Below are 72,089 nucleotides of genomic sequence, written 5' to 3' on the forward strand. Positions count from 1 at the left end.
ATTTCAGAGAGTGGCTGAGAGAGAAAGTAAAGCTCAGCCAATTCACTGGCATTTTCCTCATCACTGAAGCATTTCTACAGTATTTTGGGGCACTCATCATCACCTAAATTCTGAAAGTAACTTGCTGGACAACTTTGACATTTCAACAACCAGTCAATAGATGGAAGCAGAGAAAGCCATCTGCTCACAACATGCCTCAATAGATTGCACTCCTCTACTTCAACAAAGTCATAAAACTCCTTCAACTGCTCTGTTCTCCTTGCAAAAATGCTGAAATGAGCATATACCTTGAGAATGATATTTTCAGCATCAATATTAAGGTTTCCACAGCCTTGTGTTGTACAAAACATGAGCCAGACAGTTGGCCACAAAAACGTGCTGACGTAGAACTCCCTTTCCTTGGCTGCTGACATCGATACCACAGTAGTACAGGGTACATACAGAATGTGTGATGTTCACCCTTTCTGCTTTTCACTATGGTGTTCTTTCAACCATTCGGAGTTGAAGGTCATCTTTTGCTTGGGCATTTTGAATTAAGGATGATGTCAAACTGATTTTGAAGACAAATGTTTAACGGCGGCAAGCAACAGCCGTAACGCAAGGATGTCATTAGGAAGCATGACAAATAAGATCTTTGTTGGCATTTGTAGGACCAATACAAACATGGGATTAATTAAATGTCAAATATATTAACCCATGAAGACAAAAGATCTAAAGTTCAATTGTGGGTTGAAAGGTTGGGTGTCTCAATAGAAAAATAGAGGGCATAAAGGTATCCTATTAATAGAGGACAAACTAGCAGAAAACCAGACTGTCCTTTATAAAACCAGGTGCATGGCCACGCTAATAGGGGCCTGAGGCCAGGTCAACACTCTCCCACCTCTCCTATCCCCCTTCTCATCCCTCTCCCTCAGCAGCTCACCAAAACTCTTTAAGTGGTCCTCCAGCCCAAATAATTGCCTATCCCTATACTACATAGAAAAACTATTTTTGTATTTATTAATTATTTAAACCACAAAACCAAATTGAAAACCATTGTAGATATCCAAACTATTTGTAAACAAATAATAGTTGAAAAGGGTAAACAAAATAGCAGTTTGAAAATGTGCATAATTGGGTCATTAACTAAAGTACAGTCAGGACAAATTTTGTGCTAGAACCGGATGTTAGATTTGGAATCTGCATTCTGCCCTCCAGCTTGCATAGAATAGGAATGTACTGGGACTTTGTAGCCCTTCTTGTTCATGGAACAAATCATTGCCTATCCAATCTATGAATTGTCCATAGGCTGCAGAACATGGCAGCATGGTGAACAGTTCACTGGCACTATGAAGGGAGCAGGAACTCATGCAGCAAGCTGGAGACCACAGCCTGGTAACCATCAGTATATGCAGCCTTTCAACCAACTTCTTTTGTTTATGATCCTGTTCATTCATATTCCGGTTGTATACTGGCCCAGTACAACCATTCTGTCCTTTTTGTCTCCTGTCTGTTTACCTTCTTTCTTCATATAGTCTACTTCTCCTTCCTTCTTTTTTGGCACTCAGAAATAACACCAGTCCCTTTAGTAGTATTTCTTGCAGGATAACTATGATTGCCTCCACATTTTTATACAAACAAATCTAATCTCTGTGGCTTGTTTACCCTTGTATTTTGTTTGCATACATTTTTAATTAGATGGACTTTCGCTGCTTCTTAGCACTTTCATTTGGGTGGCACAATTTTCACTCGCACTGCAAATATCTACTATTCTTTGCTAAGCCAGGATAATTTCTCTAGTAACTTTGGTTTTCTCTAGTACTCTTGACTCTGGTTATCATCTATACCACAAATAATTGTGGCTCTAATTAGTACACATGTTAAGTGTTCAAATTCAACTGATTTTTCTTTATTTCATAAATCTAAGATATAATGGTCTAACCAGACAGCTAATTCCTTGAACAGAAAATGTTAAATTTTAAATTTTTTGGAGGAACATATTCTTGGTATTTCTGAATGGCTTTGTCTATCAAATAAGTCACTTCATGTTCCTCTTGGTGTACATTGCTGATCTCCAGGGTTTATGACCTGCCTTATTGAGCAGTGTGTGGAATTTCACACCTTCTGCTCTTTTTGTAGATTTCATAGGAAGCACTGTGATCAATTCCTTCAGTGCTCTGCCAACTTCATTTCTAGAATGGAAGCTTTTATAGCTCACTTTCTTTCCTTTTTCTTTTTTTTTTCCTTTGGCTTGGGACATGAATTACAAAGCCAGAGATCTCATGCAATTCACATTTTCAACTTGTGTGTTTATCATGGGTCTCAAATTTGGTAAAGCTGTCACTCCTGGATTGATGTGAATTATAAGAGCATCTTCATTTTTAAATTTTAAAAAATCATTAAGAGAATCCAGCATAGAACAACAAAATTGATTAGAGGCCTGGGAGGCAAGACTTATGAGGACAGGCTGAAAACCTAGGGTTATTTAGTCTGGAGAAGAGTAGTCTTAGAGTGGGGATTTGATAATACTCTACAAATACCTAAAGGACAGTTACCAAGAGGATGGAGATAGGGTTTTCTCTGTGACTGTAGGGGACATGACTAGGAGCAATGATCTCAAGCTTTATCAGGGGAAATTTAGGTTGAAAATTAGGAGGAAATTCCTAACTATGAGAATAGGCTTCCTAGGCTAGGGACAGGCATTCAAAAAGCATGAGACTAAATTGATTCAATGTTTGCAGGTTAGTCTAACCTGCAGAGATTGCACTGATTTGAAAAAATTCAAACCACGGCCTTTAAAAGCTATGGTTTGACACAGCTCCTGGCACTTGGGGCCTGGAGCTGAGCAAGGAGCCAGGCACACCTGGGTCGCCGCATGCACATGTACCCCCTTACCTGATCAGTGGCAGCAGAGGCACCAGTGGAGGCAGAAGCAGGGGCAGCATCAGCTGATCCCCCTGAAGTAAGTGGCGGCAGAGGGAACCAGTGCAGCAGAGCTAGATTCGGTGGGGTAGCCCCCTGGGTCCCTCTTTGCTGAGCCAGCAGGGAGCCATGCTCCTGAGCTGCATGCATAAACAGAGCATGCAAACAGGTGCACTGTGTAAGAGCACACTGGCATTTGCACCAGTGTTTGTGCAGGCAGGCAAGCAGGAAGGGCCAGGCAGTAGACTCCAACAAGGATAGGGTGAAGGTACCACATAGAAATATAAATAAATAGTGATATATAATGGTGTCGATGCAGAGTGCTGCTAGGGCCTGTGCCTGGGGGGGGGCACCACCTACCAGGAGCTTGTCTGTGGCCTCCACCCAGACAAAGCCCATGAGGGGGCTGGCATCCCCCTCCCCCCTGGACTGTGGAGGATGCACAGCAGAGCTGGGGGGGGCAGTGAATGGGGGCCTCCCACATCTGTCCTGCAGGTGGCTGTTTTAGAGCCATGGAGGTGCAGGTGAGGGAGCTCCAGGAGGAGGTTAGCAGGCTGAGGGGAATCAGGGAGGCAGAGGATGAAATTGATGGGTATTTTATCTCCCTGCAGAGACTTGCATCCAAGGAAGAAGCACCCTGGGAGGTGCCCTCCACAGCAGAGTGGCAGACGGTCCCCTCCAGAACCAGGGCTGCTTGCAGCAGAGCAGTGCCAGTTTCTCCAGTCCAGCTGGAGAACAGGTGACACTCCAGGAGAAGGAAGGAGAGGAGGAAACCTCTGGAGTGGAGGCAACTCCACACTCTGAACAGGCTGAAGGAGCTAAGCAGACCTGGAGGAAGAAACGTTGAGTGATTGTCATAGGCGACTCCATACTGAGAGGTACAGAGGGTACATCTGTCACCAGGACCCCTTGACACACAAGGTCTACTGTCTGCCCGAAGCAAAGATTCAGGATGTGACGGGGATGATCCAGGCCATTATCCGGCCCACCGATTACTACCCTGTGGTCCTAATCTATGTGGGCACTAATGATGCTGCCAGGAGAAGCCCTGATCACCTGATGATGGACTACCACACTGGAGGTATGCTGAAGGAGATAGGGGTACAAGTGGTATTCTCTTCTGTCCTACCAGTGAGCGGACATGGAAGACGACACAAGACTGGCATCAGAGAGGTCAACTTGTGGCTTCGAGAATGGTGTCTCAAGGCGGGCTTCAGCTTCTTACACAACAACCCACACATCAGGATGAGAGACATCCTTGGGTGGGATGGGCTTCACCTTTCCCCCAAAGGTAAGCATGCATTCTCTTCTAGGTTGGCTGATCTCCTCTGGTGGGCTTTAAAATAGGCTCATTGGGGGAAGGGGAAGATGAGGGCGGGGGAAGCCTTGGACCCCTAAACCAAGTGTCACCCACAAGAACATCCCAGCCTAGACTGACGATGAGCAGAACAAATACCCAGGTAAGCAACAGGGACCCAGGTAGTACTGAGATTAGGGGGCCAATGCATGCATCTTCAGGAGGCCTCAAATGCCTCTACACTAATGCTCGTAGTATGGGGAACAAGCATGAGGAACTTACCCTCCTGCTAGTTAACACCAACCCAGACATAGTGTGGCTCATTGAAATGTGGTGGGACCCAACACACAACAGGGAGGTGAATATCAAGGGCTATAGGCTGTACAGGAGGGATAGGACAGGGAGGGAGAGGTGCTCTACGTCAGGGAGAAATACACATGTCAACGTGTGGCACTGGGTCAGAGGAGGGGCACACTGAAATGCTCTGGGTTAGAATACAAGGAAGTCGAGGGGAAAGGGACTTAATGGTGGGGGTCTACTACAGACCACCAAACCAAGGGGAAGAGCTAGACTGGGAATTCTTAAGTCAGCTCACGGAGGTAGTGAGGTCAAAGGATGTGGTCATCATGGGTGACCTGAACTTTCCAGACATCTGCTGGGAAGAGCAGTCAGCCAGGTCTGACCGCTCACATAGGTTCTTAGCTGAGATACAGGACCTCCATCTAACCCAGGAGGTACACAGCCCCACCAGGGGAGATGCCTTGTTGGATCTGGTCTTGGCCACGGGCGATGACCTAGTGAGGGGTCTGTGGGTACTCGACCACCTGGGCGACGGCAATCATCACCTGCTGGAATTCACCATCCAGCGCAAGATGGCAAAGGCGTGCAGCAGGGCAGCAGCCCTGGACTTCAAGAGGGTGGATTTCAATGAGGTAAGGAGAATATTCAGGGAGGCACTGAGGTCCCGGAGGGGAGGGGAATCGGGTGTCCAGAAAGAGTGGTCGTTCCTTAAGGAGACAATCCTCCAAACCCAAAGGCATATAATCCCAACACGGATCAAAGGGGGCAAGAGGGTGCAAAAGCCCCCATGGCTCACCAAAAGCATACGGGAATGTCTCCTAGCTAAAAAGGAGGTGTACACCCAATGGAAGGGAGGACTATACCTTGGTTGCTTGGGGCTGTAGGGGAGTGGTCAGGAAGGCCAAGGCAGAGATGGAACTGGGACTAGCTACCCGGATCAAGGACAACAAGAAGTCCTTTTTTAAATACGTAAGGGGTAAAAAGAAGGTACAGTTTAACGTGGGCCCTCTGCAGGACATGCTAGGAAATCTGGTCATCGTACCAGACAGCAAAGCTAATCTATTTAACAATTTCTTTGCCTCCATTTTTCTGAGCAGGGACCAGGTCACCCCCCCCCACCCCGGGACAGCCATAGGGGAGGCGCACCCAAGCCTAGGGTCAGTGAGGACCTAGTCAGGGAACTTCTGGAGGGGCTGGATGTATTTAAATCAGCAGGTCCTGATGATCTCCACCCCAGAGTGCTGAGGGAATTAGCAGAGGTCTTTGTGGAACCCCTTGCACAGCTTTACGAGTGCTCATGGTGCTCTGGCCTGGTGCCAGCGGACTGGAAAAGGGCCAATGTGGTTCCCATTTTCAAAAAAGGGAGGAAGGAGGACCCAAGAAACTATAGGCCGGTCAGTCTTACCTCGGTCCTGGGTAAGCTTTTTGAGAGAGTTATCCTGGCGCACATCTATGAGGGACCATCAGGGGAGATTATGCTTAGGGGCAACCAACACAGGTTCATTAGAGGCAGGTCCTGTCAGACCAACCTGGTAGCCTTCTATGACCAGGTCACAAAATCCTTAGATGCAGGTGTAGCAGTGGACGTAGTCTTTCTGGACTTTAGGAAGGCCTTCGACACTGTCTCTCACCCCATTCTCATTAAAAAACTAGGGGACTGTGGCATCAACATCTACACAGTCAAATGGTTCACTGGTTGGCAGGATGGCCGCACTCAGAGAGTGGTGGTAGACGGGTCATTTTTGACCTGGAGGGATGTGGGCAGTAAGGTTCCGCAGGGCTCAGTCCTTGGGCCCACACTGTTCAAGATCTTCATCAGCGACTTGGAAAGGGGTGTAAAAAGCACCCTGTTCAAATTCGCAGACAACACTAAGATGTGGGGGGAAATGGACATGCTAGAAGGGAGGAATAGGTTGCAATCGGACCTAGACAGGTTACAGAGGTGAGCGGATGAGAACAGGATGGGTTTCAACACTGACAAGTGCAGGGTACTGCAGCTGGGGAGGAAGAACCAGCAGTATACCTACAGGCTGGGGAACTCCCTTCTCATCAGTGCAGAGGCAGAAAAGGATCTTGGAGTCATTATTGATGCCAAAATGAACATGGGCCAACAGTGTGGGGATGTGGTCAGGAAGGCCAACCGTACCTTGTCATGCATCCAGAGATGCATCTCAAGTAGGTCCAAGGAGGTGATCCTCCCCCTCTATGTGACACTGGTCAGGCCACAGTTGGAGTACTGCATCCAGTTCTGGGCATCATGCTTCAGGAGGGATGTGGACAACATGGAGAGGGTCCAGAGGAGGGCCACCCGCATGATCAGGGGTCAGCAGGGCAGGCCCTACGAGGAGAGGCTATGGGACCTGAACCTGTTCGGCCTCTACAAGAGAAGGCTGAGGGGGGATCTAGTGGCCATTTACAAACTAGTCAGGGGGGACCAGCAGGCATTAGGGGAGTCCCTGTTCCCCTGAGCACTACCAGGAGTGACTAGAAATAAAGGTCACAAGCTGGCAAAGGGTAGATTTAGGCTAGATATCAGGAGTACTCTTCCCTGCCATGGCAGGGGGTCAGACTTGATGATCTGCTCAGGTCTCTTCTGACCCTACCAACTATGAAACTATGAAAGTAGATAGACATTCACTCTTGATTCAGGAATCTCAGGCACATTCCTGCAGTGACTCAGGCTAGAAGCCAGGGGCCACTAGAGTGAGACTTCCCTTCCCTTCTAAAGTGCTGAACTGAGGAGGGGGTGGAGGGGGGGCATGGCCAGGCCTCAGCAGGATGTTTTGATTAGGTAGGGGTTTAAACCATAACCCTGGCCTGTATAGTCCTCAGCCAGAGTGTGCTTTTCTTTCCCTGCCCCCCATCCCTCTCCACACCACTTGTTGCTCAAGAGTTGGGGAGTATTGCCAGATCCTGGCCCCTGAATAGTACTCTGAGGCAAAGGGTTGGGGGTGGGGGAGGGAGGACTGCTTGTGTGGACTGCATGCATTTGTTGGTGATGCTGAGCTTTTCAATCTCCCTCTCCCTGCTTCTTCATACTGTCTGCAGCAAACTGGCAGGCACTGTATTCATTGCAAACCAGGTCATTTCTTATGCCTCTCTCTGTCCCCTGTTGAACACTGATAGCAAGTCATCAGGGAACTTATCAGAACACCAAACTTATCAGCCTATCAAGCAAAGCCTCTCTCACTATTTCAAGTTTTTCTTAAACAGCTTTTTGTAAAGCATATTATGGAAGAATGGAGGGAAGTTACCAGCTGACCTGTTGATTAGCTCCAAAAAGCCCTGAACAGACACTGTTCTATCTGCCTTTGTTCCAGTAAAACTGGATTGACACATGCACATGCGCACACAACCCTCTCTCAGCATTACCTAGCATGGGAGTAGCGTGACCATGACCAGATGTCAGCTGGGGTCCATGCTGTAGGAAAGAGGGGGATTGAGTGTCAGGGAGCTGGGGAGTAGTGGGAAGCCAGGCAGATCCTGCTGTGCCTTCAGTCTCCACCTCCTTCTCAGACGCTGGAGCTCTGGCTAGGGAGAAGGGTGGGGCCAGCCCTGCTCTCTGGAACAGACAGCCCAACCTAGCCCAGGGATGAAAAGCATGCCTGGATCCTAGGGGAATCTGATGCTGGAGTCCTGCTTTTCTATGGATATATAATTATATGATTCTGTCATTCACAAATATTGCCTTTGTAAAAATATTTAGTTTTTTTACCTGATGTGTCCGCCTACCTTTTGAGCAACTCACCTATGTTGCTGTTGGGCAAGGTCTAGTTTGCAACAGGAGTGAGTGAGTTCTTAGATTGCATGGAAATTGCCTTAAGGTTGCAAAAGATATTGCTAAAATAGCACACAGCATTATCTGTCATAATAGTACAACTTGTATATCCATCTTTTCTGATTCTGCAAAATGAAAGAAACTTTACTGCTTCTGTTAATAGCCCTTAAGGGCTCTCTCCTTTGACTGAAAAACACCATTAAAGATTGGGGGGGGGGGGGGAGCGTGCATTAAATGATGCTGTCAGTAGCCTATGCGTATAATTATACTGCCCATCTGTCCTCTTATGGTTCACCTTTTTAGGTTGATTATGTGTGTGGTTATCTCTTCCACAAGCTCACAAGGTAGATAAAACCATACTACTGTTTTAATGTTGATTAGGTCTGATGACAGTTGGTTAGGCGGTTCCTATGGACTATAGCAATAAGACAGAGGTCATCATAAGAGCAACTTAAAAAGATTTGTTTGATGTGATCTAGTTGGTCATTGTGATTTTTCTGTCGGTTCACAATGTGGGAGATGCCAGTTCTAGTTGGTACCTAAAATTGATTCTTCAGTCTGCTTATAAATAGATTGAATGACACGTGTTTTGACTAAAGCTTCACAAATATAAAAATGAAATTGTGCTTCAACTCTAAACACAGTTTTATTGAAATAGAAATGGATGCTGACTGTCAAACTTACTTGTTTTTAGCCAAAGTTCTTCCTTTAATCAAAATTAGCTGGAAAATGATTGGCAGTTTTATAAAATACAATAAAAGTGATTATGTGCTAAGCAATCCCAAACAGTACAATAAAGAAGCTTGCTGCCCTCAGCTCTCCTGTGTCTTTGACTGAATGATGGAATTGCTGAGGTTAGAAAATGACTGAACAGGGAAGGACATTTTATCCCTTAAGCAGATGCAAATAATTTGGGAGCCAAACTCTGGAAAGCTAAATCAGTTTTACAATAATCCTGTGCTCACCAACTGAATATCCTGTAGAGGGGCATAGATGTGTGAATTAACCATAGCTGGGGGTAAGAATTTGGAGGAGGTGCCCAGAGCCCAAATAAACCCAGGGGAGACTAGTAGAATTCAGCAAGTATTGTGACAAGAACGGTGGTAGGAGAGACTGTTAGAACTAATTAGCAGGAGCCCAGTAGTGCCAGAAATAGCTAACTGGAGACCAAAGAGATTATTTAGTCAGGATCAGAGTTGGTGTTAGAGAATGGTCTGTGCTTCTGGTTGAAGCCTGCAGGGCTCCCCAAGCTTCATTTCAAGGCACAAGTAGGTAGTGTAATGACAGAAGAAACTTTGGAGTAGGAAGCGAAGTCATCAGTGGGCACGTTTTTATGTGGTATTAAGGCAAAGCAATAAACTGTGGCGCTTATTGTGCCGGAGTTTATTACTGCTGGAAGTTGAGTTTAAACATGCACTTGAGAGCACAGCATATTGAGTGAGGTTGAATCAGCCTTAGCTGGTAGGGGGCTGGCGGGGTCAGCCTGCCATCCCAGGGCTCCTCTGACCCAGCTCAACATGCTGCAGAGGGGCTGGCTGGGGCATGGGGGTGCTCCAGTGCAGGACTAGCTGGCAGAAAGCAGCTTTGTGACTCAGCCAGCTGGGTCAGTGTCTACATGTGCGGTGCTGCAAAAGGTGTGGGGGGGGGGGGTGGGGAGGCAGGAAACAAAACCTCTGCAACAGAATAATGCTTATATTTACCCTGCTGCAGGGTTAGTTTCCTGTGGCCTAATAGGGCTGCATGTATAGACTTGACACACTTGCTGTGGAGCTAATTGGTCTACTCTGTAGTAAACTTCTCATGTAGATGTACCCAGAGTGTACTGGAAGGAAGTGGAGACCTATGTAGAGCCATGTGGACTAAGCCACTTACTTAGGAACAGATGTCATTTTTATAAGTTAATTAAAGAGATTAAAGTTAATTTAAGTGTCCAGTATTCACTTGATACGTGTTATAAAAACAACACTGTGTCAGAAGTAAAACTGAAATTATTAGAAGGATTCAAAGATGGATGTTCACACTCCAGAAGTAGCAACTGAAAGTTGCATTTGGATCAGGAAGAGAAAACAATTCATATATGTTAAATGATGGAGTCATTTCAGATAAATTTAATACTGATACATGATGATATCCTATTTGCCAAAAACACAATGGAAACTGAAGGAATTTCAAACAGTCATTGCTTCAAACCTTGACACACGATTTTGAGAGGCTAACCAGACCAGAGATCCAGAGTAGCAGAAACTACCTGGGCTCACTGGTCATGCAGAGAAGAACTATGGCCAGGTACAGATGTTCAGCTTCTATTGGGAGAATCAGTATTCTCACTGTAGAAACCAAAAGTATACAGATATTCAGGCTTTATCTCCCAGAGCAAAAATGGCTGCTCTGGGAGAAAAATAATTTAGCAACAACCCAGGTTACATCATTCCTGGGGGATTTTCTCCCAAGAGAATGAGGGTGACTACAGATATTTAGGCAGCCTTTTGGGGAGGCGTTATGACTCATGGCACTTTACACAAAGCAGGCATTTGCCTATTGGATGGAGGGGGTGGGGGGTTAAGCTTGCCTGCATTGGCTCTGGCCAGCAGGCAGGGGCATTCTAGCAGCCTCCTGGGAGGCTACCAAACCACCCCTCTCCCTAGTGCCACCCCCCAGCTCCAGCCATGGCAAAGCTCAGCCAGCAGCTGTGCACAGCTGCTGTCAAGAGACTTGAGCAGGGGGTGGGAGAAGGGAGACCCTCACCCCCCACCCCAGTACCCTGGCTAGGGTATTGGGCTCAGCTGGGCTCAGCTTGTGAAGTAGGGGGACTCCATTCCCCACGACCTCATCTGAAATACTTGACAGTGGCAGCATGCAGCCCCTAGTTTGGCTTTGCTGTGGCCAGTGCTGGGGTGGGGAAAAGTGGGTGGGGAGGCCCCCCAAGACCCCATCAAGGGTACCTTCCCCCACCCCACCTCTATTCCCCACTTCCTCCCCCTCTCTCCCCTGCTGCACAGGGAGGAGACTTTCTCCCCTGTGACAGCCCCAGGAGCAGGGATGGTACTTGCCAGCACAAGTACAAGCTCAGCCAGGCAGAGGTGCATGGGATGGGGACAGAATTGCCTGCACTTAACCCTCACAGGGAACTGAACAAATACCCTAATAGAGTACCCTGAGCTAATAGTTGATCTAATGAGGGTTAATTGTTTGTGTGATTGATCATTTTAATAGCCCTCTGCAGCTGCGAGTGTATGTTGTGTCATGTCTGTAGAGTGCTTTCAGGGGCCTTATTGCATGACAATGTAACTTCTGTATGTGCTCTGAATATCTATACACTTTGTACCTGGATTCACTGGAGTGGAGCTGGGGGAAAGCTTCCCTACTTTCCCAAAAATGGGATCACCCCTGTTTTGTGAAGGTATATGTATAGCTGCCCCAGCCTGTGGATTGCAAGGCAAGGGGAGCAGCAGCAACAACTGACTGCTTCTTCTCCAGACCAGTAAGTCCCTAATTTTGCAAAGAGGCAGGGTGCTTTGCCAACTCCATCCAGCTCCCCCTTGCTGCCTATGCTGTCTAACTGAGCAGTGGGGTGGCAATTGTAAAAATGGACAACCAGGAGGAAAGCTTCAGGAAAATCCTCTCCACCCAGCTCCCGGCCCTCATCACCTCCCCCTTGCTGTCCCACTGCCCAGCTGAGAGCCAGGGCAGTAATTTAAAAGGCAGCAGGTAGTAGCAGGGCTCAGGGACCCCACTTTCAGCTGCCAGCTTTTAAATCTTTGCTCTGGTGGTCATCTGGATGGTGGGCTAGCAAGCGGGAATTGGGAGCCAGTCAGGAGAGAGCTGCCTCACACCCAGCTCCTGGCCCTTGCAGCTTTTATAATGCCACCTGCACTGCTCAGCTGCATGGTGAGGGGGGAGGAGTGGATAAGTGAAAGCCAGAAGGGCTGGGAGCTAGGTCTGTGGAAGATTTCCCTTGCTACCCACTCCTCCCAGCTGACACGGAGCAGTATAAGGTGAGGTACACTGCTGTACCAGGGTAGCAAGGCTCAGGTGTTTTGCCACTGTGGCAAAATGCTCCATGCCACCCCCCCCCTCCCCCCCTGCCTTTATGCTGGGTCTACCCAGCAAAGTGCAGGGTGAGGCAGGTTGCTTTGCCTCTGGTACAGGGTTCCCAGAGCCTTGCTGCAGTGGCTAAGTGCTCCCCTCCACCAGTCCTTCAGGCCAACCTAGAAGAGTGCAAGGAGTGGGGGCTCTTCTGCAGGGGAGAATCAGGAGGCACATGAATGAATGCCCTCCTTTGGCCAATCAGTTGATTGCCAGGATGGGGGTCTTTTTCCCCTAGAAAGGAACCTTCTCGTGCCTGTGGCAGCCGATGCTTTTCACCAGCTACCATCTGCCACTTGAAAGACTACCCCTTTTCCAGGCAAGGGAAAGAGTAGGTCATCATTTAATGGGCTCCCCTAAGGGTAATGGTGGCCCAGGGAGCAGCCTTTTTAAGCTTTCCAGTGAAGCTGTCCAGCCATGGGGCTAAAAGAGCATCTGTACAATCTAGCTCCTGAGCTATTTTTCTTCCAGAATAAATTTTGTCTGGTAGAAATGAACATTTGGAAAAACAAGTTGGGCTTCTTTTTAAGTCATAGTACTGAAAGTCACAGAAAAGAGGTCTTAGGCATTATTCATCTTACTTGGGAGTAGTGCTATGCAAAATAACACCTCAAGATGCTATTTATTGGCTAGTCATGTGTAGTAAAACCTACAGAAACAATAAAAAGAACCATACAAAGTCCCTAACAAAACTTGCTAGAAACTGGGCATGGGCCAGTTCAAATTTCAAAGGACAAATTATCTTATTTTAGCTTATTATTATAAGTGATTATTATAAATACATAGAGGAAGGATTACTTCAAGATACAAGAAGTGCATTTGTCATCAGGTGTTATAAATCCGTATTGTAAGGCATGGCACACCTGAGAGATATTAGTGACAATGGACCACAGCTTTTCTCCAAAGACCTTAAACCTTTTGTAAAGCAATGTGGTTTGATTCATAAAACATCATGTCCTTAAGTCCCACAGCCAAATGGAATAGTTCAAACCAAGTAACAAGATAATTACAAAAATCTAACCAAAATCTTAGCTTGTTATAGGAACTCACTCACGGAGGAGTTGTAGGATCACTTGCTCAACTTCTCATGGGAAGATATCTAAAGATTAAAGTTTGGACTTCATCACAATTACTGCAACCTAAAGAGAAACTAGTTGATATGACTCCTTGTATAAGACAAGCAAAACTGAAATAGCACTTTGACAAAAATGCAAGACCTTCATCAAATGGAGATGCTGTTTTCATTCATCAGAAAGAAACATAGAAGCTAGTAATGGGGATTGACCACCACACTGCTCCCAAATCTTGTATTGTAGAAACAGAGGAAGGGGATGTGTGTAGAAGAAACAGAAAGCATCTTATGAAAACACAAGAACGAAGAGAAAGAATACATTGAAGCTCTGTCAACATCCCAATCAGAAGAGCAAGAAATATCAGATGAGCCTACTGAATACCTTGGGTCTCAAATGGACAGTTCAAGTACAAAATTACCATCTTTAGGGGTAAAGTAACAAGAAAACCTATTAAATATTGAGACTTATTGTTTTACCTCTTTGAAAAAAGGAGATGTAGTGATAGTAGGAACTTTCTGAGTAGAAATGAAAGTTATCAGAGTATGTTATATACAAGAGGGACGGAGACTCTTGGAGAGAGTCATATTGATTAAGCTGATCAGGCATGCACATATATATGGGGTGCATGTGTGTGTGCGTGTGTATCTATATGCACTACTGCTGTCAGAATTGTCATTTGCAGGCTTTGGTTGAACCAACTGGATATTTGTTTGATGTCCTGCCCACCACCTGGGCCTATAGTGAGTTTCCTTTTCCTTGCTGTATCCCTTCCAACTGGCATGGTGCAAAAGAAACAAGCAGTTCACAGAGACAACATCTGTTGCTTCCTCCTGGGTCTATTGGTGTTCCTGAGCATTTCTCTCACTCCTCTTAGCATAAGCCTACCCTTCTTCAGCCTCAGATCTAGGCCTAGGAGGGAGACCCTTAAGAGGCCAGCCATAACCTCCAAACCTAATTTCTAAATCTAGCCAAGAGATTTCTTAGCTTCCATGACCATCACTGTAGGGAGGAAAACACTACCAGCCCCAACTCTTATCCTATTGCTATGAGTCCTATCATTAACTTTAGGTCTCTTTAAAGAAATATATATATTTCTATATGTATGTATGTGTGTGTGTATATATATATATATATATATATATATATATATATATATAGTTTATATATATATATATATATATATATATATATATATATACATATAGTTAATGTAGGTGTCCAGTATTTTATTAGCTGAAGGAATTAAAAATATAAAAATATAACAGGTAGGGTTCTTTAGCCTAAAGTGGCTGGCAAGATAGGTCCTGGGGTTGCCCTAGCTAGGTACAGTGTTGGGGATGATAGAGCTCATAGCAATAGGATTAGACTTTGGGCTGGTAGCATTCTCCTTCCTACAGTGATGTTTGTGGAAGCTAAGGAATCTCCTGGCTAGATTTAGAAATTAGGTTTGGAGTTTATGGTTGGGCTCTTAAGAGTCTCCCACCTAGGGCTAGATCTGAGGCTGAAGAAGAGTAGGCTTATGCTAAGAGGAGTGAGAGAAATGCTCAAGAGCACCAATAAACCCAGGAGGAAGCAGCAGATGTTTTCTCTGTGAACTGCTTGTTTCTTTTGCACCATGCCAGTTGGAAGGGATACAGCAAGGGAAAAGAAACTCACTATAGGCCCAGGTGGTGGGCAGGACATCAAACAAATATCCAGTTGGTTCAACCAATGCCTGCAAATAACACTTCTGACAGCAGTAGAGCTCAGCCCTCAGGAAAATGGATATTAATTTGTAATCATAAGTATTAATACTGAAAGTGTGATAGCACAAGTCAGGCTCATTTATTCAGGATATATAAACAAACCCTACATGTCCCATCAAAACAGCCTGAATTCAAAGTATCATAAACTTGTGCAAACAACTCAACAACTGTTTGTTGAATAACAAATTCAAGGAAGTTGCAATCTGTTTCATGAACCATTCATGAGCAGGGAAACTAGTAAAATGGCTCCATTTATTTTGAATTATTTGCCCAGCTATAATTGGGGCTGCTCATGATGCTAGATGATTATTTAAGAGGCCAGTTAGTGCTGCTCTAGAGGTTAGCCTGCTTCATAAATATAGAGTTGCATACTTCCCTCAGGCTTTGAAATATTCCATAGCACTCTGTGTATATGCATCTGAAGCTCGCAGTTTAAAATGTAACCTTTTATGCAGCCAATCTCTGTACAAAAAGCAGAGCTAGAAATTTCATCTCTAACAAAAGTGAATTATATTAAAAGAGTAATTATTTTCCAGTGATGATTGTTGCCTGTAGTTAGTATGCTGCATGGATTTCAGTGCAGAAGAATAGGTGAGGATTAATATCAGCAAGAATTACAGTATCTATTGTTATGAACCATAACTTTCTTCAACAGGGAACAGACAAAAGTCGAATTAGGTTCACTTTGTATTGCATCAATAAGCTCCGATGAAAAGGCAATAGATGATGAAACAATTTACAGATCCAGACAGCAAGAGGCAAGCTCTCATTCACCCCTCTCTATTTTTCAGATGGTGGTTGCCTTTGTGATTTATAATATGCACTAGCAATCTAGAACAAAAGCATCTTTGTTTTGTCCCTGACTCTCATATGAAGGTTTTGTAATAAATTGCTGACACCTTCTGTTTCCTAGTTGGTCTCTGTCTGGTTTTAATAACTATTTGGGAATAAATATAATGAGATGATAGATTTTAAAAATCAAATAACTGAAATTCTTGGCACTCTTACTACTTATAAGATTTTTTTTCCCTGTGATGTTGCCAGCTGACCTACCCTTGGGCATTCATCTAAAAACTGTGACTACAGAGATTACTCCCCCCTCCCCGATACACGCTTTTTTTTTCTTGCTTTCTTGTCATTCTCAGCCTTGAAAAGAGAAAATACAATAATAATCAGAAAAAAACCCATTAACATGGAACTTCAACTTCAGCAAGAAGCAAAAGGATGACAAATCCTTTGGACAACAGTGTTCTTCATTTGTTTCAAGATCATGGTGGCCACATTTCCAGCATGAAGACTGGCATGAAATTTAACAATTAGAGACCCAGTGCAGGCAGGACAGTTTTGTGAAGAAAATAACAGGTTGATGTACCCAATGATTTCACTAGCTGAATCTATTTTTCTTTTACTCTGATATGTTGCTTATGCATGAGTTAGGCTCCATTCCTGAAAACCTATTTGGGCCCAGCTCTCAGGTGGAGACAAACGGGTGCAAGCTCGTTGCGCCCCCGAGAGTAGAAGAGCCCAGCAGACCCCAGCTTTAACCCCCATCATGGATCCGGGAGGTAAATGGGGCCTGCAGCATGAGGGGTCTAGTCAGGAGCAGCTAGTCAGGAGGCAGCTGAGAGGAGCTGAGGAGGCTCATGCCCCTCCCTCCCCCCTGGCTCCTACTTAGTGCAACTCCCTAGGGAGCCACACAAACAAAGCACACAAACAGGTTCTGAGCCGTGGCATGCAAGTTCACACAGGAGGGCGAGCAGAGGGCCACTAGGCTCTGGGCAGCAAGTGTGAAGAGAAGGGTCTGTACAGCAGTAGCCTGGACTACTTACTACCTGTGCAATAGTGGTGATGCACAGCACCCCGAAGATCCCCTCTGTGTCTGGGACCCCTGCCTTTGGTACCACTGAAGCCTCCATCCAGATGGAACCCATGGTTCTGGCCTCCACTCAAATGGGGCCCCTGGCTCTCAGCTGTGGGGGCTGCTTGGAACAACTGCAGGGATCAGTAGCAATGACTATCCCCTTGTGAGGTTTGCTCCATAGGAATAATGGAGAACTGGTGGGACTCCACCTATGACTGGAACACAGGCATAGACAGCTATAGCTTGTACAGGAGGGATCATGTTGCTAGAAAGGGTGGGGGTGTAGCTCTCTATGTGAAGGAGCAGTACACTTCCCTACAAGTGAAGTTTGGCACCCAAGAAGGATGATTTGAGACCCTCTGGCTTAGATTACAGGGGGGAACACAGTGAAGGCAACCTAAAAGTAGGAGTCTAGTACAAAGCTCCTAACCAAGAGGAAGATCTTGACCTTGCATTCGCTAGGGAACTGGCAGAGGCTGTATGCTGTTAGTGCATGGTTGTCATGGGCAACTTCAGCTACCCTGACATCCCATTCAACGAGCACTCTGCCAAATCTGATTGGTCGTGTAGCTTTCTCACTCACATTGAAGAAGTCTACTTGTCTCAAGATGTCTACAGGCCAACAAGAGGTAAGGTGCTCCTAGATCTGGTACTGGCTATAGGGGAGTGAGCGGCCTGAGCATCTAAGGAAAGCTGGGAGACAGTGATCACAAGTTGATCACTTTCTCTATCCATTGCAAAGCTGGCAAATCAGTCAGCAATGCAAAAATCCTTGATTTTTGGGGAAGCTGACTTTCATGAGCTCAGGAGGCTGGTTGCCAAGAAACCAGAACCTGATGGAGAGGGGAGGCCATGATGAGTGGTCACTCCTTAAGGACGTGATCCTTGAAGCACAAGGGAAGTTCATCCCACCTCATAGGAAAGGAAGCAAAAGTACTGCATGACCCCCATGGCTAAATAGGAGACTCATGAAAGTCTTGTAGCTGAAAAGAATCCTATAAGGAATGGAAGTCAGGTAACATCATCAAGAAGGAGTATTCAGCACTTGCCCGCACCTGTAGGGAGCAAACCAGGAAAGCCAAGACTGTAACTGAACTCGAACTGGCTAAGGAAATCAAGGACAATAAAAAGTCCTTCTTCAAATACATAGGTAGTCAGAAGAAAAACAAGGGCAACAATGGACCCTTGCTCAACCATATGGGGCAGCCAACAAGTGACACCCAGGAAAAAGCTAATTTCCTTAATGATTACTTTGTCAGTCTGCCACCAGCCCAAGGGGGTCACCCTGCCTAACAAGACGTAGGATTTCCAGGGTACGGGCAGACACATGCCCATCATTGATGAAGATCTTGTGAGGGAACACTTTGAGGGGCTGGACATTCACAAATAAACTGGCCTGGATGGATTGCACCCAAGAGTGCTAAAGAAACCGGCTAACATTATAGCTTGACCAATGGTGAGGATATATGATAACTCATGGTGCTTGGGAGAGGTTCCTGAAGATTGGAGAAGGACCAATGTGGTGCCTATCTTCAAGAAAGGGAGGAAGGAAGATCCATGGAACTAGAGGCCAGTCAGTTTGACCTCAATCTCTGGTGAGATATTGGGGAAAAAAATCATCAAAGAAACCATTACCAACAGGCTAACAGAATGCAACATTCCAAGGGAGTGCCAACATGGCTTCATTGTGAGTAGGTCCTCATTTCCTTCTATGACCAGGTGACACATGATCTGGACCAAGGAAAAGAGGTTGATATAATTTATTTGGACTTCAAAAAAACCTTTGACTTGGTCTCCCATTAAGTCCTTATGGTAAAACTGGGGGACTGCAGCCTCAATAGCCTCATGGTCCTCTGACAGGAGAACTAGCTCCATGGTTGGACCCAGACAGAGGTAGTCGATGGAACCATGTTGACATAGCACTTGAGGACCAGTGGCATCCCCCAAGGCTCCATACTTGGAGCAGTACTCTTTAACACATTTATAAATGATCTGCATTCAGGTAATAGAAGTGGACTAGTTAAATTCACTGATGACACCAAATTAGGGGGAAGTGTGGTCACACTTGAGGATAGGTTGGCAATTCAGGCAGACCTGGACAGACTCACAAGGTGGGCAGATCAAAACCTGATGGCATTCACGGTGGTGATTTCTGGGGCTTTTCTCCATTTTTTTTTTCTTATAGGGCTGGAGCTCTGGCGGGTGGGGCACCCATGTGGAGGGAGGGGCTGGGGGAGTGGTGGGGGTCAGGGAGCTTGTGCAGAGCTCCCCATGCAGAGTGGGGCAATGGGGGGCAGCGGGGCTTGCCTCCCCATCCGACAGCACCCAGTGAGCACTGGGGCTTTTTTTTTAAATGTTGGGAGCTGGGGCAGACGGGGCAGGGAGCTTGTGCAGAGCTCCCCATGCAGAGTGGGGCAATGGGGGGCAGCGGGGCTTGCCTCCCCATCCGACAGCACCCAGTGAGCACTGGGGCTTTTTTTTTAAATGTTGGGAGCTGGGGCAGGCGGGGCACCTGTGTGGAGGCTGGGGGAGCAGGAAGGGGATGTGGACTGGCAGGGGTCCCCCCATGGTCCCCTCCCCCCTCCCCTGCCCCAAGTACTTATCAGCTCGGAGTCGGCTGCAGCTCCCTGCTGCAGCCACTGGGGAGTGTCTGAATCATCAAAGGTCTCCACATTTTTTCCAAAGATTTGGAGAGCTTTGAATCGATTTGGACCTTTTAAATGGTCCCCTGATTCAATTTGTATTCAGAGATTTGGCCACCAAATCGGGCTGAATCTCCTCCAAATTGAATCACTATCTGAAGCTTCACATAGCCCTAATGCAAGGTGCCCCACCTCGGGAGAAAAAGCTCACATCACACTTATAGGCTTGTCAGTGACCGCAAGACAAATATGAGCCACCAATGCAATGCCACAGCTGGCAAAGGAAACAAAACCCTGGCTTGCAACTACTGATGCATCTCAAGCAAGACCCAGGAAGTTGTCCTCCCACTTTACTTGGCCTTGGTGAGGCTGCATGTGGAATACTGCATCCAGTTCTGGGCTGCACACTTCAGAAAGGATGGAGAAGCTTCAGAGAGTCCAAAGGACATCCATGCACATGATAAGAGGACAAGAGAACAGGCCCTATGAAAAGTGGCTGAGAGATATGGGAATCCTCAGCCTGGAAAAGCAAAGGCTCAGGGGGGATTTGGTGGCTGCCTTTAAGTATATCAGTGGTGTGCATCAGGAGCTGGCAGAACATCTGTTCACCAGGCCACCCCAAAGGAAGACAAGGTCTAACAGTCACAAACTCCAGGAAGACTGTTTTAGGCTGGACATGAGGAAAAACTTCTTTACTGGTCAAGTCTCCAGAGTCTGGAATAGACTCCCTCCAGAAGTGGTGCAAGCACCTACTCTGGACACTTTCAAGAGACACTTGCATGCCTATCTTGCTGGGATCACTTGACCCCAGCTGACTTCCTGCCCCTTGGGCAGGGGGCTGGACCCAATGATCTTGCGAGGTCCCTTGCATCTCTAATGTCTATGAAATCTAAGAAGACCCACCCAAAGGTGCCCATTTAAGCATGGGTGTCAACATGTCTCATTGACTTTAATGAGACTATTTATGTGAGTAAAGTTAGGCACATGTACAATTACAAGTTTAGAACCATGCCAAAATGTTATGACAAGAGGAGAGCATGTACTGTCAGATGTGCAGTAGGCAAAACAAAATATACTTCATGGATTTTGCATAAAATTAAAGTGATAAGCTTTCAAAGCTAAATCACTGTTTTCTACTAATTGAATTGTAGAACTCTTAAAAATCATTGTTTTTGCAGGCCTGAATATGATAAAAAGTATGTGTTCATTTTCATAAACAAGATGTCTTTTAAGTCTCACATGAAAAGGGATAAAATTGACTCTAATCTTGGTGTGGTGGGTATAGAGCCCAAGTTAAGCTTCATGCTGTTGTGCTGACAGACAGTACATTTGGGAGCTGAGTCACATTCCTCCAGAATATTGCTTATAAGTTGCAAACAAATTAGAAGGGTTTTTGCTTCAGTTACACATTTAGATGAACAAATGGAAAATATAGGGGGGGAAAAAGAAAGATGATTCTGTGCCAAAAAACAGTATGAAAATCACTTATTTGCATACGCATGGCACAAGAATATTGAAAAGATCAGGAGGCCAGTGGCTGATGTGTGCTCTACATGTAGGTGCAAAATCCGACAAAAATAAAGACTAAATGTATGTTCTGTTGACCCAAAAATGAGTTTTAGAAATATAAGGAAATTTGTAAGAGCATAGTTCTTTTTGGTCATGTAAAATTTGTGTGAAATGGAGAAAATGACCAAATGACCTCTGCAAGAGATGCTGTTTTGCTTAGAATTTAAAGCAGAAAATGTACAGATTTATAAATACCAGAATCACAAATACTTATATAAATGATAAGTGTTTTGTGTGGAGATGCATTTCCACAAAATGGTATTGTGGAGATTTTTTTTTCAAAAGTACTTAAATGACTTCAACAGGACTTAAACTTTTAAGATGCTTGGAGACCTTTGAAAATTGTATCCAATATTTATCTTGAAATAATGTACAAAAAAGGAGCAGTAATGCAAGTTTTTATACATTGCCTTGTTATTTTTCTCTAGCCTTTAGAGGCCTGCACTCCATTGTGTGTGTGGGTTTCTTTCAATGTCTAGCCCAGGGGTGGCCAAAATATGGCCTACAGTTTGGATCTAGTCTGCCAAAGGATTCTGTCCAGCTTGTGGTGGGTCCCTTGGCCCTACCCAGTCCAGCCATGGAAGGTAGCCTGGTCCATGGTGTGTGTGTGGCCAGTCCCACCAATCCATGGCATGCGGCAGAGAAAGGACAATGTACCGGCCAGACTCTACTTCCTGGCAACTCCCATACTGACATCTCCTTCTGTCTGCTGCTGTTAGTGTCTCTGTCTGGCCCAGCACTGCTGCCTGGACACCCTGGCCCTTCAGCCACATACCCACCACTGGGGACCAGTATTTTGGAACTTTACTAAAATGTCCAAAAATCCCAAGATAAAATAGGCAGTAAAGAAGTTCACAACAGTCACTTTTGTGATGTAGAATGGGTTTGAATTTTAAGTAATTTATATACCGTTTAAAGTGTTTGTCATTGTTTATCATAGTATATTTTTCTTGTGTTATATAGACATAGAGATGAACAAGACCAACATATTTTGTATTTATTTGAAATAGTTTTTATTTTACTAGACAGACAAAGGTCAGATAAAAACAAAAGCAGGAACTGTTGCTGCAACAAGATACCGAATGTACAGCTGAAATTGTAGTTGCATGTTTTTTAATGGTTGTCCTTTGTAACTGGATGTTTGCAGAGTATTACTGCAAAGTCCATTTAAAAGACTCTTTTATTAGGACTGATTATATATATATATATATATATATATATATATATATAAGTATATGCATGGAACTTGGAACAAAAGGCTGGTAGTCATTATTGGAAAAGTGTTAAACTTGTTGTCAATTAGCCTAATAGATAAGAAAATCTGATTGTGTTTCAGTGACTCTAAATATACTCCAGTGAGCTTAATGAAAGAAATAATAAGTTTAAAAAAGGAGTTTTAGAGAGCAGTTAAGAAAAATAGTGTAAAGATTGCATTTCAAACAGCCAGGAAGTAAAAATTAAAAAAGGTTGAGTTAACATATGTATAAGCTAATGTTGATGTCGTAACTATAGTCAAGGGCTTTTCAATCCTTAGTAGAAAGCAGCAGGAAAGTTTAAAAAGTGAATTTCAGCACTGGCAAAAGGAAAACCTTTTCTAATGAACTGCCTTCTCCTTGGGAAGAATACCCAATCAGAGGCACTGCAGAAGGAGCAGAAAGGAATTTTGGCAAAGGGAAAATGGGAGAGAAACTGCGGATGACACTATTCTACAAAAATGAGAAGGGAAGAGGGAGCAGAAAGAGCCTACTTGTTCACGGAAGTCCTTTCCCCTCTCCTCCTCTGAAATTATTGGGTCTGTAACACAAGGTTTAGAAAGGTGAAAAGGTATGAAGACCCTCTTATACTATTCCACCTCCCCCAGCCTTGGAAGGGAAAAAGAGGACCCCAGTGAAGATACACTCCCAAACCTAGAAGAAGGGGAAAGAACTTCAGGAGTTTCAAGGTTGCAAAATTGCTGTGTATGTGTAGGGGGTGGTGGTCAGGGCTATATAACTAGTGGACAGGGAGATCCCAGATGGAAGGATGGAGAACCAAGTCCATTTGAATTTTGTAGTTAGGAAGTGGCCAGAATTTCTATCTCTGCCATCAGATAGCCAAAGACAAGTCCTGCAAGAAGGAGAAGGGCATAGTTAACTACAAATTTGGGAGGGTTGGCAACACTAATTGTTCCACACACATCCTCTAAGGATGAGAGGGAACAGGTCAAACTCAAGACAAACCCAAAATATTATAATATTATAGGCATTGTGGTGGACTCTTTATTTGCAAGGTTACTGGGACAGGTAATCTGAGTAGAACTTTGGAGGTCTGTATTACTTGTCTTTATAGACTGCAGAGGTCCTTGACTGGTCTTATAATTTGCCCTTCAAATTGTTGCCAACCGAGAAGGTTGGCAACAAGGTTGAGTATTATGGAATGGCCTTTCAAGAAACACTTAGGTCATTGAGGTCACATGTCCTACATGAATTCCAACTGAAGTTATTAGGATTTCATTAAATTTACTGTTTTACTAGCGAGCAAAATTACCCCTGAAAAGCTTTCAAGGGCATGGGAAAACCCAAATCCTTCCACTGTGTCAAGTTTAGGAAAAAGGACACAACTGAAATGTATGTGAACACATTGACCTTCATGCCTTCTATTTCAAATGTCACCTTTCCTGGGGTGGGATACAATACTTACCATCATCTGCAAACCATCCTCTTTTCTTCTAACTCAAATATACATCTTCAAGCATCTACTGTCTTTTAAGTATCAACAATCCTGAAATGATTTTTGGGAGATGCTCTTGGCAAGCAACAATCCTTTTCTCTTTGTCAAATGCTTTGAAAGTCTTCCTTATTACATTAATATTTTAAAATAAATTAATAATAATCTTTTACTTGTGGGCTGGATTGCCCTATATTGGACGACTCTAAGAGAATCCAAATGCTAAAGCCAAGATGATTAATTATCATGATTCCTTTTTATGTGGATGACCATTGCCCTTAGCAGAAACTCTTACTCTCAGGATCAGCAAGTAAGAAAGAGATTTATGTTCAGCAGGTGTCTCAATGTCTTGGATAGGGAAACATATACAGAGGGAGAGAGAGAGTCAGAATAACATTTAAAGGAATAAATTGGTATCTGTTGCTGCAGTGCTGCACACTGTTGGCTGTCTCACTCTCTCCCTTATTTCTGGCACTTGACTAGAGTTTGAAATAAAAAATAATGAGCACTTTTTCAGTTTAATGTTTGAAAGAAAATCTAAAGAGGATGAGGGAACTGGGAACTGAGAGTGTGAGGCCAGTGATAACAACTACATTGAAAGGAAAAACAGAGAAAGGAACAGGGTACAGGAGTGATAATAGCCTTTCCACAATAAATATACATGCACATAGCTTCTCTGCACTGTCTTACAAAAAAGTTTTTAAAAAACCCAAACATTTAAAGTAATGGAGGAAAAGGCAGATATTGGCAGGGACAGAGTGAAAGAAAGTCACAATAGGCGAAACATTATCTGGTCTGTTTCTGGAACTAAACATTTACATTATACTGGGGCTCAGTTGTAGTGATTCAGGAAGCCCAAGTAGCTGTCACAATTGAAACTGAGGATAAGCAGTGACATATTCTGGGTCAGACAACTGAATTCTGATCATTCCTCACCATGAAAGCAGAGCCAGTAGGTAATCCACAATCCTCTTCATCCACACTTTGCCATGAGCTACTCAAATTAAATGCATCTTTTACATATTAATAGAGATGAATATATTCTAAGGATGATTGGGCAAACCATTCTCAGAGAAGCTGAGACTGACCCCAAATACCTGAGATCACCCAGGCCTCTGTGGCTGAGTTCTGTGTATGCAGAAATGCTAGTGCTCTTTTTACTGCTTCTGGGAGCCAAGAGCAACTGCCACTCCATGGGAACAATTCAACCTCAGTGTTTTTGTCCTACAAAAATGGTGTGCGAGGGATTTGCAGAGCTTCAACATGGTATGTCTTTGAGAGTTTTAAGACTGTAAGGTTACATTTGTACTGTAAATGTATGATCAGTCTTTATCAAAAATAGCTTCTTTCATCAAGCTGAGCAAATGTAAATTTTGAGCATGTATTGTTTGTTGCTGTTCATTCTATGGTAATAAGGTGAGAATGGTTGGCCTCTCTTAGTACCAGTTTCAAGGCCCCAAATAATAGGCAAACCATGAGGAAGTCGATATACAATTTTTCTCACATATCCTAACCTTGGCTTGCTAACCTAGTGAGGAAGACTTTTTAAACTAGGCTCACCAAGGGATGGAGAGAAGCCCAGAATTAAGTAAGTGCCAGAGGACCAGGATAAGTACTTAGTAAGAGAAAGCAATAATAAAAGCCTTAGGAATATTCTCAGGGACATGTTGCCCTCTATATAAAGGTGATGTACAAGCGTTCTAAGGAACAGTATGAAGTGGAAGGTAGGCCTGTTGAAATTCTTGGGGTAAATGTCAGAGGGAAGAGAAGCAGGGGGGGGATCATGTTTGGCATCTGCTACAGGCCATTACACCAGGAAGAGGAAGTAGATGAAGCAGTGCTTCCAGATTGCAGGACTTTGTTTTCATGGGGGACTCTAATTATTAGGACATCTGCTGGGAGAGAAATACAACAGTGCACAAGCCGGCCAGCAAATTCCTGGAGTGTGTCAGGGATAACATTTGATACAGATAGTAGAGAGTCCAAGTAGGGGGGGAAGCTCTTCTTGACTTACTGCTTACAAACAGAGAGGAATTAGTTGAGAATGTGAATGGAGAAGGTGACTCGGGTACAAGTGGGTGCCTCTACGTGAGACGCTAACTGTGCAGTAGCCTAATAAAACTGCACAGTAGCGTGCCAGGCAAAACCCATGGTAATACACTACTGCATACTAGTATTAAGCTACTGTGCAGTTAGCATCCATAAAAACCTGTGCACCCGCACTACTGCGCAATAGCACCAGTCACTGTGTATTGATTTAATGCTTGATTATACAAGTACTAAACTTAAGGCACAATAACTATGGCATATTAATGAACATGTAGACAAACTCAGTGACCATGAAATGATACTGTTCAAGATTGTAACTTGGGGAAGGAACAACAGCAGCAGAATAAAGGCACTAAATTTCAGAAAAGCAGATTTTAGCTAAGTCAGAGAACTGGTGGGCAGGATCCACTGGGAGGGGAAAAGGAGTCCAGGAAAGATGGCTCTACTTTGAGGAGGACTTCTTAAGGGTGCATAGCTTCATAGATTCATAGATGTTAGGGTCGGAAGGGACCTCAATAGATCATCGAGTCCGACCCCCTGCATAAGCAGGAAAGAGTGCTGGGTCTAGATGATCCCAGCTAGATACTCATCTAACCTCCTCTTGAAGACCCACAGGGTAGGGGAGAGCACCACCTCCCTTGGGAGCCCATTCCAGACCTTGGCCACTCTAACTGTGAAGAAGTTCTTCCTAATGTCCAATCTAAATCTGCTCTCTGCTAGCTTGTGGCCATTGTTTCTTCTAACCCCCGGGGGTGCCTTGGTGAATAAATACTCACCAATTCCCTTCTGTGCCCCCGTGATGAACTTAAAGGCAGCCACAAGGTCGCCTCTCAACCTTGTCTTGCGGAGGCTGAAAAGGTCCAGTTTCTCTAGTCTCTCCTCATAGGGCCTGGTCTGCAGGCCCTTGACCATACAAGTTGCCCTTCTCTGGACCCTCTCCAGGTTATCCGCATCCTTCTTGAAGTGTGGCGCCCAGAATTGCACGCAGTACTCCAACTGCGGTCTGACCAGCGCCCTATAGAGGGGAAGTATCACCTCCCTGGACCTATTCATCATGCATCTGCCGATGCACGATAAAGTGCCATTGGCTTTTCTGATGGTTTCGTCACACTGCCGGCTCATGTTCATCTTGGAGTCCACTAGGACTCCAAGATCCCTTTCCACCTCTGTGCCACCCAGCAGGTCATTCCCTAGGCTGTAGGTGTGCTGGACATTTTTCCTCCCTAGGTGCAGCACTTTGCATTTCTCCTTGTTGAACTGCATCCTGTTGTTTTCTGCCCACTTGTGCAACCTATCTAGGTCTGCCTGCAGCTGTTCCCTGCCCTCCGGCGTGTCCACTTCTCCCCATAGCTTTGTGTCATCTGCAAACTTGGACAGAGTACATTTGACTCCCTCGTCCAAGTCACTGATGAAGACATTAAAGAGTATCGGTCCAAGGACCGAGCCCTGCGGGACCCCACTGCCCACACCCTTCCAGGTCGAGACCGACCCATCCACCACGACTCTTTGGGTGCAACCCTCTAGCCAATTTGCCACCCACCGGACTGTGTAGTCATCCACATCACAGCCTCTTAACTTGTTCACCAGTATGGGGTGGGATACCATATCGAAGGCCTTCCTGAAGTCTAAGTATACGACATCCACCCCTCCTCCTGTGTCCAGGCGTTTCGTAACCTGGTCATAGAAGGAGACTAGATTGGTCAGGCACGATCTGCCTGCCACAAACCCATGCTGGTTTCCCCTCAGCATAATTTGCCCTGCCGGGCTCTCACAAATGTGAGCCTTGATAATTTTTTCAAAGACTTTACCAAGGATGGAGGTGAGACTGACTGGCCTATAGTTGCCTAGGTCCTCCTTCCTCCCCTTCTTGAAAATGGGGACCACGTTAGCCCTTTTCCAATCCTCTGGGACTTGGCTCGTGCGCCACGAGCGTTCGAATATTCCCGCCAGTGGCTCTGCAATGATGTCGGCCAGTGCCTTCAGCACCCTCAGAAGGAGCTCATCCGGGCCTGCCGACTTAAAGGCATCCAGTTCTTCCAAGTGACTCTGCACCACCTCAGGATCTACGTATGGAAGTCTGTCGCCTTGCTGCTGCCTCTCTACAACCCCAGTGAGAGACTTGTCATGCCCCTCACTTAGGAACACTGAGGCAAAGAACTCGTTGAGGAGTTCAGCCTTGTCCCCCCTGTCTGTCACCAATTGTTTCTGCCCATTTAGCAGAGGTCCTATTCCTCCCTGGGCCATCCTTTTACTCCCAATATATCTAAAAAACAATTTCTTGTTGTCTTTTACTTGGGTTGCCATCCTCAGCTCCATGGTAGCTTTGGCCCGCCTAACTGCCTCCCTACAAGCACGAGCAGAGGAGGTATATTCATCTTTAGTGATCTCACCCTGTTTTCACTTTTTATGTGCTCCCCTTTTGGTCCTTAGGCTGCCCTGGATTTCTCTGGTCAGCCATGGAAGCCTCCTGGCCCCTTTCCCTTTTTTGCCTCGCTCGGGGATTGTCTTGCTTTGTGCCTGAAGGATCGTTTCCTTAAGGCACAGCCACCCTTCTTGGGCTCCCATCCCTTCAAAACTCCTACTCTCAGTGCGTCCTTGACTAATCTCCTGAGTGCATTGAGATCAGCTTTCCTAAAGTCTAGCACTTTCACCCTACTAGTTACCTTACCCACTCGACGTCTTATGTTGAATTCTATTATTAGGTGAAAGACCAAGCTATCCCAATACAACAGGAGAATGGGAAGTGTAACAGGAGATCAGCAATCTCTTCAATGAGTTGAAACTCAAAAAAGAATTCTACAAAAAGTAGAATTTGTTAATAGTACTAGGGAAGAATATATGAGTATTATATGGGCATGCAGAGAGAAAATTAGGAAGGCTAAGGCATGATTTTCTTCTGGAAAAGAACATAAAAAACAATGCAAAGTGATTCTACAAGCATGTCAAAAGCAAGAGGAAGATCAAAGAAACTACAAGTTCTAGACAGAAGGTGAAAGGCAATTTAGTTATGAATGTGCAGAGAAAGCTGAAATATGTAATACCTTTTTTACTTCAGTCTTCACAAATAGGGAAAACTATCAGATCATGAGTGCAGTTGGGAGCACAGACAGGGAAGGAGACAAACAGCCTAGAGTGGAAGAACAGGTTAGGGAAGCCAGATACTTTCAAGTCAGCAGGGACGGTACTGGCTGTGATCATTTTGAAGACTTAGCTATTTTCTTTGTGAACTCAGAAGTTGGGTGTGGTTCCACATGATTGGAAAAGGCAAATATAGTGCCCATCTTTAAGAAAGTTAAGAAGAAAGTTATGGGGAGCTGCAGACCAGTCTGCCTGACTTCAGTACCTGGAAAGAGTATGGAGTAGGTTCTTAAGGAATCTATTGTGAAGCACCTAGAGGAGAATGAGGTGATCAGGAACAGCCAGCATGTATTTACCAAGAGCCTGACCAACCTGATTTCCTTTTATGACAAGGTGTCAGGCTCCATTGGTGGGGAGAGAGGAGTTAAAGTGATTTTAGCAAGGCTTTTGACACTGTTTTCCACAACATTCTCATGCAAGCTGAGGATATACAGAGTAGACAAAAGTACCGTAAAATGGATACATGATTGATTGGATCATCAATGAGTAGTCATCAATGACTCAATGTCTAGTTGGCTGGAGGAATCCAGTGGCCTGTCCTGGGTCTGGTATTGTTTAATATTTTTATTAATGATTTGGACAATGGGATTGAGTGTTATACCTAGCAAATTTTTGGATCACATCAAGTTGGATAGAGCTTCACATATCTAGAGAGGAGGGTTAGGGTGCAGAGTGACCTGGATAGAGAAGGAAAATGGTCCACAATCAATCAGATAAGTCAACAAGGACAAGTGCAAAATCCTGCACTTGAGGTAAAATAATTGAATGTACAAACACAGACTGGGGAAATGATTCATAGATTCATAGATTCATAGATGTTAGGGTCGGAAGGGACCTCAGTAGATCATCGAGTCCGACCCCCCTGCGTAGGCAGGAAAGAGTGCTGGGACTAGATGACCCCAGCTAAATGCATATCCAACCTCCTCTTGAAGACCTCCAGGGTAGGGGAGAGCACCACCTCCCTTGGGAGCCCGTTCCAGACCTTGGCCACTCTAACTGTGAAGAAGTTCTTCCTAATGTCCAATCTAAATCTAGTCTCTGCTAGCTTGTGGCCATTATTTCTTGTAACCCCCGGGGGTGCCTTGGTGAATAAAACCTCACCAATTCCCTTCTGTGCCCCCGTGATGAACTTATAGGCAGCCACAAGGTCACCTCTCAACCTTCTCTTGCGGAGGCTGAAAAGGTCCAGTTTCTCTAGTCTCTCTTCGTAGGGCTTGGCCTGCAAGCCTTTCACCATACGAGTGGCCCTTCTCTGGACCCTCTCCAGGTTATCCGCATCCCTCTTGAAGTGCGGTGCCTAGAATTGCACGCAGTATTCCAACTGCGGTCTGACCAGCGCCCGATAGAGGGGAAGTATCACCTCTTTCGATCTATTCGTCATGAATCTGCTGATGCATGATAAAGTGCCATTAACTTTTCTGATGGCTTCATCACACTGCCGACTCATGTTCATCTTGGAGTCCGCTAGGACTTTGATACCGTATCAAAGGCCTTCCTGAAGTCTAAGTATACGACATCCACCCCTACTCCTGTGTCCAGGCGTTTCGTAACCTGATCATAAAAAGGGACTAGATTAGTTAGGCATGATCTGCCTGCTACGAACCCGTGCTGGTTTCCCCTCGGCATAATTTGTCCTGCCAGGCTCTCGCAAATGTGAGCCAGCATGATTGGCTAGGCTGCAGTAGCAAAGAGCAAGACCTAGGGGTTATAGCCGATCATAAGCTGAATATGACCCAACAGTGTGCTCCTGTTGCAAAAAAAGCCAACAGCATGCTTGTTTCTATTGATAGGAGTGTCATCTGCAAATCAAGGGAAGTGATTATTCTGCTCTGTTCAGCACTGGTGAGGCCTCACCTGGAAGACCGTATCCAGTTTTGAGCCCCACACTTCAAGAAGGACATGAACAATTTGGAAGGAATCCAACATTGAGTTATTTGTCTGGAGAAGAGTAGACTAGACTGAAGGGGGATGTGATAACAATGTACAATACTGGAAAAGTAATTACAGAGGGGATGACAATAGGGTTTTCTCTGGGACCATGGATGACAAGCCAGGGAGCAATGGTTTCAAGCTGCAGCAGGGGAAATTTAGGTTGGAAATTAGAAGGAACTTTCTAACTACGCGATCAAGCATTGGAACAGGCTACCTAGAGAAATTGTGGAGTCTTCATCCATGGAAGTTTTCAAGAGCAGATTAGACAGGCACTTGTCAGGGATGATTTAGTCAGGAATGCTTCTGCCTTGTGCAGAGGGCTAAACTAAATAACCTTGTGAGGCATATTCTAGCCCTGCTTTCCTGTGATCCTGCTCTGTACTCTACCTCAATCTAGTAGTAATAGAGTTCATCCAAGGTGATACAGAACTAGGACGATAGAGATCTTTAGCTAATGCTCTGTTATGCCTCCCGCTGCATGTAGACTTCAAATAAAAAAAAAAAAAGGATTTTACTCATACTAAACATAATGGATAGTGATAAGGCAGGATAATTTTATACTCCATAGCCATTAACTAATTCGATCTGTAACCTCATCAAGGTACTTATTGCTGTATGATGCCTCCATGTATGGGCAGATCAGTGGGTGTTCTGCATTCTGAAAATTTCCTCCACAGTTGCATACAGTGTTTGTGTCATTCCAGTATCCCACAGTTGAATGTTAAGATTCACCCCATGCTGTTGTGTAAAATGCATGTAGAAAATATTAAGTGCAAACTTAGTGCCTGGAACAGGATATTAAAGAAGCTTATCAATTCCACATGTGGAGCCAATTCAACAACATTATGAACTACTGTGCTTGCACTTTGTTATTCAGCAGCTGAATATGCATGACAGTTTGGGAAAGATCAGCACATACAAAGAAGCTAGACACTGCTGAATGGAAGTTGCAGGTGCATTAAAGGATGCCTTAAGCCAATGAATGTCAATAGTCTCAACTTACTTGCTGGAATCACCCCACCAGTGGCAAGCAAAATAGAATGCACCTGGCAGATTGAATATAAGAGGCACCTGCTATCTGGCCACATTGTGGCTCCCAGAAGACTAAAATCGCAGAAAAAAATCCTCTCTACAACACAGGCACTGGACGAAACACTGACAGTCACACAAACAAAACTGTGACAGTCAAAACTAGTGATAACCTAGGAGGGAGTTAGGATGAATCTAAAAACTCCCGAGCATCTCCCTGCAGGTGCCGAGCTTGACTGGCCAGCGTGGAGAAGCTTGAACTGCCTCCAAATCTCAGTGAAAGATTTTCAAGTATGAGTAGTAGAGTAATTTGAGCGGGGGTAGAGGGTGATGATTTGGGCACAAGTTCATGGTGGCAGCCCCCAGGAAGCCTGTCACCACTCCAGTCCATGTTGGGGGAACTTGAACCAAGGCAGCAGCAGCTACTGCCACAGCCTGCACAAGGAGGTAAGCTCTCCTCCCTCTTCCCTGTGCTGCCCTAGGCACCAAAATGTAAATTGACAACTCTGATGATCACTGGTTTGATGGTACCTCTTAGTCCTTTTTAAATAGGACAGATATGTTGAGGAAATACCCACTTTGATCCAATACTGACTGACTATTTAATGCACCATAACACTATATTCATGCATGTGGCTTAAATTTTATTAATGAAATGGTCTCGAGTGCTTCCAAAATTGAACCCATCTTTAACATATTAAGATGTAGTGGGAAATGTCATTTGGGTTCAAAATATCTATCTTCTAACTTTTGTTGGCTTTGCACAGTGCTCCCTGCTGTTTTTGCAAAAGCTGTTAACTGTTCCCAGAGCTCCTCTGACATTGTCAAAGATGCCAGTACAAAATACCAACAAGGAAATAAAAATAATGTGATTTTTCTTGTGTTTTAGTTATGTTGGGAACTCAGGGAGCTAGTAGCAGGGTGGGAAATCAATTGCATGCCAAATGGAAAAAGACAATGTGGCTTAGGAGGAAAAAAGGATTTCAAGTTTAATTGTAGGTGTTAGAAGCTAAGAGAATGAACCTGTTTGGTGCTGAATAACTGAATCAATGGGAATTATATGCGTCTCTCAAGTTTTGGCCTCAAAAGAAGTCTAATAACTCAGGCAAATCTGTGACACTCCAGTGAATACAATACATGTGATAGAGATCAAGAGAAATGTTCTGGTCTAGGAACATGAACAAGTCAAGGTACAGGAGGGAGGGGATTTACAGAGCATTAACTGCTCCTAGGTAATTGCCCCCATGAATTCTGTTACCTCTCAGCAAATGAAAGCTAACCTACACTAACTTACTGCTTGGTATAAGAGATATGGGGCCCATGGTCATTTAATGTGGAGTAGGTGACACTGTAAATCCCTGCCCTTCTTTAATGTGCAGTGACTTATTTGTATGCCCATGCCCTTTCTGCAGCATCAGCATTTTCAGACATGTAGTTTACACTGGAGGGCACTACTAATAAAACCTGTAGCAATATAGGCTGCAATGTTTTTCCTTCCCTTTGCATAATATTTTCCTTCATATCACATTTCTTCATTTTCATTTTTTTTGGAAGGAATTGTGAATTTTACAGATTCTATTTTCCTTTAAACTACCTCATCAATTCCTTCCAAAAATTGTGAATTTATTTCAGCAACTTTTTTTTTTTCTTTAAAACATGAGACCCAGTAGATGATAAAGCTCAATTAGAATCATGGCTTATCACAAAAATAATCTTGAGAAAGATGAGATGATTTTTGTTTCCCTCTTCAGATCAAATAACACAAAAATGTCACTTCTTTTAAAAATTCTGATTTTTCAAGATTTTCAGAACTGAATCAAGAATTTTAAGTTGTAGATAAGACCTTATAAATTAGTATGGATTTAAGTTACATAAGGGCTTAATTGAAATATGTTTTTTTGTAGTTAAATCTGCAGTTTGCAATCTGTATACAGGTTTTTTCTTCCTTTTTTTCCGTATAAGTACAATATACATTTAAAAGTACAACTTTACAGATACTATTTTCCTTTAAACTACCTCATAAAATTCATCCAGTCTTCAGAAGAATTGATTGGCTTGTTTTGGATATACTGTTGCCAGTTCCTCAGCTCTTCTCCACTTAGTTGCTAGGAGCATGGTTTTTAAAGCATGTTGTTTTAAAGGTGTTACTAAAAAGAGAAATATAAATTGTATCTATGAGCTATAAAAGAGTTTACCAGGGAGGACAATGGTTATGTCTTTTGTTTTCTTCTAAGTATTGCTTGAGGTGGAACTCCTGCCAGTTGTTCCAAGTCCCTCCAGAAATGCCAGCTATGTATTTTCTCCGTCTGCTGCAAGAGGGTTTAGAAGAACTGAATGGTAGAAGACAACATACCTTATCGAACAATATTCTTCATGGTAAGCTGATGGTGAGAGGATGGTGTTTCTAACATTGACATTCGTGGGAGGGAACAAAGGAAGCTTTTTTGAGTAGAAAATAGAGATTTTTTTTACAATAGCTGAACAGATAAATGCACAGATAATACTTTACAAAAGAAGACCAGGGCCTCTGTGGACCACAAAGAGAGGCAGATTGTTTTAATGCAGAACGTGGGTGTTTTTAAAATTGTAGTACATAAAATTTCATGTTGTGAATGTTTTTGAGGTTAACAACATAGTGGGGTAACTAGATGTTGGAGTTACAGTACGATAAAGCCAGTGATTTATCCATCAGTTCCTTTTATAGAAGGATGCTTTTGTGTTTAAAGAACCCTACAGATACTTAGGGAGACCTTTGTTCAGTTTGCCACTGTGGCACATAATTCTTGAGTGATTGAAGAAGGACAAATTTTTCCAATAACACATTTAGAAATGTGGCTACTTCATTAAAACACTTAAAAGGACGTGAGCCCTTCTGAAGATCTGGTAACATCTTTTTTTGTTGCTGAGGACATTTGAAAAACTGATACATAATCTCTCTGTAGATTTGGTTTCTCATCAACAAAATGGGATAATTATACTTCATTACTTGCTCCCCCACACTTTGTCTTCTCTATGTAGAGTGCATGCTTATTAAGTGTTGGACTATCATAACATGTGTATATATGATACCTAGCACAACAGAGACCCATATCAACATCGGGGTATAGCCATTCCACTTGTGCCAGATTAACCCTTTAGTGGGCCATAGGCAAAAAAACTTGTGGGCTCTGGGCCTGTCAAGACCCCCTTCCCCACTCGGGCACTGCCACCCATGGGGAGTGGGACTCAGAGCCACCACTAGGGAACAACCACCATGGCATCAAGGCTAGTGGAGGGGAGGAAAAGGGAAGGGAAACAAACAGGGCCATTTGTGCCGCTGCTGTGGAGGGAAAGACCAGAGCCCCCACAGCTCAGGGCCCTTGGTATGTACCTAACTTGCCTATGTGTTAATCCGGTCCTGCTGGTGTAGGGTAAAGGCAGGGAGGTACTATAGTACTTGAATTTCAACTGTGAAGGCAAGGTTTTGTTTTTTTTTCTTTGCAATTACATGATTTCCCCCCTTGGTTTACCGAATGACTTTATATGGAAATATTAAAAGATAATAGCCTTAAATAGATGCTAATTTCTGGCTATTTAGATACCCTTTGAGAATTCTTCTCTTGTTATTTATTTTAAAGTTCTAACTGCATGATGGGGTGTATGGATTAGAGGGTACAGCATAGGAAATATTAAAGTATAAATACTTTATGTATTCTTAAGATGAAGAAGATGTGAGGCTCCAGCCCTCCCTTAAGAAAGGACAAGCCTTAAGGGTATGTGTTGCGTGGAAGGAATACTTTTACATTGATTATATTGTTAAATATCCTTTGTAACAAGTATTTGTTTACATGTGTCTTCAGTAATCTTTCTGAAATCATAATTGGCATTGCCTTGAAGCTAAACTTTAAGATAGCTAAAGGAGGCATTTACCTGTTGACTGTATACACACTTACCATATCAATTGGATGGAATTATTGAAGAGTGAGTGCATCTACATGTATGTTTTAATGCACAGTAGAATTGGTCTACTGTGCAGTAAGCATCACTAAAAAGGCATTTACTTTTGCTACTGTGTACTAGGGCAGCCTAATGCACCTTTATATTGGGGCAGTAGGGCAGCCTAATGTGCCTGTAGATGTGCAGGGATGCTTCTCTGATGTGCTGTAATTACAACTTTCCAAAGCAGACTTAATCAAATCTCCTGAAGCATGCTAATTAGCATGCTCCAGCAACCTCCACGTCTCATGTATTCAGTGTTCCCATGCTTCAAAATGGCAGCAGGGGCACTTTAACTAAGGCTCATTGAACAAGCTTTAGTTAAAGTTCCCTTGCCACCACTTTGAAGCATGGGACATAGGATACATGAGGCACTGTGGGCAGTTTAATTAGAGAGGCTCTCAGAGCCACTCTAATTAAAATGACCATCTTGCTTGAGTCACCTCATTGCAGCAGTCTTTCCTGGCCAAGTGCAGGGGGGCTGGACCCAATGATCTGTAAAGTCCCTTCCAACCTCTAACATCTATGGAATTATGAAAACACTCCTTCCCCTCCAACCCTGGAGCACATGTAAAGATGCTGTCATATTAAAGGTACTAAACTTAATGCTCAGTAGCAGAAGCACATTAACGAATGTGTAGATGTGCCCAGTGTAGTCAAAACAAATGGGCACAAAGTTATGACTTAGGAGTAGCTGAGTTTGATACCTGATTCTGTTACTTACCTATTTTGTGGCCTCCTCTGTGTGCCTCAGTTTTCCAAGTGTAAAATGGAGAAACAAGATTTATTTACTACTTTATCTAATACATGACTGCCAGCTTCTCTCTCTCTGCTAGCAAGTAGGTAGACATGCAGTCCAGTGTTAATCCTTTTACAGCTGATCTCAAATTGTTACCAGCTTTTGGCAAGTTTTATCCCATAATAAGGAAACGGGGGCTACGTAGTACTGTGGTGGGTGCCTTATTATGCACAGTGCATCATGTCTTTATGCGTCTACTCTTCTTTAGTTATACGTTTCTTTTATTGTACAGAAAAATCATCTTCCCTGCTTAACACACACCCCCCAGTTTGAGACAGGTGATTTTTGAGGGAAAGGTATATGCAGTATGCAAGTTAAAATGGTATGTAAAAACTTGTTTCGGTTTTCAGTAAAAGAAGAGGGAAAATAACCCAAACATTGAAAAACAAACAAATAACAACAAAAAACCTAATTTCATTCAATTATCTTCTGTTTTACAGAACACATTTTCTGTTTCACAGAATATCTGTAATATTTGGTGTTTTACCCATTCATTTGTTGCTTTCCTGATTGATCAGCTCATAATTCTATATCGAAATGGGTTATATAAATCTTCAGACAGAGACACTATCTAGGCAGAAATGACATTTATGCTTTTTGCATGATAAAGGACAAAACAGAGAGATAGATTGTATGTCATACATTTAATTCAGCATGCCTGGATAGAAATATGAAGAGGCAAATCCTAGGTGCAGACATGCAAAAAGCCTGAGGTGGAATCAGGCTAAGTTGGGCAGTTTTCTGTAAGTGGAATAGGTTAGATTGATAGTGAACACACATTGCCCTTTGATGGGAGATGGCAAATCTTCCACCACTTTTTAAACCAGTCTACATGTGCCAAACTTTTGTTCTATTATGAATATACACTAGTTTCTGACCACGTATACTGGTAAAACTGTAATCTATGTACCTGGTCAAACTGGATAGCTTAGAGTAGTTTCCTGAAAATTGGTAGCTAATATACTGTCATCCATAATCTTACTTTTCTTTCCTTTTATTTATTTTTAATTTTGATCTTTTGCCTGGAAGGATGCCCTTTAGTCTATTGTCAAAACTAACACAATTCAGTGGTAATTTTGCATTTGTGGACAGCATAATAGAAGCATAATAAAATAGCCCTGAGATTTGTAAGCTGCCTTTTTCATCTCAAGTCAGTATTAACTCTGAAGCTTAATGGGGTTAATTTAAGAAGGTAACTATTTAAGTACTGAGCATTCAAAGAAGCAGAGGGCTTATTATATATTTACAGATCTATAGAATCTGCTACAATTTGCATTTTATGTTCAGATGAAGCATAGGACCTGAATTTGGAGAAAAACTTCAGGCAGTATCACCAGTTGCCTTACCAATTTAATCAGGTAAACAATCACTTTAATATTAGCCTTATACTTGTGCATGTTCATTCCATAACGAATAAATTGCTTGTATGTCATTTACATAGCTTCATGTATTTTTGTTCCACAAGAGTAAAGTATTGTTTTTTATTAACACACAACAGAGATCCCAAAAATGTTTACAATAACATAACCCACCAGTTACCTCACTACATTACTCAAAAAAAGCCACGTGGCTGTAGTCAGAGATTCTATCATCCTCAAAGTATAAGAAGCCCCAGCAGTAGCTATACCTTCAGCACCAGAAATATCAAACAGCAAGGAAAATGGCAAGGGTGTGTAAGAGTTTTCTCTATTGCTATGTATATTTGGTTGCCTAAACAAATATATATATTTACAAATACCAAAATTTGAAACATTTTGATGATTCAGAAATCACTATCACTATGGTTGTCACCAATGGGACTGTCATCAACACTGTTTGCATTTATTGCATCCAACATTACTTTTATAACTCACCTCAATGGTCTCCCAGAAAAAGCAAAGCATGCTTACACTATCAAAGCCCTATTAATGTTATGCAGACTTTTTTACCTAATCCACTGGATGTACCCTCCAACATACCAGATGTATGTGGTTAGATTGTTCCAGGACCGAAGAATGTATGCAGATAATGCTTTTTCCTTATCCTTCAGAAATAAAAAGCAAATGCCAGTCATATACATCCTGCTCCCCTACCCATGCCTTTGTATGTAACATTGCTGCTCCCATGTTACAGAAAGCCCTCAGTTTACAGAAATACTAAATACAGTGTGGGGTTGTGAACCTGCTACTCAATGTGCTTGGAGAGTAATGTTGAATAATGTTCTAGGTTTAGAAGTAGGTAGAAAGAAGAGAATAGACATGTGTAAGACCAGACCTTAAGGAATGAGCCCCCTTTTCCTGTTTTAAAAAAGAAAGACAAAAAGAGAAAAAGAAGAATAGTGCTGTGAGGTGACTGGAAATCAGTGGGATTTCTTATATTCTACTCTCTCTCTTACTGTGTTTTGAGAAAAGAAGCGCACTAATATTTTTCTTTCTTACAGCAATGTTGCAAAGTTTAGTTGTAGTTTGTAACCTGTTTTATAAGTGTGAGGTTTTATTCAGTTAAAACACTATGAATACTGGATTTTCCTTAAAATAGTAGTTTAACTCTCTTCAGTGACTTTGGAATGTGAAAATAGACCTGTCCACAACCTACAACAAGCCGTTCTGTAATCAAAGCCCTGCTTATGTTTTGTTTGCTTCTTTTGCAGGTGATAAAGGTGACGAGTACTTTGAAATAATCAAGTGTGTTTGGACTGCAAAGCTACAATACAATTATTCTTGTGACATGGAAGGAATGTTACTGGTAAAAGGAATTTTAAATTACTCTTTGTAAAATATAGCTTCATATTAAATGTATCTTTATATGCCAATGTGGGTGTTACTTTAATGTTGTATGTGTTTGGGAACAAATGTATATATATAACATATGTGCTGTGCATCAAATTAATATTATAGATTTATTTTATTTTAAAGGGAGTTGCAGATGGAAGCAACATAGGCTGCGTGCAACCTAGCATAAAACTGGAATTAAATATACTTGCTGCAGGAGTTATTTGTGTAGTGTGAGGTGACCACCAACAACTTGCATTGCTGTTGCTAGGAGCTATCAAAAGAAATGTCAGTCTTCACAGCAAGTGATGAGATTTGACATATGGCATCAAAGCATCATTAAAACTACACCTGCTGCAAAGGAGGTTGTGTCTTTCAGGAGACTTCAATCAGAAAAGGTTACCCCAGGAATGCAAAAGGGCATGGTTCATTTTCTTTTTTTTTCTTAACAAACAATTAAAAGGTTGCAAAACTAGGAAAATAAGAGAGAAAAAATGTTGTAGGAAATACTCATCTGTATTGCCTCTAAGAGATTTATTGAAAGAAAAACTAGACAACCACATCTAGGCAGTCTTTGTGTAAAGTCTGTAGCGGCAGAGGAAGGTGATGTGTTAGATGAATTCATATAGTTTGGATGGCTCGCTGGCCCTCACATCAGGGGTCTGGTCTTGCATTCTTTGCATGTCCAAAACTTTTCTTTGATGGAATTTTCAGGGGTGTAAGTAATGCAGAATTGGGTCATAAATCTGAAATTGCTAGACTCCCTGGTACCACAAGCTAGAATGACTCAGCTATTCTTTGGTAAGTACATAGGAAGAAATCTGGTTCTCTTGACGTCTATAGCATGACTCCCATTGACTTCAATAGACTCAGAATTTCACCCACTGAGTGGTGACTGTCTGTTATTTCAAAGAACCTCAGCATTGTATTATTGTAAGGTCAGATCCAGGTGTCCTTAGCAATGTACTTTGGAAACAAAGTTCCTGTCAGCTTTGCATGTTGATTAAAACTCCCATGGTGCTTTTTTGCAAGAATGGAACTTGGACAACATTTCTTCTCCCCTCACAAATAGGATTTATGCTTTGCATTGTTATTCGCTTGGCTATAATTTTCCAGCTCACATGTGGTTACATATCATTACTGAAATGATTCCTATAGATAGACGTATTGATCTATTAATCATGTGTGTGTGTGTGTGTGTGTGTGTGTGTGTGTGTGTGTGTGATTGTGGATTATTTTGAAATTAGATGTATTGTATAAGTGTAAATTTGAAGCTGGAATTTTCAGTATGAAGAACGATTATGGAAATTAATTCACTTAGACTCATAAAGAAAAGCTAAAATCTAAATATTTCCCACTGAACACCATTTCAAAAAGAAAGGTTCTATTAGGTAGCTTGAAACTTTTTAAAAAAAAAAATAAATGTTTTACTTTCTATACTTCTAAGTATTTTGATTTTAATTAGTACTCAATTGTCAAAATTGAGTGTTGCTATATTGACAAATTGCAGTGTTGTTCTTTTGACAAATATGTATCTTTTAATGTACACACATTCCATCAGATTGTTTTTACCTGTGAAATGTTTACAGTGCTGTACTTACCTAGGTGCCTTCATTTTTAATTCAGCACATAGGGCAGCACTTTTAGCCCTAAATTGAAATAGAATATGAAAACTCTAGTTCATGTACCTCATAGTCCTTTCCATACTCTAGAAGAGGCCATACTCTAGGAGAGGCCAGAAAACTCTGTAATGTGATCCTTCAGGATTTTCCTGTTGTTTTCCCTTAAGTGGAAACTGTGTTGGAGGACAGAAAGTAGAGAGAGGGGACAACCTCATGAACTTATAAAGACTGGAGATGTACAGTGAAAAGCACGAAGAGACTATCTCAAGGAATGGGCACATGAAGCATAAATTCTGCTTCTCCCCCTCCTCCTTCCCCCCCTTGGAGATTGATCCACACTATCAGTTATATGTGGAATTAGATAATGTTTATTCAATAATGTACTACCGAAGTATTAGTGAAGGATTGCTTCAATTTGCTTTTGTGCCTTTCATTGGGTTGAACTTCAGTGGAGTGGATGACATCTGGAGAACGTGTTGTGTTTGGTGATGGGATAGGCTTCTTATCTTTGTCGTGTATCTTCTCCTGCTGTAGTAGGAAATAAAGTCTCCCTTGATTTAGTGAGATTGTACTGGAACACAGGACTACAGACATCCTCACAGCACTGATTCTTGAGATTAGAAGGTAGGCACTAGGAAAGAATGATGGCCGTAGGACTTCAGTACAGTAATATCAAGGCTCTGCCTTCACTTCTCATACTTTTCTAGGGTCGTATGTTCTCATACATATGCAAGGGTCGTATGTTATGTTTTTCACCTTATCTTAAAAGAGCTGGTTGGTATGTGGGAGGGGAATTTTCCTTTGCAGAAGCTGTTACAGAGATGTTGCATATATCCATGCTGCAACTTTGGTTTGCATAAGCATGAGACAGCTCAATTCCAGCCTCAGAGAAGACTGAAAACTTTAACAAGCTGAATGAGCTATAGCATTTGGCAGGCCTGGTAAACTTCTGTTCACTTCTTCTGCTGAGAATTATCACAATTGCTGTTTATAGAGCTCTGAAGATTTTAACAAAGACTGGAGATAGGAAAGAAACAGTTAATTACTGGCCATTCAGCATTTCTTATGAGCCTTATTTCAAAGTATCTGGGGCTTAATGCAAGCACATTTTGTGAATTTCATCCCAAATTTTCCATCACCCAAATATCAGTTCTTGTAGCTCCTAACATTGAAGAAAATATATGCGAACAATGTTCTTTGTCTACAACACAAATATTTTCTACCAGATAAGTTACTATTTGGAATGTTATATAAATAATGCTAGTCCCAAGATTCAAGTGGGGAGAAAAAAGAAGAAGAAAAAGTAACTTTAATTCAGCCTATTGGAAGGTTGGCACAAGAAAGAGCTATGGAATGGATCCACTGGCCAACAGATCCATCTACTCTCTTTCCAAATCCTGTCTGGAAGAACTATAGAGTGGTGCCAATCCTTCATAAAGGTCCTCTGAAGTTTGGTTCACTTTTGCACCAAAAAAAGTTTCTGGCATATCCTGGGTTCACATGTGCTGCAAGAACTACAAATTGAAATGCTGCAAGAGTCAGACACTACAAAGGGCATTTAGCATTCCAGCAAGAGGGCTCTGTCTGAAGTAACCACAGAGTTATGCTCTCCAGTTAGAGGATAGTAAAGGGTTAGTCCTCTGCTTCCTTCCCCGCACTTCAGGTATTAGAGTTAGTTGTTGTTGTTCTTCTTCTATTTTCCCTTCTGGTATGACTTGAATCCATGAGCAGAAATACTAATAAAAAAATTATAATTTTCAAATTTGACCTGTTGGCGGGTGCAATATTTTTTTACCTAAATCTCGGCCCGCTTCCTTGTATTTTCCTGTCATGCCTTATTGAAACAGTTAAAGGGAAGCAAACTGTTGAAACAAAATAGAACTCTGGCTTCTCAGCAAAGAAGAAACACTCTTCACAGGGCTCTGCCTCCACTACACTCTGCCCTTACCATACCTGATCAGAGAATCTAAGGTCTGCCACCATATCCCAGCCACTGGGCACTTGGCTGAGCAGTTTGGACAACTTTGCCTCCATCCTTCCCTGACATGAGCTGTTCAAGGCACCCTCACTCTTTACTTGCATCCTGGGTTTCCTTGTAACCCCTCTTATTCAGGACCCATCAATTCCCTTCTCTGTGTCTCACTCAGTCTCAAACTCCTGTATGGTTTCCTAGGTGAAACCTTCCTGGCTGGCACCACTATTACGAGCCTGGCCAACCCTGGGCTGGGCCCATTCGGGGAACCTTCAGGGCCAGTATCCATGCATAGTCTTACCCTGTATCCTGTGTACAGAACCAGGAATTACTTGTCCATGTCCCTTACACCAGTTATCCTCTATTGGCTGGCATCAGTCTTCAAGTTGGCTTCTCTTCTGCTGGTTGTACTTCACCAGCTTGCTTCAATCTTCAACCTACCCAGGCTCAGACCCCGGTTCATGCAGCTCCCAAGCGCTTAACTCTTTGTGTCCACACAGACAAGCACTACTCCCTTGTAGTGGTCTTGCTCCCCTCTCCAGGGAATTATGGGCCTTAGCCCTCTTACTTTTAAACTTGCCAGATTTCCCAGTGTCTGATCCTTTCTGGCTCCCCATCACATGTTTGCCGGCAGCTGGGGATTGCCAAAAGCTGGAGCTTATGGGCACTTCCAGGTCCACTCACAGCCATGCTGGTCATGGTGGCTGAGACCGGGCATAGACATCGAGCTGAATAGGGTGGGGATCCAGCTGCCCTTGGAGGCCTACTTGGCCCCAGTAAAAGGACTGACTTGCCACTGTGCCTGGGTGAGTCTGTTGGCAAGGCAGGGTTTTAGCACAGCTCTGGGTTCATGAGAGTAGCAAGCCCAGCTGCGCCCTGGTTCCTGCTTATAATGGGAGCCAGGAATTGGCTCTCTGTTACATAAGCCAAATCGGGGTCGTTTGACCCCAGTACTCTTTCCTGCCATGGCAGGGGGTTGGATTTGATGATCTGCTCAGGTCCCTTCCAACCCTACAAACTATGAAACTATGAGTGTATTATCCAAAGTTGGCCTCCAGTTTCCATCTTTGGTATTTTAAATGAATCAGGATGAAGAAACCTTAAAAAGGAGGGACTAGTGCAATCACACTTTCTCACAGGAAAACTTAATTTTTCCATCAACTATTCCAATGCTATGGTTAGATTTGGCCCTGAAAATAATGTTACACAAGCCACATCTACGTGTTCAATCAATTAATGGCATGATAAAAAAGGAATAAGCTACAAAGTTATTCCATAAAATGTGTAAGAACTGTGTAGTTGATTTCTATCATGCCATGGATTGAGAGTGTGACTGGGCCCCTGTGGTTAGGAGCCCTGTCAGCTGAGAGCTCCCAGGCTTGGACATACACATGGTCCTCCACATTTGGGAGCTCTGATCACCTGGTAGGGGATTCCCACCACAGGGGCCCCTGACTACACATCAGTTAATGGCCACACATTCATTTAATGCACTCCCCCAACCGCAAGGGTGCATGAAGATCCCCCATGGAGATGACACAAAGCTATGGGGAGATGTGGACATGCCGGAGGGCAGGGAACAGCTGCAGGCAGACCTGGACAGGTTGGACAAGTGGGCAGAAAACAACAGAATGCAGTTCAACAAGGAGAAATGCAAAGTGCTGCACCTAGGGAGGAAGAATGTCCAGCACACCTACAGCCTAGGAAATGACCTGCTGGGTGGCACAGAGGTGAAAAGGGATCTTGGAGTCCTAGTGGACTCCAAGATGAACATGAGTTGGCAGTGTGACGAAGACATCAAAAAAGCCAATGGCACTTTATCGTGCATCAGCAGATGCATGACGAATAGGTCCAAGGAGGTGATACTTCCCCTCTATCGGGCGCTGGTCAGACCGCAGTTGGAGTACTGCGTGCAATTCTGGGCGCCACACTTCAAAAAGGATGCAGATAACCTGGAGAGGGTCCGGAGAAGGGCCACTCGTATGGCTAAGGGCCTGCAGACCAAGCCCTACGAGGAGAGACTAGAGAAACTGGACCTTTTCAGCCTCCGCAAGACAAGGTTGAGAGGCGATCTTGTGGCTGCCTATAAGTTCATCACGGGGGCACAGAAGGGAATTGGTGAGGTTTTATTCACCAAGGCACCCCTGGGGGTTACAAGAAATAATGGCCACAAGCTAGCAGAGAGCAGATTTAGATTGGACATTAGGAAGAACTTCTTCACAGTTAGAGTGGCCAAGGTCTGGAACGGGCTCCCAAGGGAGGTGGTGCTCTCTCCTACCCTGGGGGTTTTCAAGAGGAGGTTAGATGAGTATCTAGCTGGGGTCATCTAGACCCAGCACTCTTTCCTGCTTATGCAGGGGGTCGGACTCGATGATCTATTGAGGTCCCTTCCGACCCTAACATCTATGAATCTATGAATCTATGGCTGGGAGCTGACATCAGCTGTGGGGTAGTATGAAGCCCCCACTGTAGCTGAGAGACTTCATCAGCTGTGGTCTCCTTGCTATGGAGATTCCTAGAGAACCTCCCGTGGCTGGGAGCCTAGGCCAGCCAATGGGGCTCCCAGCCTTAGGAGCGCATGATGTGTCACTGTGTCAGCTGATTTAGGATTACAGCTCGGGGAGCTTGCTTATTGTGGGTACAGGGGAAACCCAGGATGGGTTCTAATGTGTAATTTGCAATCACACTTCTTGCCATGCATGTGTGGATCATACATTGGATCCCATCACACCTTTACCTGCATGTATAGAGGAGCTCTAAGGCTGAAATTGTAGAAACTATTCTCAATCTGAATGTGTGGAGTTCAACATTTTTGATGGGATAGGCATGGATTTTCCACCACAATTATCCCAGAGAGCAGCCAATACTAGAAATCGAAATTATTCTTCAGTCCGCTGGAACTATGTAACACCCTCTGCCTTGTATGTCAATCCTCCTTCACTCTGCCTACATTTTGTCCCCAAAATTCACTGTCATTATAATACATAGAGAGCCCTTCAGTGGTGGTATGCAGAGGATGCAGACCCTCTGAGAGAGTGTTGGATACTTTTATCCCTTTCACAGGATCCAAAGCACCCTCTGTTTGGCTGTGTTCAAGGCCAACATTTGTGAAAGCAGAAATTTCTACCATACCAAAATAGAAAGCTACTGTGAATACATTTTGGGGTAACTCGTTTCTTTCACAGGTTGTGTATGACTGAAGTCAGGTGTGACTCCATTAAAATTTACACTGTTTCAGTAGCTTAACATTTAAGATAATTCACCTAGTTCTTCAAAGTGAAAATGTTTTCTTTTGTTCTTCAGGAGACTAGAGACTAGGAAACAAGATTTCTTAAATCTGAACAAGCTCATCAAAAAGCCAATATGATAGATATAAATCCAAAGGGGAAACAAATTATTCTGTTACTGTAGTTATAAAGGGAAGTTCCAACGTGATCTTTTCCTTTTGTAACAGGCAAAGATGTAGCTACAGTAATGTTACTTGTTAATCATGCTCTAGTGCTAATTTAAAGTGTAGCCATGAATTTAAAACAACATGTACTGCAATAACATGAGTGGAATAGAAATTATTTTGATGGCGGAAGACCACAAACCTTTTTCCAAATGGCTTGAGAGAATGTGCTGTCTAGGTTTAAAGCCAGACATTTGGAGAATACTATGTTAAGAGAATACTTAAAATGTGAAGTGCTACATATATTTTATAGTATTTCCTTCAAACAGCATTATTTCAAGGTCAGAATCTGTTAGAGCCCAATAAATAAATAATCCTGGGCAATTATGTTAAGATTAATATAGGCTTTGGGAATACTTTTTACTTTCCATTTTGATTAAATCAAGGGCAGATCAAAAAACAAGAGTTCGGATTGCAGCAGCTCTCAGATACATATGTTATATACTATAGGAAAAGGGGAAAGACTTCTGAATGTCTACCAGACTGTGGTGAAGAACAGCTCAGAAAGAGGCTTTTGTTTTGTTTTGGGGTTTTTTCTGTGTTTTGTTTGTTTGTTTTATTTTTTCTCATAAATTTAAAACATATATTCAAGATGGGGATAGGTTTTCTCATTCTACTGGCAATCAGTAAATGTTTTCTTTTCCTCTTTTTGTGTCCTGTGACTATCTCTTTTCAGCTTGCTTTCTTTTCTCCATATTGCCAATAACTGAAGATTTTTTAAAGCATGCAGTGTGAGTATGGGTTGAAGAAGAGAATGGTATTCAGATCCTTGATGAGCCCTGGTATCCAACCTAGGCCCTTCAAGCACCCTGCCTCAGGTTCCCCATTCTGTAAAATGGAGATTGCATTTGCATCACTGAGATTTTGTGAGGATTACTTAATGAATACAACTTCAGTGATTTAAATATAATTTATTTTGTGAAGATACGCCTTTATTCATTAAGTCGCACATGGATAGCTTTTTTGAAAGTTAGTTGCTGTTGGATCCAAGCCAACTCTACCATTTAATTTTAACCTCTAAATATTGCCTCTTTGGCCCATCTCTAATAATTTTTAAACAGGCTGTGTTATATTTAGCCCTGAGGAAATCCATTAGTTTGTTGCTGCTGTCACATGCACCTTAATCTATGAGATATCTAATCCTTCTCTATCTCATACATTTCCTGCACCAATGCTTTTGGTGCTAGTTAGACATCAGGATATATTAACTATTTTTTCTTTTCACAGGCTTTCTTTGAATGAGATTAGTACCTGTGCCAGATGGACAATCCTGAAGTCTAGTATTCAGAAGAGATTCTTTATTATGCCTTGTCAGTATTCCCAATTCTCGTTTTCAAAAGGTGAGAGAGATCTGAAATCTATTTTGCCATTAACATATCTATTGGCCTGCCGATAGGACTACTGCTTGTGATGGCTGTTTGTTTACTGAATATTACTCTGGGCTCCTTAGTTTAGGATACTGGAAAGTCATGAAATAATAATAATTTTTGGCTGCAACTAACCTGATTCAAGCAATCATGCCAATCAAGAAAAGAAAGGATAAAATGGTCTGAGACATCCAGCTGCTCCAGACTCTTATTTGACCTCTTGTTCCTTTACTTTCTGTTAACAGCCAGCTTGACTTACTGTCTGGGTATCAGGTCCTGCAGTCTATCTTTTGTCAATGGGGTTAGTTCATTCATTCACATTTCAATCATCTATAGATCTTTTTATAGGAGAATATAATCCCATCTATTCCCAGATCCTGTGGTGCCACCACTGTTCTTTATTCTGTTTCCCCCAGGATGGGATGTTAAAGTACAAAGTTCATCTATATATGTATGGGTTCCCACAAAGCTGAGTTTCATAAAGTCCTTTGCTTTAATGTTACTGAAATGTGTAAAAACTAAATTTCCAATAAAAATAATTTAGTATGTGTGAGGTATAAATAACATTTAAATAATGAGCACAACCTTCAAATTTCCGCTTAGAAAAACTGCTGTGCACTGTTAAATTGAACTTTAAGTAATTCTAACTGCAGAAAATGATTTAAAAAACACCTAAAAGTCTGAGCTGATTTTTTTTTCTTTTTATATAGATCTGAATGCTCACCTGCTTATATAAAAGGCTATTTTAGACCTACTTTAGATTGACACTGTCATGTTCCAACTGCTAGTTTCAATTGCATCTGGAAGTCATGTGCTAATGTCCAGGAGGGATAAATGCAGCAAATGGTGTGTAAAATTCTGAAATGGGTAGTAGCTTTTTATTCCACGGACATAGGTATTAATTTCACTGCAGTGAAAAGTTCTTCAATACCTTGTCTGTAGCAGTAAATTATCTGTACTTCTCTGACATACTATCAATGACTTTTTTCAAATGATAGCATTTTGGTCAAGACGCTGTAGATGACGGTCAGTTGTTTTCATTTAAAATTTTTCTTTTCAGTGTTTTATGACCTGGCTGTTTGCATGAAGCTGAAAGTTGAATTACACACAGCCACCTGTGTAATGATTTCTTTTCCTCTTCTTAATGCATGTGTACTGTGCAAATACATACACTTTAAACAAGCTAACTTTACTAATAGCAGCTCATAGTGGGCTAATTAATCTGCTTCTGTTAGTGCAGTGTAGACATACCCTTTAGGGGTGGATAAAATTATGAAACAGCTATGGCATTAAATGCTTTTGATAAAATGGAAGGATAGTTTTGCCTCTGTGGTTTTTCCTTTTTAATTCTGAATTATTGCAGGCATTTTGTCCCTTATGATTAGCAAGGGCCAAATAAATAAAGCAATCCAATTAGCTGTGACAATGCACTATAGTATTGGCAAGTCTGAGTGTTCTGGCCTGAGACCAGGCTATTTTAAATGCTGCCTAACGTGCTGGGATGGAGACTATTGTTAACAACTTGTTCCTCTGGCACAATGGATGCTTTAGCAACAAGGATAGAGTTCACCTGTATAGGAACAAACTTTTTGTGGAAACTAGTTTGACAGTCTGGAATGCATCCCCGGACCTTATGACTAGAACTTGGAGTTATTTTCCTTTTTGACAACTAATGTATTTTCTGGAAAAAAGCAACTTTGGTGCAGCCAAAACTATTAGCAAATGCATGTGAATTTCATCAACATTTTTACCAAAGTCAGAATGACAGAACTGCTTCTAAGATCTTTGAAAGAAAAGATCTTTGAAGCAGCAAAGATCTTTTTCAAAGGAAAAGTTCACCTTGATATTTTCAAAACAAGCTGTTCCATCAATCCTGAAATATTTGGGGTTTTGGCCCTTAAGTAATGAAAACTAACAAATGAAAGGGATAGGTTCACAAAACACCAAGCAGAAGTGCTGTTGTTTTTTAGCTTAGTGGTTAGGACACAGGTTAAAGATGTGGGACTCCTCATTTTGAATTCCTCTTCTTCCTGAAGGAATTGGAACAATTTCCTAGGTCAAGGAAACCGCAAGGCTAGAAGATATCCTGAAGAGGGACTCCTTCAGTATTTCTGTTTGAGCTGTTCCACTTCATAAAGTACTTAAATAATCATTGCACCAGAAAGAAATTGAGAGAGAGAAAAATAGTATTTAATTGATCGGTTGTTTCCCTAGGGAGTAGGAGACCCAGGTTAAAATCCACTGTCTGATTCCAGAGCTTGAAACCACTTTTAATTTTACATATATATTCCCTGTTCCATCATCCTTGTTATTACTGAAAGTGCTGAATACAATAAGACACTGCAGGGCCAAACTTGAAATGACTTTCTGGTTTGACAGCAACTCATTGATAACTAGTTTCAGTGCAAATTTTTAAAACAGATGTGCACCCAACTTCTGGTCATTTTATCTAAAATATGTTTCCTTAGTATACTACAAGAACGTCATGCTGAACTGTGTCAAAAGCCTTATTAAATTCAAGATACATACTGCTTCTCTGTTATCCACTATACCAGTTATCTTGTCAAAGCCAGTTTCTGGCTAGTGTACATGTCTTTTACTGCTTGTCTGCAGGTGGATTTCAAGGTAATAGTCCACTGGCATGTTCCCATTAGATCATGGACCAATAAGCACATGCAAGGAAAACATCTGTGGAGAATAAAATTATATTGTTTTTACATGTTTGGTTTTTTTTAATAACAAGTTGGCAGCAGCTGTTTTTCATCCTGCTATTTTTCTGGAAATCACTAAGGCTGATTTTCCTATAATTTCTGGTATACTCTGGTTAGATACTAAATTTGCTCTTCTTCAATCTTCTAGGACAGTGGTTCTCAACCTTTTTTTTTTTGCAGACCATGTGAAAATTGCTAAGAGACTCAGTGAACCACTTAAACTTTTTTTTGTTCTACAAATCAAAGCACACAACTCGTATTTTAATATAAGTAGTCTTACCTTTCTAATGTGATGGATATGCCTGATTTTTGAGCAAAGTTCTGGGAAGTTGGGTGTAATGTTTGTTGGCTTTAGCCTTAGGTCACCTTTCTGCAGACGTCCTGAATGGAGCTCATGTACCAGTGGTGGTCCGTGGACCACAGTTTGAGAATCTCTGCTCTAGGATCTACTCAGTCCTGCATGTATTATGTAATGTAATCAATTATCGTTCTGATTAGTTTTTCGCTTATTCAAGTGTATAACTTATCTAAATAGTCTTTGACTTGTTTTTTCCCTCTATTTTGGCATGTGCTCCTAGTCCATTGTTAAAATTAAATGCGTTAAGTACCTTGTCACAGTTAACTTTTCCTTGCAAAGACTGTCCTAAGGAAGGCATTGAATAATCTGTCAGCCTTCTTTGCATCAGCCAATATTTGTTCTCCTTCTTATACTTAACTTCACCTTCCTCTAACTTCTAATAAACTTAATGAAACTTTTCTTTTTCTTTTTATAAGCCTGGCAAGTTGTAAATCATTTTGTACAGTACAGTTTCTGGTTTGTATCACCGCGTACTTGTGCCATTCCTTTCTAGTCATCTTTAGCCTTTTCTTTATTTCAAATTTTTGGGGGGTTTCCTTCTTCATTTTGGCATCTCGAAAGAGTTGCCATACCATATTACACATATCCACTCGTTTAACATTTTCTAAATGTTATTTTGACAACAAATGTGGGTTTTTTTGTGGGGTAGGGTGTTTTGCAGGGGGTGGGGATTCCCCAGTTTACAGGGTTTTTGCACTGATAGGACTCTGGTTTGATATGGCTACTTAAACTTCTACTAAAAATGTGAGACCTTTTACCTTTTCTTCTCTGACTGGTAAAGAGAGCAACATGTATATTATACCAGGGCTGCCAAACTCACCTGCACTCTGGAGCTGGACCTGGACTGTGGGGCTACTTAAGGGTTAGATCCAGATTGGCAGAAGCCTCCTGGGCCATATGCAGATCCTGTAGCAGTGGGAATGAAACATCAGTGAGCAGAGGTTAACAGGCATCGTTTTCTCTCAGTGCCAATCGGGGCTCCATTGCTGGGGAATTCACTGGTGAACCCTAACCCTGCTTGCCCTACCACCAAATTCCTGTCCCCTTTGGGAGCCCCGGAGAATGGGTGAACTAGCTCTGTGGTCCAAATCTCACCCCAGCACTGTATTAGAAGAAGCATGCAAGCAAACAACAAACACCAAACCAAGCAAACAAGCAAAAAGTTTCTACCAAATAAAGATGTTCCACTGACCATACTGTTCCTCATAGGGAACACATGAGAGAACAAACAACATGTGATGTCATGTTAATGAGAATGATATCAGAACCTATGTGGAGTAGAACAGTTTGCTGTGAATTTTAATAATATTATTATTAAAACTAAAGAGAAATAGGAAAACAGAAGCATTTCTTTTATTTAAGTACTGATATTTAATTCAATATTCTACAATACAAGGTATAGACAGTCATTTCTCTGAGCTTAGTGTGGTGTATCTACACAGGATGGTTACTTCAGAGTTGCTTAATTAGCTCCGCAGTAAATGGCTTGGTGTCTACACATGCAGCCCTTTTAGGTCACAGGAAACTAATAAACTCCACATCAGGTTAATACTTGTAAATACAAGAGTTATTCTGCTGCAGTTATTTTGTGCATAGCAACACATATATAGATGCTGACCTGGCTGGCTAGGGCATGAGCTACCCCCATACTGGAGCACTCTCATGCCCCAGTCAGTCTCTCTGCAGCATGGTGAGCCAGGTCAGAGCAGTTTCAGGCTGATGGGATGAACCCCAGGTCCCCTGCCAGCCAGGGCTACTCCAATCTGGCTCAATGTCCTGAGGTCCCTGGAACATGAGTAAACAAAGTGCCTGGGAGCAAACTCTGATATGTGCTGGAGTTTATTGTTTTGCATTAACATGTACAAATAGATATGCCCTGTATTGATAAGATTATTTCCAGAAACAACCAATGTACCTATTTTTATGTACAACCAGTTTTTATTATATATTTTTATGTCATGTAGCCTTTCTAGCAAAGATACATTAGGCAATCCAAAATGCATGTAATTCTGCTCAGCTATGTAGAATATCTACCATGTTTAAATAATATTAATATTAGTTATTAATAAACTTCAAAGATCAACATGGGATTTCATTACATTACCATTAACATAATGAGCTCTATTATATAAAGGTACCTTTGGTACTACGGTCAAGCTCCTTATCAAGAATTTGTCATCTCTTTGGAAGTTTCACGTGTGTGGGCCTTGTTACATGGTAATTTTGGGTAGCTCCTGGAGCTCTTAACCCCTGGATTGTCTGCACATGACCACCTGAAACTGGTTTTAAGCGCTCATGATGTGGTTCAAAGTTATGCCACTTCAACGCAGGATTATTTCTGGTCCATGTTACCCAGCTCACATTACACTGAGGTCCAGAGCACTGCAATGCAATTTTACAATTTTAACTCAGGTGACACAACTCTGACACAGCTGCAGTGAGAAAGATCCAGTGAGCAGGAGATGGGCAGTTCAAAGAACAAGGAGGTGGCTATACCCTCTTATGGATGGATAAACAGGAAGGAGAACACCAACTTCATGGAGTTGGCTTTGCTATTAAGAATGAACTCATAAATCAATTCAATGAGTTTTGTATCAGAATTAATGCCTTATGACTCCCTGTGAATAAACCACCGTCATCAGTACATATGCCCTGACTCTTGATGCTGCCCATGACACCAAGGAGGAATGCTATGCTAACCTTGACCAAATCCTTTTTGATATTCCAGAGGGAGATAGGATTATTCGTCTTGGTGATTTCAATGCCATAATCAGAAGGGACTCAAACCTCTGGAAAGGAACCATCAGCAAAGAAAGAGTGGGAAGGTTAACTCCAAAATCCTCATCTTGACCAAATGTGTGGAATATGGACTCACCATTACTGACACCCTGTTCTGCTGGATAAGCAGGTACAAGACATCATGGCAACACCTGTGATCTAAGCATTGGCACTTGATTGACTACATCATTGTTCATGCTTGGGATTGGAAAGATGTCTGCATAACTTGAGCTAAGCCAGGAGCTGATGATTGCTGGACTGATCACTGACTCATGTGCTCAGTTTTGTCTGTCTCTGCGATGATGGCTGCAGCAGAAGCAATGCCAACAGAAGGTCAACATTAAAGGGCTCAAGAACTAAAGCAAGCGAGAACTCTTCGACTAATGCCTCAATAAAAAACTGGCAAATTCCAATCAACAACAATAGGAGAAGGCAGTGCTTGGGATGTCTTTAGGTCTACTGTCATCACTGCCTGCGAAGAAACACTTTCATTCTCTACCAAGGAACACCAAGACTGGTTTGATGGGAATGACCAGGAGACCCAAGAGTTAATCAACCACAAGCGGAAGTTCTTTTGTGTTTGGGGAACGACACCAACTCCAAGAAAAATAAATTGAATTGCCAAGAAGCTGAGAGAGCGGTCCAAAGGAGGATCCACAATATGAAGAACAGATGGTGGGAAGACAAGGCAAAGGAGATTCAACATCTCACTGACATCCACTGTGTGTGTGTGACCGGGTGTCTTAACTCAAGTCAGAAAGACAGCACACTTTGGCAGAGCCTTCCTCCCCTTTGCGGTTTTTTTGCCTGCCACAATTTTGATGGGAGTTGAAGTTAGTACTTGCAGGTGGGTGGCCTCTGATTTTTAACTAATGCCCAGAGTGACACTCACTCTTTTCTTAGTGCTACTGCAGCTGGGGAAGCCAACAAACTACCTCCCCAAGATTAACAGCCTTATGCATTGAAACAAGCTTCTGGGAAGGCTGAAGTCCTTACCCAGCACTTGGTGTTTCCTTCCTCCCCCCTCTGCTTGCTCTCTCTCTCTCTCTCAGAAAGCAGAGCTAAACAAACCGCAAATCAAATTGTTAATCAGCCAGCTGTAGGCTTTTTAATTCTCTCCTTCTCTCCATCTGGAGAGATCCAACTTCCAGTCTGGTGAGGTAATGTAGTCAGTTCACAAATGTTCATTTTTGATGTCTAGCAACAAAGTCTCTAACTAAGGAGGAGTACCTGGTCCCGCAGTTTCCAGTGAGGTTCACTCCCTGTGTAACAGGCTGCCTGGCTTCTGTTTTCCTTCAGGCACACTGCCCACGTCACTCCCATGCCTCCGCATGGGAAAATGGCTCTGTTGCTGGAACTGTCTCTCAGCTCCGGCTCCTCTCCCCTTCCAGGTAAATTACTAATCAAATCTAGCTCCTCTTATACAGGCTTGTTACTTGACACTTTACCAGCTGTGCTGGTCTCCGATGCCGCGAACACTCCTGGCACTGGCGAAATGATGTCATCTCTCTGGCTGGTCCCACAGCGTCTGTTAAATTTCTTTTTACTCTCTTCACTCTTCCATAACAGGGCCACCAGCTCCCTGTTACAGTGTGGTTTCTCAAGAATTCATTGATCCCCACCTACTGTGTGGAGCTGAGATATGGATAACATATAGGAGACACTTCAGGTCACTGGAGAAGTACCATCAATGCTGCCTGTGGAAGATCCTTTGAGGGAAGACAGGCACTCTTCTGGATGAGAATGTTCTTACTTCCATCCTGCAATACCCAGAGATGACCTTGGAATTCCTCTGACCCTTGATGAAGTGAGGAAAGCCATCAAGCAGATAAAGAATGGCAAGGCACCTGAAGCAGATAGAATCCCTGCTGAAATCTTCAAGCTGGGGTGGGGAGAGGCACTCACATCACAGCTCCATGCCCTCATCTTGAGGATCTGGAATGATGAAATTCTACATGACCTTAGGGACTCCATGATCATGAAAATCTTCAAGAAAGGATACAGGTCTGACTGTGGAAGTTACAGAGGGATCACCTTGTTGTCCACCACAGGAAAGACCATTGTGAGAATCCTCCTGATCAGTCCCTTTCCACTTGTATAAATACCCTGCTGGACCCCTATTCCCTGCTGGTGCAGATCAGGCACACTGCACCCCTGCTCTCCCCTCCCCCATTTACTTGTGGCTGCCTGCACTGTTGGTCCTGGGAGAGTAGGCAGGAAAGCGTTAACCTGCCTGGCCAGCCAGGGCCACTGCTGCTTCTGCTTTCTGGGCCAGAAGAGCAGTGGCCCAGAAAGCAGCAGTAGCTGGGTAGGCAGGTTAACCCTGTCCTGTCTGCTCCCGAGACAGTGCAGCCAGCCACAAGTAAGTAATTCCCTGGGAGCAGGGGGGGGGGGGGGGTGGAGCCCCAGGGACAGGTGTGGGGGAACTTGGGAAAGCCCCAGGGGGCAAGGACCAAGCCAGAAGGTGAGAAGGGGGCAGATTCTTATCTTTCAGTGCTCTAGGCCCCTGTTGGCCTGAAATGCGACTCCTTAAAGTCCAGTTAGCACTAACACTGATCAACATTTGTACAACTTCCAATGTAGGGCCCTAACAGGATTAATAAACCATATTATGCAAGTGTAGAAACCGAGAACATCAAACACAGCCCAGTGTAAAATCTCTTCCAAATCCATTTAATTCTCTTTTTCTGCTTCTCTGTATCATTTAGTTATAGGATCATCATTAATGGTTATGCCTACTTTGACTATAATATGTCATATGACTATAATATGTCATATCCACAGTTGGAGCTTCATTAATATGCATATTATTATCTCATTACCTTGGCAAATACCTAGCAGATGCTCTCAGTTTTATTAATCTTAACAGTAAACAATACTACTTTGATAAAGGCTTTGAAACAATATGAAGGAAATTCATGTGCCTCATCATAGGTATTTCTGTGATTTATGCAAAGTTAGATGTACCATAATTCAGCATATATAGTATACAGTTTAAATGGATAAGAATAATGTATTCCAGAATGCTTCATGCAGAATGGTTTTTCTATGGTGTGGAAATTTTAACTCGAGAAACTTTTCAGCAAATGAGTTGTTTAACTTCTAACAGCAGATAACTCTAAGCATTACAGTAAGTGTACTGAGGTCTACAATTTTACAGTAACCTCTTTGATTGATTTAACAAATTATAATTCTGGGCATATCTATTTCTAACTAGCGTAAGCAATGGAAGTGTTTAATTTTATTGCAGCTTCTTAAGCAGTATCACTAAACTGTGATGTTTCATTAGAAAACTAGTACAGTGTAAACATAAACCTTAACCAATCCTGCCATTTATAGATGACAGGGCCCAGAAATGGTGCTTTAAATGGCTATGGTACTAGAAAAATGGATATATATGGCAATTATATATTTTTTTCTCTTTCAGAATACTTAACATGGTTATTTAAAAAATATGAAAGAAATTATAGTTGTAACTTCACCAACTTTAGAGTAGCTTTTCCATCTGGGTTCAGTGTGATTGCTCCTTTCAAATATGGTTGTAAATTTTGATTATTCATATAAATATAAGAGCTGGTAATAACAAATCCACACAATTTGGCCATTTCATTTTCATGTTAAACAGCGTCATGATGGAGACAGCTTTCTCTATAAACAAAAAAGAACAGGGCTTCAGTAGTAATGTGACTTTTCCATGTTTGAGAACGTTGTTCAAGTCAGCAATCCCTTTTGCACAGGGATGTAGCCTAGTTAAAGAAGCTACCAGCTTTATTTCAAAGCTCTATTTTGGCCTAGATATAAACCTGGACTTGGGAATTTGTTCTGTCTGAAAATTTGTCAGATATACTTTGAAAGTAAAGGACAATGTTTTGGCAGAGTTTGAAGGAAATTGGTCAAGCTGTTTTTAAATTATGGATCATTAACAACATTCTCACATTTGAAAATAAGTTTCAAGCTAGCAGTTGGTCTCCCTCCAGCTCATTAATAATTTGCCCTCTTCTGCCCGCTTCAAAATTTCTTCTACTCCTGTACTTACTGATTTTGATGGCATTATGAGTTGTAACATGTTTTTCTTGGAAAGCGGGTATGGACATAAGATGGTAAGAGAAAATAGGTTGCAGCTTTGGTTTTTGTGTTGATCTGTAATTTTATATTTCAATTAGTGGAAAGGACAGGTAAGGCTGGGATAGGTTTTATTTTACTTTGATAGGAAACGCAGTACATAAATATAGTAATCTCATAATGCTCACCTAGCAGAGTTACTCTGACTGGTGGAGGGACTTGGCAGATATAAGAGTCTTTCCATAAAGCTGCGCAGATCTATGTGGTTATTGTGGTTATAACCCCAGGTGCTTAGGGATCATGTGTTTTTATTTGTTTTTTGGTTTTTTTTGTCTTTTTTGATTTAAGTTCCTCTCTTCTAAACCTGCAAAAAGAGAGAGTGTGTACCAGTTAGCATCCACTGGGCTTCTACATAAGCTTTTCTGCCTCACCTCCACATATTTTTGAATATCAAGAAAATGTACCTTCTATAGTCACTGTTTCCTATTTGCATGACATTGGACCATGCTATAGTCAATATTAATTTGAAGCAACACCTGATAATAGGCTCTTATCAATAACATTTCCCGTTGGAATATTTTCCATACTATATATTCAGATAACACTTCCCATAACAGCAATAACTACTTTGGGGGAACACTTCATGAGACCACCAAGTTGTTGCTACTAGCAGGTGTTGACTCTAGCCCTACATCAAGGGTAAGAGGATAAACATATTAAATATTGTGAGATGCTTAGTTACTGCAGTTATAAAGGCCTTTTAAGTACCTAAGCTGGATAGAAGTGGATAGTCTGACCTTTCCTTCCTTCCATCAGAATAACAAATACTCAGTATTTTAAACAAGATTTTTTATGAATGCTGTTATGTAATGCTGTTGTAATCTGTGTCAGTTACAACTAGTTTGCAGTAAATTGTTTTCAAAATGATGCAGATGGAATGATGTTTTCTGATGCACCGTCTTTGGGAGGCTATATAAATAACTATTTATTTTTTAGTTTGACATATGGATCTGAAACAAACAAAATTTGGTCTCAATCAAGCTTCAGTAATTTTTTAGATTATTTTTTAACTGAATGAATAAATGAACAATTTTGTTATGCTAAAAAAATGTATCAGTTCGTCTAAAATAATCCATTAGTAAGGAAAGAAAAATAAATAATGGTCTACATCAATAGTACATAAATTTCTGGCCCTGTGGGCCAGGTCAATCTGTGTGACACATCCTGTGTGGGGTCAGCAGATGAGGTTAGTCTGTGGGCCTGATCCCATGAAACCAATCTGGCCACATGGTGGCATACAGAACTCCCCACAGGTCTATAAATTTGGCAGTAGAGAGTGGCAATTAACACTGACACTGCTCCGCTGACACCACATTTCTGGTCCCTTGGGGAGCTTCATGAGCTGTTTTACATGGCTCCATCCACCAAATCTGGCCCATGAGCTGCAGGTGGAGTCCCTGGATTTTGTGAATCTAGACCCCAGTCTAGATTCAGAAAAAAGGAAAAGGAAGAGATGCTTCCCTTTGTTTTTTGAGTTGTGTGATTATAATATTTCTCATGAGCAGGAGATAGTAGGAAAATACTTTTCTCTTTCTGAAGGGATCTGAACCAAAAGCTCCTGCTTCCTGTAATGACAGAAGTTAAACTCTGCTTAGATGAGTACAGAAGTTTCATAGATTCATTCATAGATTCATAGATGTTAGGATCGGAAGGGACCTCAATAGATCATTGAGTCTGACCCCCTGCATAGGTAGGAAAGAGTGCTGGGTCTAGATGACTCCAGCTAGATGCATATCCAACCTCCTCTTGAAGACCCCCAGGGTAGGGGAGAGCACCACCTCCCTTGGGAGCCCGTTCCAGACCTTGGCCACTTGAACTGTGAAGAAGTTCTTCCTAATGTCCAGTCTAAAACTGCTCTCTGCTAGCTTGTGGCCATTGTTTCTTGTAACCCCCGGGGGCGCCTTGGTGAATAAAACCTCACCAATTCCCTTCTGTGCCCCCTTGATGAACTTATAGGCAGCCACAAGGTCGCCTCTCAACCTTCTCTTGCGGAGGCTGAAAAGGTCCAGTTTCTCTAGTCTCTCCTCGTAGGGCTTGGTCTGCAGGCCCTTAACCATACGAGTGGCCCTTCTCTGGACCCTCTCCAGGTTATCCGCATTGCTCTTGAAGTGTGGTGCCCAGAATTGCACGCAGTACTCCAACTGCAGTCTGACCAGCGCCCGATAGAGGGGAAGTATCACCTCTTTGGATCTATTCATCATGCATGTGCTGATGCACGATAAAGTGCCATTGGCTTTTCTGATGGCTTTGTCACACTGCTGGCTCATGTTCATCTTGGAGTCCATTAGGACTCCAAGATCCCTTTCCACTTCCGTGCCACCCAGCACGTCATTTCCTAGGCAGTAGGTGTGCTGGGCATTTTTCCTCCCTAGGTGAAGCACTTTGCATTTCTCCTTGCTGAACTGCATTCTGTTGTTTTCTGCTCACTTGTCCAACCTATCCAGGTCTGCTTCCAGCTGTTCCCTGCCCTCCGGCGTGTTCACTTCTCCCCACAGTTTTGTGTCATCAGCAAAATTGGACAGAGTACACTTTACTCCCTCATCCAAGTCGCTGATGAAGACATTAAAGAGTATCGGTCCAAGGACCGAGCCCTGCGGGACCCCACTGCCCACACCCTTCCAGGTCGAAACCAACCCATCCACCACGACTCTCTGGGTGCGACCCTCTAGCCAATTCGCCACCCACCGGACTGTGTAGTCATCCAAGTCACAGCCTCTTAACTTGTTTACCAGTATGGGGTGGGATACCATATCGAAGGCCTTCCTGAAGTCTAAGTATATGACATCCACCCCTCCTCCTGTGTCCAGGTGTTTCGTAACCTGGTCATAAAAAGAGACTAGATTAGTCAGGCACGATCTGCCTGCTCCGAACCTGTGCTGGTTTCCCCTCAGCATAATTTGTCCTGCCGGGCTCTCGCAAATGTGAGCCTTGATAATTTTTTCAAAGACTTTGCCAAGGATGGAGGTGAGACTGACTGGCCTATAGTTGACCGGGTCCTCCTTCCTCCCATTCTTGAAAATGGGGACCACATTGGCCCTTTTCCAGTCCTCCAGGACTTGGCCCATGCGCCACGAGTGTTCAAATATTCCCGCCAGTGGCTCTGCAATGATGTCGGCCAGTGCCTTCAATACCCTCGGATGGAGCTCATCTGGGCCTGCCGACTTAAGGGCATCCAGTTTTTCCAAGTGACTCTGCACCACCTCAGGGTCTACACATGGTAGTCTGGCACCTTGCTGCTGCCTCTCTACAACCCCAGTGAGAGACTTGTCATGCCCCTCGCTTAGGAACACTGAGGCAAAGAACTCATTGAGGAGTTCAGCCTTGTACCCCCTGTCTGTCACCAATTGCTTCTGCCCATTTAGTAGGGGTCCTATTCCTCCCTGGGCCTTCCTTTTACTCCCTATATATCTAAAAAACAATTTCTTGTTATCCTTTACTTGGGATGCCATCCTCAGCTCCATGGTAGCTTTGGCCCGTCTAACTGCCTCCCTACAAGCACGAGCAGAGGAGGTATACTCCTCTTTGGTGATGTCTCCCTGTTTCCACTTTTTATGTGCTCCCCTTTTGGCCCTTAGGCTGCCCTGGATTTCTCTGGTCAGCCAAGGAAGCCTCCTGGCCCCTTTCCCTCTTTTTCCTCACATCAGGATTGTCTCCCTTTGTGCCCGAAGGATCATTTCCTTAAGGCACAGCCACCCTTCTTGGGCTCCCATCACTTCAAAACTCCTACTCTGCAGTGCGTCCTTGACTAAACACCTGAGTTCATTGAAATCAGCTTTCCTAAAGTCTAGCACTTTCACCCTACTAGTTACCTTACCCACTCGGCGTCTTATGAAGAATTCTATTATTTGGTGATCACTGTCCCCTAGATGGCCACCGATCTGTAGGTCCCCTACCATATCATCCCCCGTTGCCAATACCAGATCCAGTAAGGCATTCCCCCTTGTGAGACCATGTAGCTCCTGTGTCAGGTGGAGAAATGATCCCTCAATTAGTTTAGTTAGAGAAGAACAAGTGTCTGTAGACGCTACCTACTGCTCTACAATAATGTTAATTGTTTTAGTCTTCTCATTCATGTATGCCTATGTGTATTAGACCTGGGGATCACTATAATTTCTGTGAGATTATCCTAACCCCCAAATTATGAGAAGATATGGTGTCTCCTCAGACTCTCTAGTCAATATGGTTCCATTTTGCTATAGTAGGGCCTGAAACCTCCAAGGCCTCCCTTCCTGTGTGAGTTTCCTAACAATTAGACTACTGAGTCTCTCTCTCCTTTCCTTTCCTCTCGCTCAAAATAGTAAGTATTTTATATAAAGTAGAACAACCCCAAAAGCAGAAATTGGGGAAGACCCATCTCAAAATATCCTAAAATATTGCAAATAGGGTTCTTTAGTGGGATACCTGATTCCCTGCTCTCAATCAGTCAAGGAATGAACTTGAACTTGTGTCTCTGACTTTTAGGAGAGTAGTTTAACCATTTGGCCATTTTCTATTCTGTGGGTGGGTGTGAGGACATGAACACATGCAATTTTTACAACAATACACACGTCACGTCCAGTTTTGTCTTTAAGGGAATAGACAACCTCAGATATTGCTAACCAAAACTGGATGAGTTTTGTCTTTCAGTAAATAGTAAATTAACTGTAAGTGTTTCTATCACTCTAAAGCTAAAAGTATGAATGAATCTGACCCAAATATTTTTGGCTGCGATTTTTTTTTTTTTAAGAACTATATAGATATATTTGTGGAGTTTCTGGTCACTGCCATGGTAGTGATGTTATCCTTGGTTTATTACTGAACAGCTTAGGGTAGAGAGTATTTTGAAATGAAGCACAAAGTCTTTTCTGTTGACCCTGTTTGTGTATCAGTAATTACACATTATTTGGAGCATGGACTGCAAGTTAAGCATTCCAGTTCCCAGGTGATTGTCCTAGCTACCAACCCAGATCCACACTCTGTCACAGAGTCAGTGACTATTTAAGTATTTTTTGCAAAGAGGAACAGTTCTAAATACTGAAACAATTCTAATCAGCTTATCTGTAAGCAAAGGACATGGCCCAAACAAAGAGAGCAGTTGTCCAACATTATCATGATATTTCTAAAATGAAGAAGACCAAAAAAATGTTGAGTTAGAAAGATATTATGACCACATCCAGATGAATGCTGCCATGCAGTTTGTGGTGCACCACATATCACATGCTCAACTGTCCTCTACACTTCAAGGGAGCAGCAGGGTGGGGAGTTTGTCCTCTGGATATCCAGGGGTCAAAAAAAAACCCATGCAAAAAAAAGCGGAGCAGTGCACACAGAGGTACCGTGTGCCACTCAGAACCACAGTCCGACCAGCTAGAGCCACTCTGTGGCTGCTGGCTAGGCTCCAAGTGGCAGAATCACTTGGGGTGACTTGCCATGAACCAGAGCATGTGTAGTATGGACGTTCTCCAGGGACAAATAGCAGCAACACAAGGTCCACCATCAGTTATCCCCAGGAAATCAATGGTCTGTGCTCATCTGGACTTGGCCGATAGAGATATTTTTACCATTAAAAATACTCTGATAGCATATTTATACACACTTTTAAAAATGTGAAACAAACTATTTAATTAATTAACTTTTCCCTTTTTAGATATATAAAACAGTTTGACGACTACTTGGGAATGCTGGGTTTTGGCATCTTTGGTAGGTTTTTCTTAAAATAAATATATCAAAGGGTCATTTTGATCTTAGGAGCTAGAAAAAGTAAATGGAGTCAGTCTAATATTTGCTGTGGCTTCCTGGATACTTTTCTTATATGGCTGATACTTTATCTGTTTAAGTAAGGCTGTTTTTCCATGACTACTGAGCCACCTATAATTGTATCATGGACCACCTTTAGACTGGCCTCTGATTTAGAGTTTACAATCAAGTTTAGACATCAGGCTCCCTGTTTTGTGAACTTCTAGTGAAATTAATGCAAATCAGTTCGTGTGTGTGTGTGTGAAAATGCTAATGATTGCATCTACAATTGGTTGTGCCTGCAAAGTATATTCACACTGGGTGTGACTATACATGATGCTATGTCGCCATAGCAAGGCTCTACAGTGATGTAGCTTGGTGGTCACAAACCATGACACCACAACTACGTCACTGTAACAACACGCTCCCTTGTTGTAGCATGTTGCTATGGTGACAGCGGCCAAAAATAACTATACGCTGCTGGCACACTGCTGTTACTGCACCTTCATTTACTACCTTTTGGAAGTATGAAATGACAGTGCAGTCAAATCAGCACCCTTGGGGAACATATAGACATGCCCACTGTATAATACAAGTACAAAACTTCAGGCACAAAAATAGATGGTGTTTTTCAAAACGTCCATACTCCTATATTTCTAGATTTTATGCAAGTAAGAGACTTTCTGTATGTATAAAACTCAATCCTATTTATAAGTCCTGTTCGTTACATATGACAAGGTGCATTATATATCAGATCTCAAATTAGCTCAGGCTCCTTCAGTTCATCTTTGTTTCAAATTCCTTTTTCCTGTTCTACTATCGTGCCTACCTACTCTCAGCATGCCCACTTATTCAAAAGTCTCATTTTGGCATGGCTGCTATCTGTTCTTAGGGATTCTGGAAAGGAACTGTTTGAGGATGGCTTGGACTGAGTCCAGATTTTCTGGAAGTTTATGAAATTGTTTTTGAGAGCTAGAAGCTGAGTTTTGAACAGTTGGGAGGTACTTCTGACTTCAAACAGAAAATCATACTAACTTCAGGAGACTTAATTGTGTTTCAGTTACATATAGGATGAGTTGTGTTCTGAGTTCTTGGGTTCATTCTAATTTAAATTTCAAAGTAAAATAAGGCCTAGGGTCAGATGTAAATTGAAACAATATAAAAGCTTGCATATAAACTTGTACTGATATAAAATCACCAACCTCTATTCAAATTGTTCATAGGGAGATTACATACTGGGAGATTTTCAAAGGTATCCAACTGGCATTTAATTTAACAAATATATCAACAAACTATTTATCATTAAATTGTATGCAAAAACAGATTTTGTTTTGTTTTGTTTTTTTGTAGGGGGGGGTGGGGGGTGTTGTTTGGTTTTTTTGCTGGTCCAAAACTAGAAAGGAGTTAATGGTGGTTCAGCTTGTCTTCTCCTTATAAGATATATTTTTGTAGCCATGTCTGGAGACTTGTTAGGCAAATTCTGCTGACTGCAAATAATTTAGTTAAGACCCTGCATAATGTGGAGAATTTAGAAAATTTCCTCTTACAAAATAATCAGTTTTATTCTAGTTATCTAGGGAATAAATCATACTGGTTTTATCCTAACTTCGTCACTATGGAACCAATATAAACGTAGAAGGAACGGCTGTATTCTATTTTGCTGTAAGCACAACCCCCCCTCCCCACCCTAATCTTCCTATTTTAAGTTGAGTATACCATCTTTATTTTTCCTGTTGATGTAAAAATCTGAACAGATAGCATATGATTTCAAATTGTGATGATTACTTTTAACTTGCAACCATTTGGACTACTATACCTTAACATTTCTTAATAGGAACCCACATTCTCTTTAAAGTGACTAAACTAGTTCCAGAGCACTTTTACAAATATTATTTTATATACCATGAATATAATTATTTTCAAAAACATTTGAAAATAGTTTCTTAAATAAGTCAGCTATAACAATTACTTTCCATTATCCAAATCAAGTAGACTTTAATGTGACACATGGAATAAACAAAAAATAGAAATAAAAGGTGCTGAATGAAACAAACTAGCCTAAGTAGATACTGCATTTACTCAAATACAAGATGACCTTGAATGTAAGATGACCCCCTCAATAATTAGAACTTACACATAGAAAATTGATAAATTTATTATAATTTTCCATGTAGGGAGTCTAATTATTGGAGGATCATTTTAAATGTTCCTGCACTGCAGGTAAACTTAAAAAAAATATCCTTAGAAACTTAGAAAATATCCAGTAACTTGTTTGAGTTTATTATCCATTCATAGGTCACTTCTTTAAACAGCTGTGAAATTAAAAGAAACTGGAAAAACTCTCTCTTCCAGAAATGAAAATTATATTACTTTCTCATTAAAATCCATCCCTTTTTTTGGTGAAGTTTGTCCCTCCAACTCGCTTTCCTGAGGTGTCAATATTTCTTCCTTCCTCTCCCTGCTAGGTTTCTTAGCATTGATAAAGGAATTCTGAAATCTTGAAATTCTTTGTTTTATGCTATTTCTCAGGGTCCTGGTTTATTTATTTTTATGGTATTATTTCAACTTCTTTGGGTATTTACAAAACAACAACGTTATAATGTCCCATGTTAAAAAGTTAGACAGATCCATTTAACTCAGCTGGGACTGAGGGGTTGCATATGAGGTGTTTTTTATTAAGCCAGGGTGATCTAATATTTGAGAACTACATTATTTGTATTCAAACATTTCATATAATGAAGAACCCTCTAGCCAGCTATACATCAGCCAGCTATAATCTGGTCTATCTCCTGCATTTTAGAATGTCACCTTCCCCAGTTGAAGATGACTTCTAGCCCCTGTATTCACATCCCAATCTTCAAAAATCCTTTCGTGTTTCTACTTTGCTCTATATGAGGAAATTAAGTTGTTACAGCTCTTAAAAGGGTAGAGCTTAAAATGGGGGAAGCTTACTTTCTTTCTCCCATTAAGTTAGGCCTTCATCTCTGGTCACTAATTAGAGAGTTAAGGTTCAGCCTCATCTTTTATGACCCATTTTGTCCCAGGGGCAGCATCTGAAGAACAGTGACTTTTGTCTTCATTAAAATATGGGTCAGTTGAGTAATGGCTTGCCTCCCTGTGTAGCTGGCTAACATGATGGCACAATCTAGTATAAAGTATTTATGCTATTGTGCATTTGGATGAACTGTACTTTACAGGTAATTTTGATACGAAGAGGTCAGTGTCTGTTACATTTCTCACTAGGACAGGCTTTTCCTCTACTTTGGAAACTGATTCAGTGCATCCTCATCTCAAAGCAAGACAGATTATTCATCACAAAATGATAAATGATTTAAGAACCCATTCATGATGCTAGTGTCAAGCTGAGCTTGCAGTTCTGGAACTTGAGGATGGGGGAGAGATTTGTAAATTGCAGAATTTCTGTGACACTGTCACAGAGGAAGCCTAGATATAGAAGATGAATTTATGCCTTTTGATATGGGTTATGTTTAATTTATGCCATTTTGTTTTCCTTGTTTAAGATAAGTAGAGAAGAACTGAAAACCTGTTTATTTGTGTGTGCATTTAAGAAATGTCTTCTGCTTATCTAAGTACTTTAATTTTATGAATGACAAGTTTGGATTCTCCTGATATCACTGGAAGACTTATAGTTCTCAAATGTAAAGCTAAAGACTTTATAATTGAATTAACTAGATAAAAAAGTAAGACACAACTTATTTTAAATTTCCATATAAATAAAGCTGGTTTCATTGTCACATGTGACTTCATGGTCCAGTTAGTTCTCCAGTTATCCACAGGTACAAGCTACTCTTTTATTGTAAGAACAAGAAAAAATCCACTCTTTTTCAGTGTAGGGGGAAAAAACCCCCTCCTTAAAATAGAGTGAAAGGAAGCAGTAAATAGATGGGGTATTTCAATCAACCCCCTTTTTTTTTGTTTTCTTTTAGGTCATTAGTTTAGAAACAAATCTGCTTGTGCCCATGCCATGTATCACCCATCTTTCACTTCCATTGTTCTGCATTACAATGGATATTTGTATGAAAACCATATTGCTTCTGAAAAATTAATTTGCTTTTGCTGCTCGCTTTCACCTGAAATCATAATCCTTTGTTTGTGACATCACTGTTGATTGTTCTGCTGTGATTGATGCTACAAACAACTATTCTGACTTCAGGTGGGAATAAACAGTAGAAACACAAGAAATACAAAGAAACAAAAAAAGATTTGTTTTGTCAAGGCCTTATGAAATAGAGGCTGCAAAATATAGGAATAACTTAATAGGATATTTTAAAGAATTTCAAGGAAATTTTCAGACATCCTTATAATTACAATAAGCTAGTCACTGTTTAAGAAACCTTCACTTTAGGCTGTCAGTTTCATAAATTAACTCTCATGATCTAACACCTCTTATTCAACGTCATGTATTCAATGCCTATCTTAGACCTCTCCCAATTGAATGTCACTGTGAAAGCAGTATTCATTGATTCATACACATACTTGTGGATCTTTGTGGGCTCAAGGGCCAGAAATATACAGGCATTCAAAGCTACTTCAACATTGAAGGCTATCAGGACCATTTTTAAATGAGAATAACTGGGGGAATTGAAAGCACTAAGGCAACAGTACTGTAAATCCCTACTCTTCCCCCACAACTGCTGTTCTTTCTTCACAAGTTAATTACTGTATTTACTCAAATAGAAGATGAAGTTTTTCCCCCAACTGCTGTAGAAGGAAAAGCCCCTTGTCTTATAATCACATACAAGGAAATCTTATTAAATATACTGCCTATCATTAAACTGCTGCCAAAAGCAGAATATGCTCAGCAAAGGAAACTGACTATGAAGTTGATTAAATGCAATCTCTACAGAGCATGGCTATAAAACACATAGCCCACATTTGGTAAACATGGTGATGTGAAGTTTACACTTTTTTTTTTTTTTTTTTAATTTCCTGTCTCAGGCCAAATTAGCCAAATCAGTTCTGAATTCTACAGATTGAACAGAGCTTAATCATTCAAGTCTGTGTGTCATCACCACTGGCTAGTATCCTTCCTCCCAGACTCCTCAGCCTAGGGCTTCAGATACTCCCAAATCCATTGCAAGCATCCTACATGCCCACACCTGGAGGTCTTGGAGTTCAGATGCCCCCAAGTGCCACTTACCCTTAGCTAAAAGGCCAAAGGAGCAAGTTAGGGAGAAATTCCTCATCTGCATAATAATGAAACATATAGATGAAATCGTCCCATTGGAAGGCTATAGTAGACTCTTGTAGGGGAGCCTGTCCACAATGCATTGGACAAGTCTCCACCGTTAACTACACAACCCTATTCAAGGTGATCTTGGGCCACAAGAGGCTGAGATCTTACATGCAAGGCCCTATAAGCCAACAGGAACCACACTTGATCTGAGACAACCTGTGTAGCCCAGCTGGAGTGTGGTAGGACAGATCTGGAGCTCCCCACCCCCTAGGTCAACTGGGGTCAGTACCAGTGGTGGGTGGGGGATAGGAGAGGGATCATGCAGCTGGGTACAGAGACAAAGAAAGGGGGGAAGTTTCTTACCTGTTTTGGGGACTTGAAAAAGTCACCACCTGATACTTCCATGGCATGGCCTTGTTGTCTTAGAAATGGTATTTATAGGTCTGTTTTTTGGGAATTGGCTTATAGGTATAGATACATGCGTTATAAGGGGTCAAGATGGGCATCAGGTGTTAAATGGATTTCTTAAGAGCTTGGGAGACACACACACAGCTTCTCATGGCCCTGAAAGCAGATGGACTATCTAGCACAACAAGGCCAATGGATGGACACAGCCTGAGAATTGAGGAGGGCATGTCATAACATGAGATCACAACCTTCAAGGCAGACAGGTTGTCTAACACAACCAGGACACACAGCCTGGGAACCAAAGAAGTATGTACTATTCTGCCCCATAACACGAGATGAGTGAGATCAGCAACAAAGCCCCAGAGCAGCAGGGAGGCTGAGTCCCGGTTTTGGGGGAACAGACCAAATCAGGAGAAGGCCCACAAGGCTATGTGGATGTGTGACCACAGAGAAACAGCTAACCAGAGACAGCCATGGATGAAGAGTCATCAGGAGTCATCAAGGGGGAAGGAGAATACAAAAGCAGAGACTTGAGAATAACAAAGGGTCCCTCCTTTTGTCCCATCCGTCCCTGTTCCTTCTCCTCCCTCCCTTTGTCCCATCCCCCCTTCACCCTGAGGGGGGTCCCTATCCCCATCCCTGTTCTCCAGGAAGGTTACCCAAGGTCACCCTGGACCGAGGGCATACCAGTAGGCCATCTCATGCACTCCACTGGAGTGGGGCTATCGGCCTCGGCATCCCGCGTCCAGACTGCTGACACCTGAGAGACAGCCTCAGAGTGGAGCCTGCATCCTGACCAGATGTACTCTGACTCTGATGACAGCCCTAGGAATGCTAGATATAGAATTGTTCGATTGTTTGTATTGTTGCTTTTTTGTTATTACTCTGTATCAATAAATTTGCCAATTATAAATTGGCAGGTGCTGTGGTTGGTCTGAGGTTTGTGCCTGCCCGGAACAATTGTATAAGTGCTGAGTTTCTTAAATCAAGTGTCAACAGGCCTGAAGTGGGGTGGAGGGAGGGTGCAACCACACCCCATCTTGCTACACCCCCTCATTGGATGTATCATTATACACACTTTACTGTTTCAGTGAGAAAGGTCAAATGCAGTAAAAAGCAAAATCTCCCCTTCAAGACCATGAGAGTTTTGAAGCAAGCTATTATCATATACAGGCAGGAATACTTTATAGCACAATATCAACCTGATTAAATGTGGATCTGCTATAACTTGTGTCTCTTTTTCTTTATTTTTTTTCTCTCGTTATCTCCTCCCTCAGAAAATAACTTTGAGTACATAAAATATTAACACTAGAAGTTGTGCATTCACAACTGATTTACTGTACCAGAAGTAGCCAGTACATGTCTCTTTCTCCATTTATGGTAGGTTGGGAAAGTCATTCATTAAAGTAAAAAAAAAAACAAAACCCAACCCTACTTTAAATTAATACTACCAGAAGGACCAAATAACTAAAAATAATTCTCAACATTTGTTGTCATGCTTCAAAAGTGTTTTTCTTTGGATCATCCTTTATCTATTGTTTTTCTCATTGTATTAATTTTTAAACAGGTAATCAGTCAGGAACAAACTTAAGTGGTAAGCAAAGCATACTGTTTCAAACAGTTATTCTAAATACACAGGATCATGTACCTACAGCAAATTAGGGTGTTGAATTAGCTGCATCTGTGTGGATATTTGTGCAGTGCTGGCTATTTTTTCAAAGACTTGAAAGAAAATTTTGGTATTTTACACTGTGTTCTTTATAAGTTTGTGGTAAAGAAGCTGATGTTGACCCTTTTTCAAATAAACATTTGATGCTGTGCTTACAAAACGGGAAAATACATTTGTCAGCTCTCGTCTTTTAGTTCCTGTATAATACAAATGGAAAAAAACCAACAACAAAACCTTCATTTCTTTTTCTATCTGTGGATATTTTAGGAAGGATGATGTTAGTGTGGGTTTTCTCTATTTTTCTCTCTATATACACACATTCTGATTATCTCATATATGCTCATCCTCTCTTGCAGGAACAATAACAATTTAATGCTGTCTCAGTCCTAAAGTGGTGTTATAAACAAATCAACCTCCATCAGCAGGAACTAGATAATCTATCTGTTCTTTGTGTCTACTTAGACCCTTATCTGCAAGATTCCCCCTGTATAACGCCTCAGGAATAGATAAGCATGTCCAGAATGCTGTTAGGCAGTATTAAAGGCTACACTTGAAGTGACTATGAAATTAGCTTGATTATACTGCCAGGTTTCTTGAAAGTAAAGGTAGGTTGTGGAGAATTTAAAGAAATGAGGAACAGAATAGAGGAAAAGGGGAGCTGAATTTTCAGGATAGGAGATCTGCTTGTGATGACCAGAAAAAAAGTCAGCAAGAGTGGATACAACCAGGTTTTTCTTAGTAGAGTAGATCAGTAGTGTCTGTGGCTGTGATGTGGTGGGAACTTTGAGCACACTGACTTTGAGGCTAACTTTTTCATAATAAGTATTGTATTAGGTCCTTCTCTATACAGAAAAAAGTCCCATAATGTCTGTGTATTCAGCCTTTTTCTGAAGGGGTTTGGAAGTAATGTAGCAGCATTAATTGCTAATGGAAAATTGAGGATATACAATTTCTTGTCCTGAAATCACTTGTATGGGAAATCCCACTTGCAGGAATTATTCACATGTGTGTAACTTAAGTATTTGCAGAATTAAAATTATATTTAAAAAATAAGTATGACATCACAAACAGGAGAATATGCTTTGTAGC

Source organism: Alligator mississippiensis, chromosome 3, assembly GCF_030867095.1.
Source record: "Alligator mississippiensis isolate rAllMis1 chromosome 3, rAllMis1, whole genome shotgun sequence".
NCBI classification, from domain to species: Eukaryota; Metazoa; Chordata; order Crocodylia; family Alligatoridae; genus Alligator; species Alligator mississippiensis.